Source organism: Perna viridis, chromosome 1 (genome assembly GCF_037379345.1).
Source record: "Perna viridis isolate PV_CMFRI_1.1 ecotype Kerala chromosome 1, ASM3737934v1, whole genome shotgun sequence".
NCBI lineage: Eukaryota > Metazoa > Mollusca > Bivalvia > Mytilida > Mytilidae > Perna > Perna viridis.
Window position 1 is genome coordinate 39590814 of NC_142445.1, and position 60948 is coordinate 39651761.

At 31.2% G+C, this 60948-nt stretch overlaps 5 protein-coding genes across 9 annotated transcripts in view; 3 read left to right on the forward strand and 2 right to left on the reverse strand.

Moving 5' to 3' along the window:
• LOC148628712 (neurensin-1-like) overlaps positions 1–679 on the forward strand; it is a 2765-nt gene extending 2086 nt beyond the window's left edge. For both annotated transcript variants that reach the window (XM_088592996.1, XM_088592987.1), the window contains exon 2: positions 1–679. This exon is cut by the window's left edge and continues 150 nt beyond it. In XM_088592996.1, the coding sequence (XP_088449122.1) occupies positions 1–603 (603 nt within the window). In that variant the 3' untranslated portion in view covers positions 604–679.
• Positions 680–2226: 1547 nt separating this feature from the next.
• LOC148628713 (O(6)-methylguanine-induced apoptosis 2-like) lies at positions 2227–13367 on the reverse strand. Its single transcript, XM_088592973.1, has 9 exons — positions 13212–13367; positions 11619–11740; positions 10654–10752; positions 9835–10014; positions 9190–9304; positions 8585–8688; positions 8351–8415; positions 7774–7964; positions 2227–6180 (listed from the first exon to the last, which is right to left on the reverse strand). The coding sequence occupies exons 1-9, from the start codon at positions 13297–13299 to the stop codon at positions 6113–6115; spliced, it is 1032 nt and encodes a 343-aa protein (XP_088449099.1). The 5' UTR covers positions 13300–13367; the 3' UTR covers positions 2227–6112.
• A 420-nt stretch (positions 13368–13787) lies between these two features.
• LOC148628714 (ribonucleoside-diphosphate reductase small chain-like) lies at positions 13788–19731 on the forward strand. The gene is made up of 8 exons (XM_088592958.1): positions 13788–13994; positions 14443–14502; positions 14862–14888; positions 15067–15342; positions 15565–15698; positions 16050–16278; positions 16809–17027; positions 19102–19731. The coding sequence occupies exons 1-8, from the start codon at positions 13797–13799 to the stop codon at positions 19258–19260; spliced, it is 1302 nt and encodes a 433-aa protein (XP_088449084.1). The 5' UTR covers positions 13788–13796; the 3' UTR covers positions 19261–19731.
• Positions 19732–26244: 6513 nt separating this feature from the next.
• On the reverse strand, positions 26245–42820 carry LOC148628715 (putative E3 ubiquitin-protein ligase RNF144A-A). Of its 4 annotated transcripts, none has more exons than XM_088593017.1 (9): positions 42759–42820; positions 38988–39136; positions 36626–36730; positions 35839–35899; positions 35289–35410; positions 34298–34392; positions 33105–33249; positions 31830–31919; positions 26245–29799 (listed from the first exon to the last, which is right to left on the reverse strand). In XM_088593017.1, the coding sequence occupies exons 2-9, from the start codon at positions 39123–39125 to the stop codon at positions 29659–29661; spliced, it is 897 nt and encodes a 298-aa protein (XP_088449143.1). In that variant the 5' UTR covers positions 39126–39136; positions 42759–42820; the 3' UTR covers positions 26245–29658. The 4 variants fall into 4 exon arrangements, with proteins under 4 accessions (XP_088449143.1, XP_088449134.1, XP_088449152.1 ...); XM_088593008.1 differs by having other exon boundaries at positions 42735–42813; XM_088593026.1 differs by lacking the exon at positions 42759–42820 and adding an exon at positions 42532–42646 and having other exon boundaries at positions 26338–29799.
• A 286-nt stretch (positions 42821–43106) lies between these two features.
• Positions 43107–60622, forward strand: LOC148628716 (protein DEK-like). The gene is made up of 12 exons (XM_088593046.1): positions 43107–43243; positions 47752–48073; positions 49175–49333; positions 51171–51247; positions 51905–51999; positions 52789–52943; positions 53905–54122; positions 54985–55081; positions 56156–56241; positions 56981–57064; positions 57645–57713; positions 58651–60622. Exons 1-12 carry the CDS (start codon positions 43199–43201, stop codon positions 58660–58662), a joined length of 1419 nt encoding a protein of 472 aa, XP_088449172.1. The 5' UTR covers positions 43107–43198; the 3' UTR covers positions 58663–60622.
• Positions 60623–60948: the final 326 nt, after the last annotated feature.

The window sequence follows — 60948 nt, forward strand, 5'->3', positions numbered from 1 at the left end:
GGAAAGTCGAAAAAGAAAATTAGCGGTTGTCCTGTTTATTTTGGAGTAAAATCTTATCTACATGAATTTTACGATCCAAATTCTTCGGCGAAGGATCCGAATATTTATGAGGATGACGACGTTGCGTTATTGCTGAATCCGAGAGCAAGAAGACGGAGATGTCCACCCATTTGGTTGAAAGTGTGTATCTGGAGTGGAGCAAACCTGTTGTTGTTTGGTATAGTTGGAATTTTAGTTGGTTATACGGTTCCTAGAAAATCTCCGGTGACGAAAGTCAGTGAAGACACTAATCTTGGCTATATTGATCACAATGCTGTGTCGTTTAACTCGACTCTGGATTTGTGTAAATTAGTTGGTTTGATTTTATTTTGTTCTGGTGGAATCATATTTGCTATGTCACTTCTGTTTCCGAGCTTTTTAACTAGCTACTGTGACGAGGATCCTACGGAAGATTCAATTCGTATACCCATCGCAGATGAAAAAACGCCGCTTAGCCCTATCGAGATGTCAATCCCCGCTACATCAAAGGTCAAAAACGTTCAGCCGAACAGAGTTGCTTTCAAAGATGAAACACCGACAAAAGATGTTCGGTTTCAGGATTGAGATCTGCTTGTTAAGTATTTTTGCTGAATTTTTATCACAAAAATAAATCTGCATTCCAATGAGTGTGGTTAATCTATTTTTGTCTTTTAAATTTAATGTATAATTTCCTTAATATAGCAGTAAAGCTTAAGAATGACTTTTGAAACGATTCCTAACTCGCTCATAAAAACTTTTCTTTAATAATTTGAAACACACAACAATTGCGGACAAAAAGAGTCAATTATTAACTCACTGTTAGATGTAATTCAGAAATGAGGGCTTTGAATGGCTTTAATTGTTTGTTAGCAAACTTTTTTAATTATCAGCATACTTTCAGTACCGGACAAGGTCAAACATTTTATTGAAATGGAAATATCAGGGTATGTTTGTATGTATCACATCAATATTGGTACGAGATTCTCTTTATTGGCGGCTAAGGTCGTTGAGGTGTAGATGGTCTTGATTTACTCTATACAGTGCGTGTATTTTACCTATGTCATCTGAATCGATTCCATTATGTGCAGGATCACATGGGCGGATGAAGGGGGTCTGGGGTTGTAAGCCCACTTTAAAAAAAAATCTGATAATTTTGTTAAAATTTGGGGGAAATGTGCAAATTATGGACTGGGAACCCCACTCCTCTTTGACAAATTTCTGCATCTGCCCTTGGGGTCATACTACAGGCACTAGAGAAGGTTATTTTATGTATATGACATAGCAAAAACATGTACTTATTCATTATGTATTAATTTTAAGAAATACATCAACCTTTCATTTCTATACCCTGTTTTGAGTAAACAATCTGGAGGAAAATTATTCCGTTGTCTTGTATAATCAAAAGTTGCTTTAAATCAGTATTAAACTTTTATGATTCTCTGAAAAGTCCCTGGTCCCTTTCAAATGAAGAAAGGCAATAAAATATACCAATTTCATTTACATTATGCTCAATTATCATTGTTGTAAATACCTGCCATCAGAATTATATCAAACAAGGGCAAACTGAACTGGACAATTAGATAATCAAGCATAAGTGTGAATTATGAAAATATGCCTTCATGTGCTGTTGATCGCCACTACATTACTGATCCCCAAGTTGTAAATGAAAATAAAAACTTGTAGGGTTGTGTTTCTGATTTTGAAGTCCAGAGGGGGGGGGGTCCAGACATTTCAAAAAGGAATGTGGGATGGTAGTTCAATCCAAAAGTTTATTAAAATAAAAGGCAAGGCATGCCAAGCCATAATTTGCCCAAATTTTAAAAAAAAAATCTAACAATCCAGAATATTGTCAAATTCAAGAAACAGTTATGCAACACTGTTACTACCTAATGACATTAACCACAATGGTAGCATTTGAAAAACATTGTTTATGAAAAAAAAACGTTTTTTTTAGTTATACCACTATAACATTAAAAATTGGATCCTTTCTTCCTTAATTGGTAAAAAAAACTATTTAGATTCCAAACTGTGTCTGTCCCAAAATTCAAAATTCCACAAACTTGAATTCATGTTCAAGTAGTAACAATGTGTAAAAATTGTATTAAGACTTATAAGGCAAATATAAGATAAAACCAAAAAAAAAGTCTTAAAAAAATGAGAAAAATGGTTAAATTCAAATCCAGTATTCTTTGTTCATTCATAATTAACTTTCAATTTTCTTTCCACTTTATTTTCTTAGAAAACATAAAAAATTAAAACATGCAAGCATAACAATAGCATATCACAGTTCAAACTTTCAACAAATTCATTTTATACAATGTTCACTCCATCTTCCTCTCCTTTTCTTTCTCTCTATCACTCAAAAAAAATTATACAACCATGAAATCATGTGTGAATAAAATTACAAAACATATTATAAAAAACATCAAAAATGCAACAAAATAAACAATGTAATTAGAAACATGACATTAATTGTTTTTATCACAGTATCGATTTAATTTGGTGGAATCACCAGTTTATCTCCCCTTGAACAATAGATCAATAACTGTTTGTTGAGTGTGAGATAAGCCCTGGGGTTAATAATGTTATGTCATAGAAGGCTTACATAACCTCAAAATTTTTCATTTATATAACTATGAATATTTACATAACTTTCAACTTGAACTCACCCAAAAATGGGGAGTGAAGCTCTTTTGAATTCTTCTTGGAATTTGTTTACATTTCTTTTCAAATATTTAAGGAGTACAATATAACTGTAAATGAACATCATCTTCTTTACTTCATTCACAACAAAAACTTGCTTATAAAAAATCTACACTTACAAAATAACAATCTTTCAGACCTTCAAGAATTGTGATATTAAAAAAAAAAATAGAATCATAACAATAAATTCTGAGACTTTAAATACACATTTATTTTCTTTAACTCAGGTTGTGTAGGAGACAACTTAGACAGCTTTGAACTTTACTTAGAATATCAAATAATACAAAAATCTTTGAAATTGTAACTTCTTTAATGGCAGATAATGGAGACATTATAAGAACTCTGCCAATAATTCTTGGAAAAACCAATAAGCGAACAAAAAGAAACTAAATGAGATTCCCAGCATAAGCAGTGACAATCCTTGAACAGCTGAGAAACAAAAGGAACCTTCATAAAATCAATTCTTATTGACAGAAACTCTCCATGGATAAAATCAATACAGATTTTTTTCTCAATTGAAAGTCACAAATTTCTATCTTCAATCATGCAATAAATAGAATAATGCCCATCTGACAACAGAAGTATGTAAACAATGAACAGTGTCAAACCTCTGAACCAATATAATTATCAATTAAGAAATACACATGGAGAGAATTCAGTGAAACACTGTGTTTGACAATCAATCTAATGGATGCTTTCCCAACTTGTTATTCATTAGTTTAATCAGTTTCTGGTTCATTATACAAAATAACTAAGATTGAAGCATATTATCATGAAATCACTGCTAGCATGATTATACTGCTATTTTGAATGCTGGCAGTAAACAATAGGTTTTTAGAAAGATTTTTTAACTGCTTTACTGAGAAAATGAACTTTTACTTGTTAATCAAATAAAAAAAAAAAAAATAAGTTGCCACAGCTTGACATGCCATGGCTGTTTCAAATTTCTACGTTATAGCAGTAGTGGACAGTTATACCCTCCTACGTAAGAGTTTTTCTATCATCATCCAAAGGCAAATATGCTCAAAGGTTCCCCTTCAGACACAACATGATTTCTGATTAGTGGAATTCACCAACTAGAACTGGTTCTTGCTAAATATTAAATGAACTTTTACTTGTTCATCAAATAAAAAATAAATTGGTTGATTTCTGATGAGTGAATATTTCACCAACAAGAATTGTTACTCACTTTATATTAAAGGACAGACAAGGTGTCGAGGTAAAGACCTTTCTCACAAGTAGATAAAATACAATGTAAGAGAACCGAGCAATAATGTCATTAATGGCAACAATTAAAAGCATTTTCATTAAAATATATAATGAAACAAGAAAATTCAGCTAGACAATAAAAAATTATAGCTTGTAAAACTTGTTAATTTTCTTCCATATTGCCCAACTAAATTCCCATAAATCTTTCCAAAATACCTTGTAGAACTGATGTGAATTTAATCAGTAGAAAATTGCCAAGTATTCCATAAATGTCAGCAAAATGAAATTCGATAACGATGCCTATCATGCAAGAAAGTAATACACCATACCAGAGTGTAGCAAGATCTATTTTTCCACTTCACTTCGATAAATTAATTATAGTGCCAAAAGAAGCTCAGCAAAAAGGCACAAATCGATAAAACTGCCCACACAAATGAACCATAATATTTACTTTCAAGGTTAAAGCCAAATAATCAATGCTGATCATATTCTATTGGACAAACGATAAAGTTTATTTGACAAGCTTTGAATATTTGTCCAGTAGCACTCAATAGATAAATAACAAAAGGGAATCATGATAAACAGTACAAAATGTCAACAAAACATTGTTTAACATTCACAGAAAATTTAATTGCATTGTAAAATTCCATAAGGAATCATTTCTTCATAATATGGAAGTTTATAAGAGCAATAAAATCTCCATTATGATAAAATACACACTGTCAGTATATAGGTAACTCTCATTAAGAAGAAATTGTTGCTAAGCAATAGAAGTACAAGGGTAAACTATTATGGAATCTCCACTTGGAAAATTCATACTATTTCTTGGAAAATATAATTATTAAAACTGATATATCCATTGAACATTGACCTAGCAGTTATTTTGATACTACATGTATATGTACTAGTATACCATCAGGCCAAGTAAACATAATCTCTTGGGTCTCAACTCTCAAGCCCTCTCTCATCCCTTTGAATGATGCTTCTTCAGTTCCCCATTTTAATCAAATAAAAACAAACGTGATCTCCCTTGTCATTTTTTGGATATCAACAAAATCAAAAAGATCCCATTTCTCTCTTATTGACAGTTCATACAAATGGGCCAAGAACCAAGAAAGAAGCTTTGTTTGGCCTTACTCAATAGAATTTTACCAAAATGAAACTTTGCAAATACAGAGTAACAAAACATAACAAGGTTTGACTCCACTGAATACTTCTTTTTATACAATAAGTCCTGCAAATACCTCCTTCAGTTTGATAATACAAGTACAACTTCAATTACTTTAACAAAAACAAAGCAAATTGAAATTAATTTTGAGTTATACACAGGATGTTAATTAATTTTTGCAATGCAGGTACCTTTGGTTTTGTAGGAGGCACTTTTCATCATTTTCTTTTATAAAAATATATGAAATTTTACAATTCAGGAGGTACCTTTCAGTAGCTTAAAAGGGTAAAAGTACCTGGTAGTGGTACTGCCTCTTAATGAAAAGCCTGTTTACACAATCATTAGCTGAAGGGGGTGGGGTGCGGGGGGTTGGCAGGGCAAGATGAATATTTTAGCAGGACAATAAGAACAAAAACAATGAAGGTGGTAAATATGTCATTCTAATAAAAGTTTCTCATTATTCAATTTTTTACTTGTTATCATAAGGCCATCATAAAAAAAATTCTAGATACTCATCTAACCTTTTTTTTCAAAATTAGGGGCAGACAGGAAAGTCTTTTTTTTTCATTTTTATCAGTTAAGTGAAAAATGCTATCAATTAAAAACAACTTTACCTAAATTAAGATATCTAAATAAAATTTTGTCAAAAGGAGGGGTGTATACATGAAAAATTTGGGTTCAGAGGAGATGGCGATCTATGATATTTGTTGTTTTGGCCTAAATTAATTCAAATTAATACTGTTTAAACATGGCTAGCCTCATAGGTCAAGATAAAAGCAAATGATGTTGAAACACTCATGCGGTTTTTCTATTACTTCTAGATTACTACTCATACCAATGATAAACGTAATCGCATCAGATGCTGTCAATTCTATATGGTTTGGACCCTTTTTCACACAATATTGGCCATCATAGCTCACTATGACCTAGCAAAACTCTTGGATGGTCCTTCAGAATGGATAATTGGTCTTTTCATTTTTTACCTCATAAAGTCTAAGTACTAAGGATTGTTGTTTATATCCACTTCCCAGCAGCATTGTAAATAAATGATTGTTTTCCCATATTTATTGGTCTGTAATGAGCTGAAAATCAATAAGAAAGAAACTGACATTGATAGTAAACAGTCACAAATAATTCCATAACCAACTATGTATAACCTTAGTAATGGGTCTGTAAACATTTGATTCATACAAAAATAATTTAGCCAATGTTTTTTTACAACTTCTTCTAAATCACAAAAATAAAATTATGCTGAGGATGAATAATGTATATTCAATCTTGTCTGTAACTTTAGAGTCATACACACGTATACAGTATTAAGAAGTACAGTAAATAATTTTCTAGGCAATCATCTAATTAATAATAGTTGAATATTATTTTTGCAATATACAAATAATTGTGAAATAATTGCTTGGTTTTCAGACCCTTCTTTACAAGTCTCTATTGGGTATGTAAGTCTTGTCATGTGACTCCTTAATTTCACAAGAAAGGGTCCTAGTCTACCATTCAAAAGCATTGAGATTTGTCATTTAGAGAGCGTTGATTTCAGTGTTAAGGGCAAAAATTTTTTCTGTGTAAAGGTAGTAAGAAAAAACATAAAATAGCAGATTTTGCATTGTTATACAGCGTTTCAAGTACCCGGAAGTAAACAATAAATACAGCTCAGTATTCGGTTTTCAATACATTCTGCATCGCAAAATTTCGGTAAAGAAAATGAAACTAGAATGAGACTTAAATACCCTATTGATGGTACCTGCTTATCCATTCGTATTGCCATATATGGCATCAATCATATAAGTAAAATAAAAATACTTCTCTTGTAACTTCTAACCAATGTCATTGACTACCTTTCCAAGTCTTGCACTTTTATGTTTAGAAGCAATAAAAAAGCAACCTCAAGGCCTCAACACATTTTGAGGCATTTAAAAAGTACAAAAAAGCCTTAATCCCCCATTTCTTCATTTGTTTCATAAATAATGGCCTGAGAACCAAATAATTACATTGGAATAGCCTTTTATATATACTTTTTCAAAAGCCTCCACAAATTCTAATAAAAGATTTTAGCAAATCAGCAATCAGATGCTGCTACTCAAAAACTGTAATTAATAACATGGCATTTTATTCGTCAATCGTTAAACACCTATGTCGGGACAGAAATGATTTAATGGTTCTGATCTGATTCACAAAAAAAAAACAACAACAAATAAAAAATAAGCAAATATAAAATGTATATGTCAGTCCCTAATGAAAAAGGATAGAATTTGTATATTAAAAAAGTCAATCTTACAAAAATCTTTAAAATGTCAAACTTGATAGAATAAATATGTTTAAGCTTATCATTTTTAGGATTTATAACTTGATTTTTGTCTAATACACATAGTTCATGAACTACCTGTTCTATTATGGAAGAAAACTTGATTAAAATAATTGTGAAAAGCTGTGCTTAAGCAGATGGTATACCCGTGTTTAAAGTTCTACAGGTCTACATAAAAAATAGAAAATCAATAAAAAACAAATGATAGTAACTTCATCAAAATGAAAACATGTAACCAATCAATTATTTAAGCATGTTACAAGAGTTAAGACTTAGGAACAGACCAACAGGCAGATAGAACTACAGTCGTGTACAAAAAAGGGCTTTAAAAAATAACTTAAAACTAAAATTTTGAACTTACCTGGGCCAGGTTGTTCCCCAGGTTGTCCAGATCCTGTCCATCGACTTGTAGTAGAAACAAACGCTGATGATGACATGTAATGTTTTGGCTGTCCTTCATAGTTAACTGTTTCATAGCTTCCTGGACCAGGCATTGGAGGAGTATCAGGTAAAGGCATAGCTGGTGCTGATATACACAAATAATGCTTTCTCCTAAAAAATAAAGGATGAAATCAGTGCAAATAGGTAAATGCTATTGTATTCTATCAGTGTGTTATCCTTTGTTTATGAAATATACTGTAATTCAAAATGTTTATTTTTTTCTTTACTTAGTTTTGCCCCTTGACTTGTGATTTGAATGTGACTTAAACTGCAGTTGTTTTTAATTTACCATCAAGCATTATGTTGAAATCTATCAAACAAATAAAGAATGCTGCATTTATCAAAGTACTTTGATGCACCAATTTGTCTCTTTAAAAATTAAGCAAGATCTGCATTCACTGGCACAATTGTTAACTCTTTATTAATTCAACTAAAATTTCCAAGTTTTTAACTGAATTTTGTATCATCAGAATTTCATAACACTGTAATAATCTTACGGGAATAATTGTTTCTTTGCTGGATCAACTGGTTCATTTGGTTTATATGCTCCTGGACCAGGCACCTAAAGAGAAAAAAAAAGAATTCTGAAATTGCTACAAACATAAAAAAAAATTACATTTAAAAGATCTACATATAAAAACCAAACTAACTTATTTAGCTTCTTCACATTTCCCTTAATGTTTGAGATATAACTTTTAAATTTGTTCTACTGTTTTAATATTAATGCTTACTGGTGCAGGATCTGCTTGCATCTGTCTCCTTGATTTAGATTTAAAACTAGATAGAGGAACTTTTACACTGTCGTGGAGTAGTGCATCATTGACATCATATTGACCTAAAAAAAAAATCAAAACAATTCTTTGTAAAAAACTTTGTGTGAGTAGTGAAAATTAATGAGAGAAGTATGAATTATTCATCATAATATATGCAAAATTAAAGGTTTTTGTTCGTGAGAAATTTTATACATTGTAGAAAGGAAAACAACTGTTACTTATGCGTTTTGTATTTATATTCTACCGTGCAAGAACTTCCATTCATGGGTACCAATCTTCCCTGATTTAAGGAAGAAATACTAATTCATGTATTATCAGGTTCATGGGTTTAAGAACTCCATCATTTAAATGAATGAAATACATTTCATTTTTGTTGGAAACCAAATTTTGTGGTTTGCAAAACCAACAGTACACACGATAATTAATACTCTGTAAATGATGATACTTTCACAGTTTATAAATTCTATACCATTACCTTAAATAACAATCTTTCATTTAAATAAATTTGATTTTCTTTTCAATGACAGAAACATCCTTCAGATTTTCCTAACCTTTCAACTTACCAGGAGCTGGGTTTTTAGCTACATTTCCAACATTAATTGCCTCTCTTTTTGATTGAGATTTAAATGCTGCTTCTGCTGCTACATTATTAGTCTTCCCAAATTTAGACTTCAACACCTGTATAAAAGTTTATTACAAGATTCAAGTTAACTGACTTCTTAAAAAGAACTTTCAGGTAATGACAAAGTTTGTGAGGTTTTCATTAAGCAAACTAAAAACAAATTCTTGGATGTCCCCTTCCAGGTTGCTTTATTACCTTTTTCAGACATGATCCTTCAAAGCCAACAAAAAAGTGTGGAAATTAGTGAAAACGGAAGTGGTAAAAAAACCAACAAAAAGGTAAAATCCAGATAGGAAAAAGCAGAATTTATAAAACAGTAGAAAATCATGTGGGATTTTTATAGATACATGTATGTAAATAAACCAAGAAGAAAAAACACATTCCTCTGATTTTGTTCTGTAAATTAAAATGTAAAAACCTCACAAACACTTTTTGGAAGCAATAAAAATTAAAAATTCTCCTCCCTCCCTCATTAGTTTTCATGAAAATGACCTATGTACCAAAAAACTAATTTTGAATATAAAAAAAAAAAATTTTCCCCTTGAAATATCAAGTTAAAATAGTTCTTTTTTAAAATAATACATACATCATATGAATTTGGTGCTGGCTTCTTTTCCACTTTCTCTGTTGCATGAGCTATAGGTTTATGGAAATTACTACTAGCTTCTGCCTTGTTGAAATCTTTTCTTGCCACAAGCATACTTGGTAAACCATAAGTCCCTGGTCCTGGTGCGGCTGTTATGTAATATTTTATTCCCCTTTTGCTCTGAAAAACACATATACTTTATTCATGTTTATATGTCATACATTGGAATCTAGTCTCAAATTCTTTAAAGATGTTTGCTGGTCATTGTCAAACCTTTTTGTCAGGTTTTCGGACTCCTCTGGTTGTATCCATTTAAAAACATTTTGTTTTTGCCCTGTGACTGCAACTTTTCTTTCCATAATTTCATTAAATACACCTTGAAATGTTATTTGGGAATTTTATTTTCATGAAATCCTGGTTATTTTTTCAATGGTTCAATAGATAAAACCTATTAAGACATGATCTATGGAAAATCCAGAGAAATCCTTTCTTGCCAAAATTTTAAATCCTTACAACTCAAAAACAAGCACACTGACCCATCTTTTTTTTCTCTTATTTTGTTCAACTATGAAAGATCTTAAAAGATTTCACAACCCTCTGAAATTCCTTTTTTATTTTAAAATAGAGCAGCGAACATCTTCAAAGACAATTTTAATATTAATTTGTTGGTACATTTATACTTAGAAATTTAAATTTTGAAAAACAGTATACTGCAGATTTTGTACCTTTGGATGTAAAAAGAAGGACTCGAAATCCTTATATTATCAGATAGTGTGAAACACAGCACGCTTGACCTGTATTTTATGGTTAAATACATACCTTAGAAGCAAAACCACCAGTTCCCTTTTTAGAAAAAGAAGCACTGTTGTTATCCATTGTGTGGTGTTTGACATAATTCCCTGGTCCTGGTGCATCAGTCTAAATATAAAATAGATATAATAAAAGAAATGTAGATGTTTTTTTTCCCTTTTTTCTGTTTTTATATAGTATATATTTAGAAGAACTAGTTGGGCTAGTAGTTTTGGATTTGATTGCACATCTGTTGCACGGACAAGTGTATGAAGGTATTTAGGGTGAGTATTGGAATTAGTATTTAAAGTCAGAAACCTAAATGTTATAGTATGTCAAGGTGCTCACAGTAACTTTGAGGATGTAATGATCTGCTTAGTATATTCATCAGTTTGTAGTTTGATTTATTTATAAAGTTTGGTATTTTATATTTTATAAAGTAGTTTATGTAAACTGATTATTTTGTTTGGTTTGAATAAAGGTTGTTCGCTATAAAAAATATGAAGTTACTGTGAGCAAACCAAGCCTAATTTCTGTCTTGTCTCTATTTAAAAGCAATATATGTAGTGTAGAAATAATTTAAATAAGGATGATGAAAGAGGCAGAATTTAAGTTTAAAAACTTTATTATTTCATTTAATAAAAGATGACAAATATGTATGGAATTGCACAAATTTGAGAATTTCAAAACAATTTTTATTCAATCCTTTTTTCAAAGATTTAATGGGTAAAAAAATTATTGAATATTAGTATACCATGTAATTTTTTTTTTCAATATTAAACATCAAAGGTTAGACATATGTAAATAATGAGAATTGAAGCTAAAGAAAAGCTTTCACACTTCTTGCATGGGGATACAATCAAACTTTTAGTTTACCCCATTATGGCATTTGTGAGCATTCTTTAAGATTTTTGTCTTTCTATTTAATCAAAAAAGCATAATGCTCCAGATGTAATTTGACAGAGCAGCATGCAGATTTTTTTTATATATCTTACCAATCCTGCATCAAATCGAAAACGTTTAGCTTGTGACAAAAAGCCTTTTTTATCAGCATTGTCTGTTACGATAGTTTGATATCTACTTGGTATTGATGCAGTGGCAGCAACAATTCCATGACCTTTTTTTAAAAAAAAAAACTCAATTAATACTACATTTAAGTCACATATTACATGTACTCAGAGCAACTTAATGAAAAGAAACATGTTTACCTTCGATCAATTTTCAATTCTATATGAGCTGAAACCCCATCATTTTGAATTTAATGTGCACTTAGATAATATAATGTTGAACATCCATCAATTAATCTTTAAAGAAAGAGATTAACAGTTGCAGCAAATTTAACATTGGTTCATCAACACTGTAAGTTCAAACAAGCATGCAGGCTTATGGTTCTAAAAAGTATCAACACTATATTGCAAACATGTTTTTGAAAACTGAAATCTTCCCGGTAGTGTAAAATAGTGGGGACCGTAATATTTAAGTGAGACAAAAGCCATCTGATTCACTGCATGGTTTAGTAACTACTGATAACCAATACGTCATTATGTTACATACACTTCACACATGCACTCAGTGATTAAGATAAAGGTAAAGTTGGAGTCAGACAGAACGACCTAAATTGCGAACCTTTAGCAAAATAAATCAAATTTATTAACTTGCTACACTACAGGTGGGCACTTTAACACTGGCCTTTTAAGAGAATCATTAATCCACAATTTTTCATACGTGAGCTGTATCCTTATAGACATGTGTCTTCACCTATTTTAGTTCGCACTAAATATAAATACATGTACTATCTCTTCAGTGAATCATTGCAGAAAGTGATAAATTTTCATTTTTCTTCGTTACTTTGGTACTGATTTTTCCTTTGATTGAAAGTTATTACATACAGCTGCAGACATTTCATGTAGTTTAGGTCAAGAATTGTTTATCTACATGTATCAAAAAAATATTTCTTTGTATTTGAGTCCAATACACTGTCTTATTTTTATTGTGCTAGAGCTCTGTAAAGAAATGACAGCTTGCAGATAGGCATTTCACCCCATTCAGATATTTCATTCTGAATCAAAGCCAACCAGTTATCACTCTACAAAATATACCTCATGTGTGACACACACACATGGAAGAGAAAGAGTAATTTTCAGTTTTAGTCACTAGTGTGACTCATCCTACACTGAAAGTGAGCATCAGGCCTTCTTTAATTTGAAGATAAATTGTATTACAAATTTAAAGTTAGTGTTCTCCCTCCATCAAAAGATTGTTGAGGAGGTAGTTCTGAGAACTTACAAGACTATGGAATAAGCTAGTATAGACTTACAGTATTGTCTAAATGTCTTGTATATTTAGTGATGTGCAAAGGGTTTATTTTTTTTTTATTTTAATTTGACATTAAAGCTAAAATCTTGGATATGTTATTGGGAACTTCAAGCAAATAATGCTGCATGTATCATTCAATAATTATAGTTGAGTCGAGAGGGCACATTCAAACAGAGAAATAAGTTCAGTGAGTGTCTATTTCAACATGACAGGGCTGTATATCTATCGTTATTTTGTCTCTTTGTTTTAAATGATTGATTTCTTTTTGGTACCTTTGTGTAAATGGCCAGAAGGGTTTCTACTATGGACCCTCTTTACATAGTCATCATCAATAACTCGAATACTATCGGCGGCAGCCATGTTTAAACAATAATAAACAATGTTGCAACAAATAGGAAACAATTCCGCCAAGTAAAAATATAGTTATTAAACAAAAAAGATGACACTGAACGCAACAACGACATAATTTTTAAAGTTTTAAACAATTCTTTATATGTAAAGCGTTTTCGGTGACCAAATTATATCCATTAAGAGATCAAATTATATAAAAAAGGAAATTCAGCGTAGTGATCTATATTTCATGTTGCTAGGGGCTGACAAATATATAATGGGGAAAATATTGCAATTTTTAAATTTAGAAACATAAAAACAAAATTTAGATCTGCGAAACAAAAATAAAAAAACATCCATTGATATCATTACATAAACAATTATTGCCTACTACAAATTGAGTTAATTTAAAATTATGTAATGAAAAAATTCCAGTTACGTAAATGTAAGATTTCGGGCCACACCCCTCAAATGAAATGGAACGATCTGCTTCATTTTCATTGGGTAAAATATTTCACCGCCAGTTTATGAACAATTTTCGCGGAAAACTTCATTATTGTTTGGCTGTGTGGGACTGGGACGAAGGACAAAGGACATTTAACGAAATTTTTATACAGTTTTATCTACATTTAAATTCATTACTAATTGCTAGTATGTTGTCCGTTCAGTCACCAAGAAAATTACAGGAGAAGATGAAACAAGTGAAGATAAACGACGAAAACGAGGTAAGCTTCAGCAGACGTTTTTGATAATTCTCAACATTTTCTGCCCAAGAAAAGCGGTTGATGAAAAACGCAATGCAATTATTTACTTTATATTTTTAAACTGAAAGATTATGCACACGATTTTGCGTTGTGCAGTGTACATTAGGGTGAAATGGTATTAACAGGCGGGATTTCGTGCTTACGAAATCCCGCCTGTTTTTCGTAGATGTCCAGGGTATTAATTTTCGGAATAGGTATAGGTGTTGTATTGTAGCATAGTAGAATTTAAATGGTAATAGATCAAAAATTAGTATTAAAACGATTTAAAGATAGTGTTTCATATTAACTGCACCAGTGCAAGGTCTTTTGCCATGGTGTGATGATAATCGGTCTACCTCACCATTACACTCGAAATTGAGTGAGCTTATATATTATAATTGGTTTCATACTTACATTCTAAACATTTCAGGTACCAGCAAACAGCCATTCAAATAGAAAACCAAAAGTATTGGGAGACAGCCAAAAGCAGGTACAAGTAACAATTGCTTTGTTTGAACTGCTACTCCTTCGTGTTATTTGGTGCATACATGACTATATAAATTTGCTCCATATTAATTGTGTTATACAAACTCTTATATTTGTTGTATCAGAAAAGATACTTTGAACTGTCTATACTTTTGCTTTTTTTTTGATTTTGGGAAAGTTTTGTACTTGAAGTAAATTTGAATTGTATGTACAGTATATACTGTAGTTAAAATGAAGAAGCTAAGGTAATCAGGACATGAAGCACACTTTAATTTAATTGTTGCTGCCTGTGTTTTAATGCATTACAAAGAACTTAACTCCATTATCATCACATTGTTATAAAATTTTCCGTTTTTATTCCAGAACATTCTTAACAGTCAACAAAATGAGGTGAGCATCTTTTTTTTTAGAATTACTTTCTAATAACAGTCAACTAAAACTGATTCTTTTCTAATTTTAACAAACTAAGTCAAATTGCTAAAATTACTTTCGTTGAGAAACAATGTGATCACAAGGAAATTGTATGCATTATTTATGGTCAGTTACTAATGACCTCATTTTTCTACAGATTGTCAAACCAATGAAGCCTAATATTCTGAAGAAACGTGAGGAAGAAGAGCCATTGTTGAAGGATAACCCAAGACGATTTGTTGTCTTCCCCATTGAGTATCATGATATTTGGCAAATGTACAAGAAGGCAGAGGCTTCTTTCTGGACTGCTGAAGAGGTTGATCTGTCGAAAGATTTAGTGCATTGGGAAGCCCTTAAAGATGAAGAGAGACATTTCATTTCACATGTGCTAGCATTCTTTGCAGCCAGTGATGGCATTGTAAATGAAAATCTGGTATGTTGATTTAAAATGTTCACATTTGGAATGGTATTACACACCTGTTCAGTGATTATTACTGGTAAATTACAGTGTACTGTAATTTTGTTTCACATTGCTATGTTATACATTTGTAGATTCACAAAGTGATTCTGAAGTAAATAATATGATAATTGGATTACTCGGATAAATTATTATATTCAAATAAAACTGGAATGATCAAATTCAACTCTTTTTCAGGTTGAAAGATTCAGTAAGGAAGTTCAAGCTACAGAAGCCAGGTGTTTCTATGGTTTCCAAATTGCAATGGAGAACATTCATTCTGAAATGTACAGTTTACTCATCGACACATACATTAAAGATCCAAAGGAAAGGTAAGAAAAGACAACTGAACTTCTAATGAAATTTTTAGTGTTTACAAGTTTTTGCAAGCTATTATGGTGATGATTTCATACATAATTTGTTAATAATTGTATCAGCCTATTTAATTTTTAAAACCATAAATTTGAATAACTTGACTTGAGAATCGTAGTAAATGCATCACGATTCTCTTGAATAAAAGGTACATGCAGTGAAGTGGTCTTTGCACCATAACCTACATTTTTGTAACGTTCTGTTTTATTCTCCATATCTGCAGATTAAACAATGCCCATTTTTGTAAAGCATTCATTCAACAAGTTGTGACCACTGTCCAAAAATTAATTGCTAAAACTTGTTGTTTGCAGAGATTACCTGTTTAATGCCATTGAAACTATGCCATGTGTAAAGAAGAAGGCTGACTGGGCAATCAAATGGATCAATGAACAGAGTGCATCATATGCTGAAAGGGTGGTTGCTTTTGCTGCCGTGGAAGGCATCTTTTTCTCAGGTAGCTTTGCTGCCATCTTTTGGTTAAAGAAAAGAGGAATTATGCCAGGACTGACATTCAGCAATGAACTTATCAGCAGAGATGAGGTATGTGGCTGTTAGAACCAGACCTTATATCTAAATTTAATTTTCTTCTGCTTAAGACTGTATTATACTGTTACTTTACCTTTTAAAACCCTGCTACACGTGGAAAGGTATTATGTGATAGCCTCTGAAAAGTTGCATGTCAGTCCGTTCTAAGTGGATTCCAGCTGATTACAAGATATTGAAGGATCTGTTCAAATTTCATGTAAATCAAGTTAAATTCCAGTACGATTGGACTATTTACACTAAAGTTTCGGTTATTTTAAGGTGTTTTTACCCCACCCACTCCAAAAAAAACCAATTGTAACATTGCAGAGTGTTATTTAAATTATATTTAATCTCTCTATTTGAAATGATTAATTTACTTCTAAATTTGTGCTTCATTATCTTCTCTTAAAATGAGGACTGGTTGTGAAAAAGAAAATGCTTGTTGAATTATTTTGTCTCGCATAAATACCTGTGTATCACCTTCTTTGTGTAATGCTGTAAGATAATGACTCTTCCATATTTCAAATACTTATTTTAATATTCAGGGTCTTCACTGTGATTTTGCTTGTCTGATGTACAACCACTTAATCAACAAGCCAACACAGGAGAGAGTGTATGAAATCATCAAAGATGCCGTCCAAATAGAACAGGAATTTTTGACAGAAGCGTTACCATGCAATTTAATAGGAATGAACTGTACTCTGATGAAACAATACATTGAATTTGTAGCTGATAGACTTCTTGTTGAATTGCACTGTGAAAAGGTAAAAATGTGATTTTTTTTTTTTGGTTTCTGGTGGTTAGTTACTATCTACAATGTATGTTTAACTTCTCTAATAGTTAATACAATGAAATAAAAAATTTTTCTGCAAAAATATGAAGTGCACAGTAATTCAGGGATTGATTTTCCCATTTTTTACCACTTGCTAAAAAAAAAAGCAAATGCTAATTTTTTCTACTTGCTAAAATAAATTGTCATTTGCAAAATTTTTTAATATGTAGTAATATTAAACAAATACAAAATACAACGACTTGAACAAGCAACTATTGGTAAGGGCCATAAGGGACAGTATTTGGCCTCTTTGATTTCTGTCCATTATACCATCAGTGTGTAACAAATGGCCATGACTCTAAACTGTCCAGTGCCTTCCCACTCGTGTCAATTCTCATTAAATGATTTGAAATTTCTTCCCCCCCCTTCCCCCATTTCCTAACGGTCCTTAAAGAAGCAGTAACAGCTTGATTAATAACAATGTTATTATCGGGGTGGCTTGTGGTGCCACTATCTGCATGATCTAATCCTACTTCTGAGAGTTTCTGTTAGTTATTAAAAAAGGCTGTAATTTATCGACTTATGCTCAGACCCATCGAAACCTGCCGGACCGTCGGACCTGTCCGGTAAAATTGTCCCGGGTCTGGTAAATACACGTTGCTTGTCGGCCCGGGTGTCCGATGTTTTTTTCTTACGTTAAAAAAGATTTTCTCAAAACTGAAGTGGTTTTTGTGAATAATAAAACAAGAACGTTTTAATAATTACGTGAATTAGTCTACAGTCTAGCGAGATAGTCAATCAATTTGATTGTAAACAATAATATGTAACTTCCGGTTCATTCGCTACACGTCATTTCGTCCTTTGATATATCGTCCCTTCTGTTGTCTCGCTACTCGTTTACATGTGAAACATGCGGTCATTATATTGTCAAAATAATAATGAAAAAAATAATAAAGTATATTTCTTTTACATCGAAATTGATAAAGATTAATAATTGAACATCTGATAAAACAAATTTTCATTTGAAATTTTGTTGGGTCGAACTTATTTATGGGTCGAATTTCAATTAGACAGGAAGACTGATTTCCGATTTTTTTGATAATGTACAAGTTAACTCAACACTTAACATTGTGGAGAGCCTTTGTGACAAAGACAATGATGATGATTATGAAGACAGTGAATGTTTTGACTATCAAGATGAAATGTTGAATTTTGAAATGATTATGTTTTGTGCCAGAGATTGAGAATAGATTTTATAATTTAATAACAATACTTTATTTCAAATTTAAAAAATCAACAATATATAATACAAAGAACTCAAAACAAAGTACACATGTTTCGTTTATGAAGACTCATCAGATACACTCTAGCCAAAATGAATAATGGTGACAAATTAACAAATTCAAGAGCCCATACCCAGTAGTTTTAAAATCAGCTTGATAATAAAATGTACTTGGAGATTCCCACCCCCCATCAAAAATGTTAGCGCGTCGATAAATTGTTCAGAGTTTTTTCGGTCAGACAAATTGTCGTTTGGTCAGACAAGTCATCACCTTGTGTCTGACCGAATGTCGGATGTGCTTAAAAATTTCGATGGGTCTGTATGCTGTAATTTATCGACTTATTGACTTTTCAAGGCCGTTTAATTCTCTTGTTTATTAGCCCGGTTAATAGAACACTTTAAGGCAGGATAAATAACCGTCGTATCAAGTGTTCTAATGATCCAGTTCCTTGAAAGTGAAACTTGGCAATAAAAAAAACACTCGCTAAAATTTGCTGGCATGATGTAGCATCAACTCGCTAAATTGAAATTCTACTCGCACTTGGCGAGTATTTCCAGTAAAATTTGATCCCTGTAATTTACATCAAAGTGTCATCAAACTTTATGAAAAAAAGGACATTATTGATGTAGGCTATTTTTGTATTTAGGGTATACCCTGGTACATTTGTTGCATTTCACCATATCTGTTCTTTTTTCGATTACTTGTTTAAAAAACTACATTTTACAACACCAGCATGATCAATGGGAAGCTATTCAATTGTAATTATGTTTTTTTCTTCTTCAGGTTTACAATGTAGAAAATCCCTTTGACTTCATGGAACAGATCTCATTGGAAGGAAAAACGAACTTTTTTGAAAAAAGAGTAGGGGAATACCAGAAGATGGGTGTTATGTCTGGAGGAAGTGAAAATAGTCATGCATTTACATTGGATGCTGATTTTTAATTGCTTTCAAGTGATCTCAGTTTGTTTATTAACTGTTGGAGGTTTATTCTTACTATATTTTTGGTTATAGCTGATTTTATCACAAGTTTGTTATTAATATCCTGTTGCAAATTTATGATAAGTCGTCAATTTTTTTACATCCAGTTTTATTTTTTATTACATTTCTTTTATCAATTGAGTTAGTATGAGATATTTTCATTGAACAATTTCGTGCCACTTTTAAGTTTTTACCTAAGAATTTTAATTATTCTTTGTTTTCGTGCATTTGATTTTAAACATGATTTTCTAGAACTTCTGGAATTTGCCTCTCAGTTTAATATGTGCAATTTTATAGTGCATCACATCATTTGTGTGTAAGATAGCTGTATGGATGTAGTGTTAAATGAATGTGTGCTGTTGTGTCTTAAATGTGTCTCTTATACATAGTGTTTTATTTAAGTATTTTGTAATAAAAATATATGAATGACTTAATCTGTCTTTATCTTCAATTCTTATTACCAGGTGATTGAAACTGAACATATTTCTTGTAAAATTCTCGTTCTTACCAGGTATTAAATTCATCAAACAAGGTAACAGCTAAAACTGAAGTATGCAAAGTTAATTTCTGTTTAAAGTGATACTGAAAAATTCTCTGAGTAAAAACTGATATGGTGAAACAAAATGCTGATCCAGGGGTGTAACAAATGATAAAAATGTGGGCTGCAAGTGGTCTGTTTTCAGTTTTGGGTCCCCTTGGGGCAAAGGTTTCCATATGATATCAAGCATTCAGAAACTTCATAATATGGTGGTCATTAGTTGGATACAAATACAAATGTGTGTTTTAATGTTATTTTAGACTTGTCAAAAATTTTGAATAAACATGAGCATTAACAACTTGTACCCCAACTTACAAATGGGGGGGGGTCATGAAGTGATGGTTTTAGTTGGGGGCTCTGTACCCTTACCAATATGGATGGTATAGTGTTCATCAAATAATCACAACTTGTAATGTTCATACATTACTTTCTGTCAATTTAGTGATGAAGTGCTCAGCAGGTTGAACTCTGTTCACTTTGGCCTTCAATTGGCCCTATATTTCTTTTAAGGTCCTTTTTTTGCAATGCCCTATAATCACCTTATTTTAGTTTAAAATGGCCTTTTCCCTATGAATTGAAGTTCATTGGTTGAAATTTTTTAAAGTTATTCTCAAAAACAATTTGGTACCAGGACAGCTTGGTCAGTTTGCAGATCTGTGGTTTTTGAAGATTTCAAGATTTTCCAAAGCTGCCTTTGGTTCCCAGTCGTGTAGTACAGTCACAAGATCTGATTTAAGTATGCATGATTGATTTGATGTTATTGGCTGAGAGTTTTCATTATAATGCTATGAATAGGTATGTGTATCTACAGTATAAAAGAGTAATCAAGGGAACCAAGATTCTAGTGGAAATCAAAGAATGTAATTCAGGGACAAAGTCAAAACAAACACAAAGAATAAAGTAACTAAAGTAATACAAACTAACAAAAGTAAATGAGCAACTCAGACCACTAAAAATGGAGCATGGATCAGGTGCAATGGAAGGGTAAGCGTCCTCTGCTGAGTTGCTAAAAAAAGTCGAGTCCTGAAGAGGAAAGGAAAACTGACATGTTGAACAAATCAGTTTTCATGGTGCAGTATGATACATCGTAACAATCCATGAGTTCATGATGAAGACCATAAATCTTCTGTCAATCTTGCAACAACATAACCCTGTTCCAGAAGCCTAATTACGATGCAAAAAGTCTGCATAGTTACAGGCAAGCTCTGGCATAAGGTATGAATTGTGACATGAAAACTCCATATGCAGGTGCAAAAGGGATGTTGCCACAGTTGAAAGGAAAGTTCTCAATGAAAAGTCATCACGTTTGTCAAAGTTTGTTCAACAGTTTACGACAAATAAAATTCAGGAAAAATTTAGAAGATTTGCCCTTAAAACCCAATTGTTCTTGAAATTAAGCCCAATAAAAGCCCTATTTTTAACCAAAACCCACTTGAAGGACTGCTTGGGGCTTGTCTGGACCCAATACTAGTTTATTGGGACTTGCAGTTCATTTTGGACACAATAAACCACAAAATTTGAAATTCTAAAACTCCAAAACTGATAATTGACATGGTTAGATAAGCACAATTCAATTTTGTTCAAGCAGCCATATTTTTTCTTGGATAAAAATTTGTTACGCTCAAGCCCAAGGAACAATCATGTCAATGTCCAGTAGTGTCAAAGGAGAAGTTGTGAAGGAAATAACAATTAAAATAGCGAAATAAAGGGCAACAAATCCAACAGATTTACTAAAAAATTTGACCAAAGACAGATCTCATTATGCTGAGCACTTTTACCTAGAACAGAACTTTGCTATTAAAACCTAACATTTTGAAGATATATGTCAAAAACTTCAGTAAAGTGAAAGAAATTAGCAGTAGACCTATGGACTGAGTCTATGTAAAATCAAGCCGGTCTATGATGAAATTGGCTAAATTTCCTTTGAAATCTACAATGCAGTCTACATAAAATTATGTTGGTCTTTGTTGACAAAGTTTCTAACACTGCTTCAGTCTGACCTCTATATTTCTATTTTTAATAACAGTGGCCATATTTTTTGACAGGTCAAAAATCCCAGCATTATTTTGATGCAGAATATCTAAAGGAACATTCAAAGCAAGTTTAGTTCTATTAGGTCAAATAGTGTCAGAGGAGAAGATTTTTGAAAGAAAAACATTAAAAAGCGAAAAAATGTCGAAAAAGGCAATGACTCCAACATGGCTTAAGACATTAAACTAAAATTTGACCACAAATAGATCTTATCATAATGAACACTTTTACCCAATGTCAGAATTTGGGTGGGTGTACCTTGGCCTAAAACCCCAACTAAAGACTGGAAAGAAGTAACAAATATATTTTTCATGTTTTATTTGCTCACAAGCATAGTATGGCATAAACTTAATATTATAAGCATTTGAGTAACTCACAACAAATAAATAATCTAAGTATCAGCATTTAAAAAAACCAGGCACAACTGAAATATGATGAAACAAATTTAAAAGTAAGACATTTTCCACTCAAATATTTCATTAGAACAACTCAGCCTTTCTAGTTTGAACAAAAAAAAATAATCTTATAATCACAAGGCAGGCCAATGTAACATTTCTTTGAGGGGTTGGAACGCTGTAATTCATAAGGGGCACACCCAGGAGAATTAATTTCATATTTGCCATGCATCCAATTGTGTAAAATATCAGAAATACCACCAACCAAGGTTAAAATATTTCAACCCCCCACCCCTGGTTCTGCAAGTGCAAAAGGAAAAACAGAAAAAGTTGAAATACAGGTATGAAGATAAAAAAAAATAACAATAAATTTACCAGGTTAGCTGCCCATCTTTGTTTATTCCTTACACAATACAAAACTAGACAAAGGGATGCCACAACACTCAATTTAACACACTACCGCATAATGTTTGGTTGTCAAAATTCATTTACGAGAAGATTGTGGTGTCTGAGAGACACATTTGATGCCTCTGCATGAATTTTCTGACATATATAAAAGTCAATTTATACTTTTTAGGAAGGTGACAAATTTGTGATTAGACCAACTATTCATGCAGATGTCAAATATAGAAAGAAATCAAAACCATAATAATATACACATCTTCAATTCATATATAGTGGTAATCATTCTGAAAAGTTTCAACTTCCTAACCTAAATACTGTAGGAGGAGTTATCTGGAATAGACACGTACCCTATTAGCTCAAAATGGTGACAAAATGACTAAGTCCAACTATCCATGAAAATGTCAAATATTGATAGAAATGAAAACCCTGATACTACGCACATCTTCAATCCATATACGATAATTCTGCAAAGTATCAACTTCATACCCTAAATAAAGTAGAAGGAGTCAAGCGGAATATCTATAATATACCTTGAACATGACGAACGGATGGACAGGGGTCAAACTGAACGTTGCAGGGCATATAAAACCATTGATTCATGAAAAAGTATAACAATATTCTCCACTGTAACAAATCTATTGAGAAATAAATAAAAAGTTGATGGAGTTGTAGATATTTCAGATAATATTCTGCCTGATTTCTACAAAGACTGGTACTTCAAAGCAAATATTCATTAAACAATATCACAGACATCTACAAAATAACAATATCTCAGTGACTAGATGGGTATGTATAGTAAAAAGTATGAGAATATAAATCAAATGAGAAATTTACCAAAAAAGAAGGTGACTTTACAAAAAAAAGTACACAAAAAAGATTCTATTTATAAATAATATTTTACAATATATTAATTATTCGCTAGTACTTACGAATAATAATAATAATAATTATTATTATTATTATTGTCAATTCCAACATGTGAATTTTAATAGCTTTCTTTAAATCAATCATGATTTATATAAAGACAAAATTTTCGATATTCTTAGAAAGAAATTAAAAAATCAAGCTTCTCTGTTGAGTATTTTTTCTATCTTAAAAAATGTTAATATTTCCACTGTCACATGGAACAAATATGCATGATTATAGAGTGAACAAACAATAGAAGCAATATTGGAAAAGCAACATACATGAAAATACTTTTAGATTGGGCAAATTAAAATTAGAAGACTTTCCCCTAAAGTGATTTTTCTGTTAGAAATGATGAAATTGATGCTTCACATACTGCATATAAAAAATGGTTAACTTTTAAATGTGAATACAAAGGTATAATTCTATAAATGGTGGATATATCCAATTGAATGAAGGTATTTCATTATATTATAGGTTACAATTACATAACACACAATTTTTCATTATGGAATGATTGAGGTACTTGTTATACCGGTAATACATAATTTACACTGCAGTGAACAGTTAGCTTCAAGTGTCTATTCTCGTATAAAAAAACAAACAACAAAAAGATTTCAATTTCTTAAAATCTGATCATTAAAATGTACAGAATCAAAATAATTCCTCTTCCCCAGAGCTCACACAGAAATACTAGGAAGGTACTTATAATTGAAGGCATATTTTGTTTGCAATTTTGCAAAATTGTATTGCTATGGAGTGTCTTATACATGTATGTAAAATATTCCTCAAATTTGTTATTGCCAAACCATTTAAAAAAAAAAATTAATTCTTAAGCAAAAAAGGAAGAAATATTTGATCAAAAAGTCACTAATGTCAGTTTCATTAGTTTCATTGGGGGGGTTGGGGGTGTCATCCCGGATGAAAATTATTGCTTCGCAAGTGCAATATTTTTATTTATATATAAGCAGCTAGAAAAATCTATATTTCTATTTGAAAATCAGATACCGGATATATTACAGTTCGCCACAGATGGTGGGAATATTTTACACATATCATGTGACGTAAACAAAATTCAGACAACAGCTGCAAATTCCAAAGAAGAAAATGATTGCCTTTCCTATCTTAGAAAAGCTATGCTTCAATTTTGATAGTACAATTGGAGTTATAATTTTTTCCAGGGCGGGTTAGGTTCTTGACAACAGCAACAGGAGAAATACACGTACGTACATTCACATGTTTCCTGAAGTTTTTAAAAACATAACATTCACTTCTTTAAATAAGTTAAAAAAAATAGAAAAAGACTTGAAAACTATCATAAAAGACGAATGTATTTTTACTGAAGTGCAATCTTAATCTATATTTTTTTATTTGTTTGATTGAAGGAAATGATGAATTTTCTTTGTAAGGACAGCCACTTTTTGTTACTTCCGGGACATGACTTTTTTTTGTAAGTATGTTGGGGAACCTTAATGGAAATTTAGAAAGTACACATAATATCCGTAGAGCTCATACTGCTTCGCGGCCCTCGCTAATACACATATTTTAAGACTTGACCAAAAGAAGTTATCAAAAAATTACCAATATATGTCACATCTGTTGATGCATATTTTCATGTTATGAATGACTGCCTAAAAAAATTTCAATTCATTACTACACAAATGTAATAGTAAAGGTAAATCACCAACAAAAAATTAATCATCCTTCAAAGCATTTTTTTCTTTGTGAGTCAACTGAAGTACAGAACCACACATACCTTGAGAAAGATTGGTTAACAAAAGAAATTATGTCACAGTAAGGCACTGACCCTTTTAATACTGAAGGGTGGGTCTGGGATTATTTAACAATCCAATTTTGAGCAACAAAAAAAAACAAAAAAAAAAACCTTTTTTTTTTTTACTTGGCCATGCACAGAAAAAAAATATGGTTCAATATTTCCACAATTACTTAACAATTTAGATTTTCAAAAAAAAAAATTAATATTTTCGCACTTGTATGACAATTTTTTTCTAACTCAAGATAAAATCCAAAGCCCCCTCATAATTTTTTTCATAATGTTAAGACAGCTACACATTCAAAGATTACATAGTGAACACATTATAATATGGCAAATGGATACTTGATATGTTTGTTGTTTAGTTTCAACCATGGATCTACAAAGAGGAAGGTACAGCAAAATACATTTTGGCTCACTAAGTTACATATCTATTTTTTTCACACATAAAACCCTCTCTCAAAAATCATAATTTCTTCCATTTTAAAAATGACAAATATACAAGAAAATGTCAAGTATTCCTTTAGAGATTTAAACTTTCCTTACAAATGGTAATATCACTACATTGTAAAAGACAGCTGTACCAATAAAAACCATATAGAAATTCCAAATAAACTGCAAGCAAATCTGTTAACCCTCCCATATTAGGAGGGCTCTCACTATGTCAATGAAAAAAATTAGAATCTTCCACTTAAAAATATTTGTGAAGAAAATTGGAAAAAAAACTACTAAAAAAAAATGTCCCCCCTCTTTAAGAACCAATACCATTTTTGAGGACTAAGAAATTCTGAAGTCTTTAGTAAAATATGATGCAAAAATATAATCAATACTTGCACTACCAGTTGTCAACAGGAACCTGCTTTCACTAAAAATGCATTTAGTCATAAAAATCAGAAACTTTATAATCCATAAATTATTTATTGCACGACCTTCATAATACAGAAACCAAAAGTTATCATTTTTTACTATATGTTTTTACAAAAGATCAATATTTCTTTTTTCCAACTTAAATGCAAGCAACAATGAAATGAAATAAAATGCAAATACATTTGATCAAAGCATAGGGATATCATTTCATGCTACTTCATATAAATGTATCGAACTGTAGTAAAAATTTTAATTGAATCTAATTAAAATTAGACCTACTACCAGTAATTGTTCCATTCAGAAACTGCATGTAGGATCTAACAACACCACATTCTACTTTCTGTTCAATGACCTTTTCAAGTTCATCAAGGTTTTTCCCTTCAAATAATGCTGCCATGATCATGAAAGCTGAACATTGATTGGATGAAGAAAGGTCATCAGAACAGGAAGTGGAAAGGAGAGTTGTCAGATCCAAAACCTCATCCAAAAAAAAATTAAATTTTCCTATGTGACTAAAGGGAATAATTTCTGAAGTTGAAAATGCAGGAATAGTTTATATATGAGTGATTGTGACCATTATTCTAAAAGCTAGTTTTTTTAAAGACAATAAACAATATGAAATAAAAACCACATTGTTGAAACATACTGTATAGAGGCAAATTTTTGCATCATTCTAATTTTGGTTTTATTCGTGAACATTGGGGAATCCCAACAATAAAATCTAGCCACATTTAAGTTTAGATATTTTACAGTTATCTCTCACAGATTGTATCTACCATCATGGAAATTTGTCCTTTACACATAACAACTCATGAAATTTGGCATCCACGATAATTACTCACTTTACGATACCATGATCACAATAATACAAGCAATTTCTATATAATCCAACATACATAAAAAGGTCAAATATACATGTATCAACCCTTGAAGTAAGATACATACATAGAAAGGTCAAATATACATGTATCAAACCTTGAAGTAAGATACATACATAGAAAGGTCAAATATACATGTATCAACCCTTGAAGTAAGATACAAACATAGAAAGGTCAAATATACATGTATCAACCCTTGAAGTAAGATACATACATAGAAAGGTCAAATATACATGTATCAACCCTTGAAGTAAGATACAAACATAGAAAGGTCAAATATACAAGTATCAACCCTTGAAGTAAGATACATATATTTTTAAAAAAGAATGAAGAAAAGAAGATTTCTTAAACCTAACATTATCACAGATGTCAATCAAAATATTAGTACATGTATTTATAAATGATCTTGACTAAATGAACAAAATGTGTTGTCTTTAAAAAAAATCTACAATTAAACAAAATAGTTATTACCTGTAAAAAATTTTAAACCATAAATAAAAAACAGCACAATGTTTAATAGGATGCATTGTTGTAGCACTATCACATCCAATTTAGCAACAACCAAGATTGAAAATTAATTACACAACAATACAACAATATAAGCAAATATAGCACTAATAGACAACATTTTATAGTTTTACTTTAAATTTCACACATCCCTGATTACATTAATTTTCAAAAATACCATAAATTATATTATATAAGTATATGTAAAGCTAGGTTATCTGGAGATTCTCTAGTCTGGGCATTAAGACTATGAACGGGATCAGCTACTGTTAGATCTAGGAAGCAAAAACAACGCTAATAACTAAAACTTATCTTTTCACCAAAGAAGAGGCATGAATACATATCAATGTAAGTATTCATTAAAATATGAACAGAAATGTAACTGAATGACTACTGAATAGACCTGTGTTTTGATATTTTAACCCTAAAATATAGGAATAATTCATTGAACAAAATTGATTTAAACTATGTGGCCTGTGATAATGTTGATAATCAATGAAGTGGAACAAATGTAAACTAAATCTTTGACCAATAAAGAAAGATAAAATTAAAAATAAAGAAATAAGCTGCAAGCATACAGCCTGGCAAATGCATGTGTAACAAACTGACCAGCCGGCTGCAAATCTAACAGTTCCCTTTGGCAATCTGGTAGTTTTATTACACACTTTAAATTAATAATAGCAAGCATGATACCAGGAAGACTGACACAACATAGAGGTAAAACATTATAACTATTACATACTTTTATTACAAAGAAACATGTCTAAACCAAAGCCAGAATAAAACTAACCCTTTTCTAAACCAGATACTTTATGAAGTTCTTTCGTATTAGTTTAAATGCATTTTGAACCAAGGTTAATCAAACAACTGGCAAAATCAGACAAATAAAGTTTGGTATGGGCAGGTTTCACTGTATTTATCTGTTGTAGTAATTACATGTTATTTCCACGACTCTGTCCAATAATGAGCACACTCTGAAAAAATACAACAGCTATAGCATCCAAAATTAGGAAGTGATACCAATAGACCTTTTTAAAACATAATAATTTATGTGTAATTTTTTTGGCTTGCAATATATATTGCAAATCTGCAGTAGAATTTGCAAATTCATGATTGTAAATTCAGTCACAAGTTAAACAGCCACAAAGCAGAGGATAAATAATTAAGATTATAGTACCTTCATGGATAACAGTGCAAAATAAGGAATATACTACTTGCTCCTATCAATACTGCCAAGTATTAGAGAATACATTTGTTGAAAATTTCACTATAAAACTAAATCAAAAGTAAGCTTTCTTTGGTAATGATAACCTGTGGCAGTGATCTTCGTCTGTTTTGAAAAGGTGCCTGTGCCTTTTAATTTTTGGGAATAATTCGAGTTGTATAAAAAACTGGGAAATTTGAAGGACAATTATATCAATGTTTCATCATACAATGGTTTCATGAGTCTCAAAATTGACATCTATCTTAACAAAAGATGAGAAATGACAGAAAAGTGAATTTTGGATTTAAATAGAAAATTATTTGGTGAGCCCTGACTTGATATGTCATATTGGAAAAAAATCAATAGCAGGATTTGTGAAAATAATCATAATTTTGCACTGGAAAACAGCCTTACTTTAGCTCTAAATATTACTTAATATAGAAAAATTACTGTATGGAAGTAATAAATACATATTTATGATTTAATAACATCATCATCACTTTGATTCAGGATGGCTCAGATACAAGCATATAAATTTTAATGTTGGCTAATTTTCCCAGATTTTGTCAAGTGACCATTTTGGTGAATATCAATTTTTGTGCATTGAAAAACAATAAGCACTCCTCAGTGTTAAAAATCTATATGGCAGGTACTACTTTTTATCCACCTCAATAATAGCAAAAATCAGTACACTGTGAATTTAAGTGAAGATTATGGTATCTTGACTAGCCTGAAATATTCAAACAAATTGACTTTCAAAAATTATTCAGTTATCACAGTTAGGTTATTATTCTCTCTTTTTCACAACAGTGAAATGATATGAGACTGAAACTACTCCATTTCTTCCCTTCAAGGGTCACGTTGGCAAAACTTCATCCTCTTCTTCACAACATTTACATACTTTACACTTGCAACAGAGAATACATGGTGCGGCTAATAGTAAGAAAGGGGATGCTACGAGTAATAATACGCCAAAGCCAGCAAATATTCCAACAACCTGTAAAGAAAACATATTGATACATGTACTGCCATAATTTTTACTGAGTGCTTATTTCGTCATGTTATAGTGGTCTGTCTAAAAAAAACCAAAATAATGCAAAAAACTTTAAATAGTCTGAATTTAAGTATTTAGTGCATCACTTAGTACCTCCCAAATCAGAATCAGCAAAATTTTTTGTTTACCTTTTTGCCTTAAACCGCCAAATTTTACACCATCAAAATAACATGCTGTTATATACGGTATCTAGAACCTTTGGTTAAGTAGAACTTTATAATATGAAAATGGCAAATCAAATGATAACTCTCAAACATTAAGGACTCAGAATGATAATTAGTGATGTGTTTGTCATATCAATACATGATTAGATGATTCTATACAATTATGGCAGCTCAGTGCATGCTATACCATTTTTTATGGAACACATAAAAGAGATACAGCCCGAGACCCATGGCTGAGGTCAATATCTCTTTTATCTGATCCATAAAACATGATATTGCATGCATCAAGCCGACATAATTGTTTTATTACATTTCTCTGTAGAATTTACAACTGAGTGAGCTTTAAAAAATATTTTAGTATATATTTAAATTTGTCACATCAAGTATAACCATTTTTGAATGTACATGTATTTGTTTTTTAATGTCCTTTGTAAAGGTGAGAAAATTCAGCCATTTACCTATTAGATATTTGACCAATTGATATTCACTCTGATAAAAACTTTTATCGTGAATGTAAACAGCCTGACCTCAGCAATACAAAATCACTTATAATCAAAACATCTTGAGCATGCAATATCACAAAACATGGGTGTGTCAAAAATACATTGTTTAAATAGAAACTACAAATAGCCAAATGTAATAAAAAATGACATTTCCAAATTCTTCAACCTGTCCACTGTTACAGGTATATGTAGATAGCTTTGGAGCATGTGACAATCTAAACATAGTGCAACTGTAAACATAACTAACAAAAGAATACCCCACACACCTATGACATATATACAATAATATTTAAGAATTGGCTATGATAAAAATTTTGTCTATTGAAAAATAACATAAATTTTCCATGTGCATATTGTTTATTGCGCGAAGTGCATATTTTTATCTTTGAACATGAGAAAGGTAGCTCTCAATCTAACTGAATCGGGGCGTGTCAATATTTTTTTATCCATTGAGATATACCAAATTATTTGAACCAATCAGATTACAGTATTTCTCTCAAATTAATTTATTTACTTTTAATTTTGATACTGACAATATCATACCTTGATGAGCGGTGTTGAGATCTTCCACATGATGTTGTCAGTATCAAAATCTAGAGTTCCTACTATTCTGTTTATTGGTAATCAGCTTATTGCATTTTTTATCATTTAAAAGTGCTTTGGGTAAAAAATTAAGTAACTACAAACTGTTGGTGTGTGATGTCATTTTCATTCAAAACGCAATAGAAGGTGTGATGATATCATAATCATTCCCAATGTTTTGACAGGTATTTTAGAGTATCTTCTCATCATGTAGGAGAGAAAAAAAAATATCTGTCATCAAGACCAAAGGAAAAAGTACAGATTACCAATAAACATATTTGCACATATAAATTCATTATCATATAAGTAAGATCATTTAATAAAAAAAAATTCATTTATGTGATCATAAGACAAGGGGGCGATTTTATTGGTAAAAATGGCTTAAAATGACAAATCACTAATTACAGTACAAAACCCTGAATGCCCTACATTTATCACACCTTTCCATTTATTAATTATTATATCCTCAGTCTGCCAGTATAAAACAACTAGGCCTAATCAGGCCAATTTACTACAGTAGATTGCTAAGTTTCCTTGGAAACTGAGGGTGAAAAACAGTAGCATTGTATCTTAGTTTGTGGTTTTGCTTAGGATGCTTAGTAATTGTTGTGCGCATGCTTGAACTCTTTTCACATGGATCAACCATGTCAATATTTCATGAAAAAAAATAGTAGGTACTTAAAAAAAAATGCTTAAATGCAGAAAAATTCTTGAAATAATGTACCTGTGTTCGATGCCATATCACTGATGCTCTAGAATGACCAAGTTTATTTTTACAAGGTCCCTTATCATAATGTCGTAATAAAAAGTCATCCTGGAAAATAATAACCACAAATATTTGGAAAAGTGCATAAATAAAAGTCAAAATAGGAGAATAGGATATGATATGCTATAAAATAAGTCTTTAGGGAATCAAGTCTTTTTTCATACCATACTAAATAAAATACTTTGCATGGCACACCTTGATATTAAAAAAGAAGTTGAATCCTGAACATTAGGGTAAGTATGGACAAGCCATTCAAATTTGACTCAGCTTTGAATTTTGATTGCAATAAAACATTTGACACGACATAACAATTTGCCCAGAATCAAAGAGGTCACTTTTTGGCATCTTATTCGAAAATGGCTCCAGTAAATACCTCGAAATTCAATTTGGGTATTGCACCTTGTGGTACAATTTCAAAGTGATCAATTCTTTTTAACTCAAGTTATCATCCAGAAATCAGAAAAAATACTTGAATCTGGCTCCTTTGTAGCCCTTACTCTCACTTTTGCTCAATTTACAAATGCAAAAAATCAATGACAGTGTTCCTTTCAGAAATTGGGGTATGGAGGAACAGAATTCCAACCTCTTAAGTTGTAGGAGTACTTTGTAATATGAACCTTTCTAGGGCAAGCTGAAATTTATAATGAAATGTCAAAATAAGACTTATCTCCCTTATAAAGAAAACTGAATGCATTAATGCATTCCATTGCTTTTTCCTGCCCACCAAAAGACAGATTTTATGAAATCTTTGGTGAATTTCAATTCTATGAAGCATTCTAAACAACAAATCATCTTTTTATTATAACCTTTTATATTGTGTTGAAGCTTACCCTGTTCCAGTTACAAAGACTATGCCAGTATATATACCAGAGATGATTTTACGAGGTCAACAACCGAAGCAGAAATTGGCAAAATTGGAAGTAAATATGCAGTAAAAAAAGAATCATAACAGCAAAATCCGGATTTGAATTAGCAAAAATCTGCTAAAAAACGAAAGAAAATCATCCCTGATATACACTTAGTTTTTTGTTATGTTTATAACTATCTGATAATTGTCAATGTATTTGTCATAAATGCTTTCTAAAGGGTCCTTTGAGTGGAATAACATATTTTATTCCATTCTATCAAAATTTAACAAAAATATGTGATCTTTCAACTGATAAATCTCCCTGCAAGGTTCTAAGCTGGGCAGTAACTATAGTTATAACAATAAAATTAAAGAAAGGAACTTACATCTAAGGATGTTAGACAATACCAACAAAACACATGTTTGCATCGTTTACACATCATCTGAGCACATCCATCATTTCTTTCAATCGGAACATGGCACACAGGACAACGTTTAATACTGGCATCTTCTATATTGGTGTATGGAATTCTTAAAAATTCAGTACAAATTAAAATCAAAGAATGAAGATAAGGAATTAAATTCATCAAATGCAAAATAGTGATATGCATTGCTTCAATGATCTTCACCTCTTCTCCAGGTCATCTAGTCTAAAGTACAAAAAGGAATATTAACATTTTCTAGACCCAATACTGCAGATTTAAACTACTTTGAAGATAAGTTAAAACCATAGACTAAGACAGAGTGACTGAAGATTTGTATTGGCAAAACTAAGAATACTAAAGTAGCAAGCAAATTCAATTAAAGTAAAACTATCGTATGGTGAAACTTTTCTAAAATCAAACTTGAATTAACCAAAAAACCTGCCAAAACCAGATACAAAGTACATGTATAACCTTAAGTCACTTTTAGACATTTTCTTAAACTTTAATAAGCAAAACATGCATTAATTGAACAAAACTTTCAGTCTGAAAGACAGTTAAATATAGAACTGAGAGATGGTTAAATATAGAATCTACAACAATAGCAGTTGATTATAGAAATGTCTAACATCGAGAGAAATTTCATAAACAATGAGCTGAAGTTGTAGATTCTGCTTCTTTTGTTTTTTAAAATAAAATTTTTGGCATCATTCGTCATCTGTGTAAAGGAGGAAATTCTAGCTATCGTTTGTCTATGACAGTTGTTATGGAAGAACTATTTCAGAAATGTCACAAGGTTGCTTTCGACCAATGAAATTTAAAGACAAAGCAATACAATCACACAACAACTAATCGCCCCTTTCTGTTTTTGGCCAAGCAGCACTTGAGAACTTGAATCTCTCTAGAGATGAGAACTATTTTTCTCACACCAGTCAGTTGTGAAAATCGATTAAAAATTAGAGAAGGCAGATTTTACTGTATTTGTTTATGCAATATTATGAATTTAATGTGATTCAACACCTCTTAATCCTCTTCTATTAAAATATAACCCCTGACAAATGTCTGTACGTACATTTATGTAAACATGCTAAATTCAGTACATGTATAACAATGAAATTATAATGTACATCCAATCAGGAATTTTAAACATGTCTCACCCAAAATCTTCATGTCGTCTATGAAACATGGCTTCATCACATGTCTGTGCATCATGCCATTTGGCTTTACAAACAGAACAAAACTGTAATCCACACTACAAAAAGAAACCCTTCAGTTTAGTAATGTTTGTATTAGGCCAACTGATTGATTTTCATCCTGACCCTCCCAATGAAAATACTTTCTGACACCCAATTTTTATTATTTGTTCAAATTTACGATTTTTGGATTTTTTAAGTGTCCACATCTGGTGCAGTAAAGGTTTTAAAGTGTTTGTTACACTTTTTGTCACCAAAATTGTGTTTACTATACTTCATGACCATAAATAATACGGTTTAATCTCTATATGTATGGAAAAAGATATCTATTTCTATGTATGTTTTGAGTAATTAATGGTTTAAAATTCCATCTACATCTTGTAATTCTAAAAAAGAGTCACAGTACAAAAATAAAATAAAAAAAAATCCTCCTACTAACCCCTTTTGTTGGACCCCAGATGAAAATCTAGTTATTAAATTTAGTTGGTCTTACAAAACCAGTAAGAGGTCTAAACAATTTTTATAGCATAAATTAAATTCAACCTTTGGAAAATTGAGTTTTAGTTTAAATGACATTAGATAAGTAATTTTCAACTTTTTTCTTTGATCAAATTTAAAGTGAATCTTATTCTTAATAGGAAAAGTGTATTTTAGTTATAAAACTAGCACCCCGCATAAATTACCAGCTATACAATTGCATGTCTTTTTGTTTGTATTGTTGGTTTTGTGCAACTTAACTTATATACCAATATGCAATGACTATTTAGTGTGAGTCATAACCAGTAATGAAGTCCAAACAGTGCTCTGTTGTAGTTAGTTTTTTTTCTTTTTCCAAAAGGGGAGGGACATAGACAAAGTTGCTTTTTGCTAAAAAAAATTCCATCTTTCACAATCATTTCTTAATTCATAATGACAAAATGTTCACAATCAGGAGAAAACTGGAATATTAGCTTACTGTTGGGCAATCTACTGGTGTTGGTTTACTTGAAAAATCTTCAGATGAAGTACTACAGACATGGCAAATAGTCTCACAGCCACTTTCTGGACAAAAAGTCCTATTTGGGTCAAGATCTATTTCTAAAATGAACAAATAATTAACTTTATTAACAACACAACAAAAAAAAAAGGCAGTTTAATGTAATGTTGGTGTTCATTTGAATGCTGCCTGTATGTCAGTCTGTTAATTTCAGTTTTTGGATACGTGTACTTCTCTTTTAGTACCTCTGTTTTGGCCATACACAGAACTGAATGAACAAGGCCAAAAAAGTACACAACTCTATCTTAATATACCATATTTGCATATGTAGTGGTATCTTTCATTTTTACAGTCATCAAAAACAGCACTTTAAAAAAAAAAAAAAACGAGCAAATAATTTCATTCTGATTGTAAATTTACCATCTAGACCAAAATTTACAACTTCAAATCCTGATATTTTTAAAGCCATATCTAATACATCATAACTGTAAGTATGCAGTTCCAAAGAAAAATTAATTGCCTTCATTACCTTTTTGATACTTCAATCTTTTATATCTTTCAAACATATGTGGTTCAACAAGGCTTTCAATCTACAAATACAAAATACAAACCGTTAATCTAAAAAAGTTAACTGCAGGACAGGCTTTGATAATTTACATGTATCTTGATTTTCTTTGTGTTTTAAATTCTTCAAATATTTATTATTGGTAATTTAAAGCATGACATGAGAAATAGAACATTTAGGATTTTAGATGTCAAATCTACACTGATAAATTCTCCCTTAAATACATACTGAAGTAGTATGCTCATATCTTCTATAGTCGATGCTTTCTAAACTAACAGTCTACTGTGAAATTATTATTGTTCGTGGGGTACCAATTTTCGTGGTTTTCGTGGGTAGGCCAAACCACGGAATTTGGTTCCTAACAAAAAGGAGATTTCCACTGAAGTATATACTGAAAAACTCACAGTATCACATTTAACTTCAGTAAACATAATTATGATATATTTCGATGAAAAAAATGTAAAAAAGTAGGCATCTAATTGACATTACACTGCCACGTTGTGTTGTAATTAATATCAATTGACACATGCTTAGATATGGGCACAACAGATCAAGCTAAAATGATTTATATTCAAAGAAAGATAACCCCAATTCATAAAAAAATATTTTGGGGTAAAACAACTTAAAATGGCTGTAAATTTTGCATAAATCATCAAATCAATGGAAATTAATTTTTTATTTTATGACACTAAATGATGCCAAAGGTAGATAGGAAGTTGACCCAGTCCTGGTTTCTTTACTAATAATTTACCTCTGACGGTTGTATTTGACCAGACTTTGTACACATTGCATCAGGACATGTTATATAAAGCACATTTCCTTCTGTAATTAACACACTGAAGTACATTTTCACACACTGAAATTGAACAACAAATCAACTCAATGTAAGAATGACTTACAATATTAGTACATATAATAAAAAGTTCAAATGACTATCAGATTATTATTATCAGACAACTTTAATGTAAGTGTAAGTGGAAATTTATAGAAAAGAGCCTTCATGTACCAAAATTAAGAAGCTGAACTTCTCTCTATAATGTAATTTTAAAGTTTAAAATTACCAAAAATACCCTAAAGTGGGTTATATTGAGGGGTTTGTGTAAAATTTTGCGATTTTGAGGTGAAAAGGTATACGAAAAATTTTGGCATTTCGAACTTTGGGGGATGCTATGTGATTAACTTAAAATACTTATGCCCAGAGTAAAATTGGGCAGCATTTATTTTGGTGGTATTAGAAAGACTGCTAAAAAAATGTCAAAATTAGCAATTGCCAAAATTACCATCTATACGGTATGTAGCTTACCCCTAAAAGTTTTGCCCCATTCTCTTTCATTTTGACTTTTAATTTCACACCTGGTAAATTGCACCCAGTTTTCAGTGGAGTCCAAGTTGCTCATTTAGTTTGTTCCTTGTATGTGTTATTTAAATCATTTCATGTTCTTTGCTCTGTGTATCTAGTCTCTGCTTTTGGTATATATTCTTTTGATTTACGCTCAAATCTTGTTTTTTTTTTTATTACTCTTAAACTTGGCGATTAATGCCATTAATTTATTGAACATTCCCCAAATTTGTTTCAATAACTCACAACGTGAAATGTAAATTAGGTAATTACACTCTCAGACTTTCTATCACTAAACTGACACAAAACACACATCAATTCACCCATCATAAATTTTAATTTATGTTAAAAATAGCAATAAATTAAGAGAAAATCTATCATAAAAAGGATGATCAATTGGCTAATCTAAATAACAAAAATTACACATGATGATTGAACTTGTTCCACACACTCTTTAAATCAAGGTGTTCTTTGGTATTCATGATCATATTTTGGTTATTCACTCTCTCCAATTATCTATCTTTTGATTTTGTCCTTGTTTGGAAATCATTTATAGCTACTATACTAATTTCTGTTGTTTTATTGTGTAATGCTGAATAAAAAAAATGACTAATTGTGCTTATCATATTTGAATGAGCATATCTTTGTTGCTATTGATCTTAGACCAATAAAAGTTATATGTAAAAGTTAGATTCTATGATTTTACTTTTTCACATTAGTTTGTTTCAATCAGCAACATTTACCTGTCAAGGTCCAAATAATTGTGAGATATTATGAGTTTTGATGATCTAATATTTGGAACAATTCCATAAACATGAAACTTCATAATAATTTAACATAAAACTTAAGAAAAGATTTTTCACACTTTAAAAAGTTAAAAAGTCACAAGTAAATATCAATGTATGACACATGTAAGTAAACAAGAGGCTGCCAGGAGCCTGAATCACTCATCTGGTTGAATTTTGCCTTTTTAAGGCAATAAACTTAACTAGAAGTTGTCCAACAATTTTGACTCAAGAAGACTTTGGTAGGGCTTATCATAAGATCATTTCAGAAATTGAAAGTTTTTTTTTCTATCTATCCTAGTTTGCAAGATAGTGGCTGAAAACTGTAAAAAACTAGAAGCCCTGTTTATCACAGGAGCCCCACCTCACTTGTTAGTAGTGATTTTTTATTTTATTAAGAAATCAAATCAAAAGGAGAAGATTTTTGAAAGAAAAACATTAAAAATTGCAAAAAAAGCGTCAAAAAGGGCAATACCTCCAACATGGCTTAATGGATTATAACCAAACTTTGACCACAGATAGATCTCATCATGCTGAAAACTTTAACCTTTAACCTAATTTGGCTAAACCCAATGATTTGGAGATATAAGTGAAAAACTACTGTCTGACCCGTATGTTCTATATTTAGTAACGGCGGCCATGTTTCTCAACGGATCAAAAATCCCCACATCAGTTATATGCACAATACCACAAGGATATATGCACAATACCACAAGGAACATTCATACCCAGTTTGGTTCCAATTGGTCTAGTAGTGTCAGAGGAGAAAAGTTTTGAAAAATTGTTAACACCGGCCAACAACGACGATGACGGACACCAAGTGATGGTAATAGCTAACTTGGCCTTTAGCCAGGTAAGCTAAAAATTGTTAATGATGACTGACGACAACAACGATGATGACGGACGCCAAGTGATGGCAAAAGCTCACATGGCCTTTGACCAGGTGAGCTAAAAATGAAATTAATAAGAAATACAAGGTATCAACATACCTTTTCACAATAGAGACATTTACATTCCACAAGCTCGTACATGTCTTGTAATGGACATTCCATGAGACAGAGACGACATGTTATCAGTGGATCAATGGCTAAATCCACTGAGTTCCTCCCTGCTGAGTAAGTTGCCATTTCTGAATTATCTGAAAAAGAACTCAATATTTACTTAAGCCTTTTTTATATTTAGTATCATATGCAATAAAAGTTGAGATAGTTGAGTATACTCTATTATAGGCCCTTAAATACGCAATGAAAAAAAAATTCCATTTAAGTTACATTCTTCTACTTGTTACATCAGTTGATGCTTATTTTGTATTGCATGTATCTATCATGATATGTTTGACACTATTTTGGCATTTTATATACTTAAATAATTTCATAAATTAAAGTATTAAAGTGAAGAGTTGGAAAAGTGCCAAATCTTAATAGGTTTTGTAGTTCATTTATGAAATAAATCGTATATTTATGAAGCACATGATATATTTTATTGATCATGTGCAGAATCTAAAATGCCTCTAAAAGTTAAATAACTTGTTTTTTTTTCATTTTTTAATGTCCAATGGCAGGTTATATCTATGTACATTTTAATCTCATGAGAAAATACATGAAAACAAATGTAGGGTCTAGCGATTCCATTTAAAATATATGATGATGCATGGTACTATTATTGCTAATGCATGTTTAAACAACCAAAAGAATAATATGAAGCTTTTTAATATGTCTTAACACATTGTCTTCATACTGTTTTTATGGTGTGTAGCTTTTGCAAAGAAATAATAGTTCACATTTTACAAAATTCTAAATACTTGAAAGTTGATTTTTACATCCTGGTAATATCATTCTATATAAGAAATATTGAAAAACTGTCAGCAAAGTAAGTAAAGCTGAAAAAATGAATCCAGGTCGTTTCGCCCCGAATCCTGTTTGCTCCATGAGTCATTTCGCTCTGATTCCCTTTCACATTTTCTGTTTTTTTTTTACTTCACTGCAGCAATAGTTTAAGTATTGAGTATAATGTTTTTTTGTGAGGTATGTCCTGGATTTATCCACCACTTTATATAAATAAGTAAGAAAAACATAAGTTATATCATTATTTAAAAATCTTGAACACTCGCCGTATATATGCTTCTGAATCGTTAGGCTTTGAAACGGCTCAGGAAAACACAAGCTTTGGAATTTTTTTTGTTTTGATTAACTGAACTCAGCTTCCAAGCTAAGGACTTGACTTCAAATGATAGCATATACTGATCATGTCTTAATTACCTATAATTGTTGTGACAACAAATTCAATACCTCCTTTAATTTAATTACCAATAATTGATGCCTTGTAGATAAAATGTTCTAATCAATCTCCCATTCAATTAATTAACGACTAATTAAATTATATTTACAATTGTGGCATAAAACCAGTTATATTGTTGTTATAACATGTTGACTGAAGCCAACTAGTTTATTGTTAAACAATATCCAAATTGTTATTTCAAATTGCCAAGCCAATTAAAATAATAACAATTTATAATAAAACTAATTAATGAATTTGCTATTACGATGTCAAAATAACAAAAGAAAGTGGATGATAATTAAAAGCGTTGAAATTGAAGTATATATATTTTTTTTAATGATATGATATTTTATAAATAATATGATATTTTAAAAATAATTTGATATTTAAAAAATAATTTGATATTTAAAAAATAATTTGATATTTTATATATAATATATTTTATAAATAGTGTGATATTTTATAAATTGAACAGTAAAATATAATTGGGGCAAAACTATATAGTGCGAAACGACCCTGGGGCGAACAGGTAATGGGGGCGAAACGACTCGCTACCTGAAAAAATAATAGGCGACAAATTAACAATTTTTTTTCTCCCCCTTCATTATCCCAGGGATTAGTTTATCTTCATAACCAAACAAAAGGTAAGTATGAAATTTAACTTGATTTTCAGTCTAATGAACTTAAAGCCAAATTTGTAAAGACCATACATTTATTTTGATTTTATTTTCAGGATATAAAAAAAAACCAGTTAAACCCTAATTTGTTCATTATTTCTAACTATAATTATGATCATCACCACTTGACATAACAGACGATCCCTCTAGGTACGTCTCGTTTGTCAATTTAGTGAAAATTTCTATTATGCAGGTAAATGAAGAAAAGGATTTAGGAATAGTTAACGACGACAAGCTTAAATTCCAGCACCATATCAACCTACAAAGAAGGCAAACTGCTAGGTATGAAAAGGAGTTTTAGTTTCATGGATAAAGACATGTTCTTGACCTTTCTTAAGAGCATAGTATGTCCACATCTGAAATATGGAAGTAACATATGGTCAGTAATATACAATAAGGAGGTGATATAGTTAGAAAATGTACAAATGCTACAGTTGGTCAAAAATATTAGTCAGCTGAATTATACAGAACGCCTGAAATAGCTGGAACTTCCATCATTACAAAATAGTCGATTGAGAGCAGGCATGGTGGAAACAGGGATAAAAATAAGCAGTTATCCAGTAGCACATAGCTACTAGATTTTGAGCTGGGCTACAAATTTTTTGTGTAAAATTCAACTGAACTCATCGAAAATATTACACAAAAAATATGACCTGGGCTAGCAGCTTGTATTTCCTAATTTTTACCCCATGGAAACTTCCAAGATATTAAATAACATTGAACATGTTCAGCATGATAGAATCTTGACAATGAGTAGAATACCAGAGGTCACCAAAATTAAATCTACAAATAGAATTGCAGACTAAACGTCATTAGGAAAAATAGCTTCTCACAATAAAAAGTGGATAGTTGGAATAATCTACCAGATAATTTCATTGAAGTCAAGACAGTCAATGCTTTCAAAAGACAATTAAATGAGCATTGGAAAAATCTAGAGATAACCAGAAGATACCCAAACCATATCAAGATAGACCTCAGGGGCTACCTAGCCTGTATTCATGGTTTCAACACCAGTAACCAAAATGTATTTGAAGTTACCAAAAGAGCACACACAAAGTAAATGAGCAACATATTATATAGTTATATGAAGTGGATTTTTCTATACATATGATCATATCTTTCCAAATACATGTATTTCTTCATTGGCAACCAACATAATGCAGAAAAAAACCTTTTTTCCATAATTTTGTAAATGTCTACTTTGAACAAGACTTTCAGTACCATATAAAAATCAGACACTGTCCATATTAAAATGATTCACGATTAAGAAAAACCCATCAAACAAACAATGCTTTTTCAATCTACATATGTGCTATATTTTTATGTGACAGTTGCCCTTTCAGTATTCAGATCTGTTCTTTGAGAAAATTATACATTTAACATCCACTAATATCAATAAAACAGAACAAAATGAAGAACGACAACTCCTGCAAAGTGCTAATTTCATGTACAATCCATATAAATTTTTATCTCCAAAATGCAATACCAACGAAAAACTATGACTGATTATGTGGTCTGCAACTGATTCTGAATAAGAAATAAAAAATATTTCGGTGGGTTTTCTACATGCATGAATCACCTCCTGTCTGTTTTTACAAAATCTGATCCTTAAACAATACACAGGGTATCTTCGTTGGATGAGAGTTCTAGCGGGTAAGTATATCGACTGTAGGAAAATATATGATACTGATAAATTTTCATGTTTTAAAATCTAGACACTTTCGAGTGTTAAATAAAAACTTTCGATGATACTTTAAATGTAATTTTTTTGTATAAAGATACCAATGAAACTCTATTTGTTGTTACATTTTGCATGTCAGTCCACAAAGGATGCCAGCATCTTTTTCAACAATAAAAAATCAGGAGCAGATGGATGTTTTCAATACCATATTTTTTCTAGTGTAAATATGTTTCTTACGTTTATTTCATGAAAAAAATGTAAGAATTATATTTATTAACATTGTACATCATTAATGCATTAGCAATGGAGTGAGAAAAAATATATTTCCTGAATGCATCGAATAAAATTTCGGACTGTCGGCGTTAATAACACGCTTGTATGTTCGGAAATAAATAATTTTCCTACGCAATTAAGCTAAAATCAAGAGATAAATTCTTTTATCCAATGGAACACTCGCTCTCATTCGCTATCTATCAATCAAAATGACCTTTTACTTATTTTCATTGGTCCATTGCATTTACACGCCATTTTGCCGCCATTCGAAAGTTTGAACCACAAAAAAGCCATGTCGGACTCAGAAGAGAAAATCAAAGCCTCTCCAAAACCGGAGGTCTCACAAACAGGCTATTTCTTATATCTAAAAATACTTATCCGATCGACTTATTAGTTTTCCATATTGCAGAAGTATTATGGTTATAAACACCGTTAATGAGCATTGTTTACGTTTTTGTTGTTGAAATTGAAGTAGTTAGAAAGTGTTTGCAATAGTAATGCTTCTTTATTTCATTCATTCCGAACTGATAACCCACAATGAGTGTGAATGTCGGCTTTAAAAAAAAAAATATTAAATTTGAGTCCAAGACGGTTGGTTCATTTTTAAATTGTGTCTGATATAAGTTTTGTCTTGCCTGCCATGAAAGAAGGCAATATTAAGGCATCACAGATTTGTGTTCATGAAGAAAAATTAAGTATCGGTTAAACAAGAACCACTTAAGCTAGGTCAATAATATGTGGCTTAGTGACAGTTGCATTTTACATTTTGTATACATAGTAGCTACTCCTACAATGTTAAGACATTGGAATTCTGTTCATTACTTCTCAACTTCAATCTCTTGCTTCCATGTACCATATTGAAAACAACATGTTTTGACATCCTTTAATGTCGGCAGATTTATGCTTTAAAATTTACCTTTCAAATCTTAGCATACAGTTTCTCTTTTCTCACTTGTGAACAGGTGATCAAAATAAAGAAAAATGTATGTGTATTCCCTACCTGATGAGAAAAATCCTGCAGTCCAAGAAATCCTTTGCAAAAACAGTTTAAATGAGAGTTGTATTTGGTTTAAAGCATTTTAAATCATTATATCCATTTAACAAAATTCTACAATTTTTTTCTATTGAATTGCCATATCAGTTAAAATTTGATCAGTCAATTTTTTTTTTTGCATTTCGTAAAATTAGTTACATAATTCAAAATGGATTGTCCCTCTCTTCTTTTTTAATGTGTTCTCTTTTTTTTTTTTGTTGTTGCTTCTTTTAAGTTGGTAATATTGTTAGCGACTTCTTGCACTCATAATTTCAGTACTTCATATTGGCACATGATTTGCATAATAATATATTACTACTCCATGTTATGGTGCAAATCTGTGCTGTGTTTACCCACATAGCGGCTTAGTTCTAGCTTCTTACGAGATAAAATAATATCGTGTTTCTTGCTTGTATGAGAACGGGAAGTTAACATGAATTGATCGGTTAGCATTGAACATTATCCAGTTTCAGATTCAGGCACTGGGACTTGTTACAAGACTATACAGGTCATACATAGCAGGGCCCTGATATCTATAAATATTCGTTGTCATTTGTTTAATCTGGTTCCTAATTCTCCCTGGTCAATATTATGTGACCCTAAGATCACTAAAATGTACCTCTTAAATGAATATCATACACTTGTCTGTGTTTTTTGATTGCACGAGAATAGGAAGTTAACATTATAAGATAAAATGATTGGTTAGCATCGAATTTTGTAAGAACACCCAGTTTCTGGTTCTAACACAGGCTTGTTGCAGTTGACTATATGGGTCATACGCATTATCGGGTATAGCTGTATATAGCCATTGCCAGTTGTTTAATCTGGTTCCTGGTAACCTGTTGTTTTGATTGAAGTCATTTGGGTCTTCATGATTATGAAAAAAAATAATCATATCAAGGGAACCAGGATTCTAGCGAAAGTCACTTGATTTTAGAGCATATCACATTTATTCCATTTCGGATGTTGAAAGTAAGTAAAAAAACAGTGGCATGGAATATTTGCAAATTATTTTTAACTCTTGATTACTGATAGGTGAAACTTCTCATATGTAAAAAAAAAAAGACTTAAATGAATTTTAAATATCTGTTCAGCATGAACAAATTTGCAATGACTGCCAATATGTCAGATGCTAGAGGTTAAGATGGCATTAAACAGAGGTTTCATTAAGAACCGGCTACTGTCAAAATGTAGACAGTTCAAAATCACAATGGGTCCCATCTCCCTTTGATACATTTTGAATGTGTACAGTCCATTTTCTCTATAAAGCCTGTTCACTGAAAAGATAATGAAAGCCCTGATTGAAAAAATAGCTTGCCAAACAACCTGTAGCATTGCTGAAGTACATTTTCAGCAACACTACATCACACTCCCATATCTGTTTAATACAATGTACATACATATATGCCCTTGCAGTCACTTTCAGACATTCTTCTGTGGATAACAGTAAATTACATGTTTTACTTGATATTGCTGCAGTTGCAGTTAATTTATGCACAAGAAACACCTTTTCTGCCATCTTGCAGATTTTTTTTCATTTTACTATTTTTTTTTACCTCCCCACCATTTAGCTCCCATTTCCACCTTAATCCTAAATTTTTATTATCAAAATAATATGTTTGCTAGACAATCTTATAATTCTAATTACAGTATCATTTGATGAATAGTTTTGGTTCACCTCCATCTACATTGTACATATATCTGTGTTATTGTAAATAGTAATGGCGTTAGCCAGGTGCATTGTTTTCTGAGTGCCTCCGTAGCCTACAGTACTACTTCAATCCTCATGAGTCATTTGATGCATGATATCTTTTTTACCATTCAAAAGTAAATTTTTCCAGCTGGATTAGGTGTATTTAATTTATTCTTTGGAGATGCGATAAAACCTGATACTGAAATTCATTCAGTTTACAATAACAAAATATTTTTCATTTTAGTTGTATGAGAATTTATAAGAATACTGTAGTTTTGTTTTGTTTTTTCGTGGGGGGGGGGGCGCAAAATAAATTCCATTTTAATAATGTGAGAGAGCTGTTTAGTGTGCTGACCCAGGAATGATATACATGTAAGCATCTTTTCCATTTTTTTTTTCATTTTTTTTTTTTTTTTTTTTGTAGTCTCAACACATTTCAATAAGTCATCCTTAAATCATATGGATAGCTGTAGAACTGGAATTGATTTTTATACCCTACCACATAAAGTGGTGAGGTATTATGTTATAGTGATACCCTTCCAAAAATGCTGTGCATATCTGTCTGTTCTCCAACCCACTCCAGATGATTACTGGAGAACTTATTTGTGATTTTTTTTTAAATTTGTGCAGTTATTTAATAATATAAAATTAAAGTTTAGTTTAATTTTCAGCAAAATTCAATATGTAGTTTTCGTTTGAACATTATACCACCCACTTTTTTCATAATTTATGTTGTGAGATATCATGTAAAGTACCAATAATCAGGGCCCAAACTACTTGAGAAAAACAGGGAGAAGTGAATGGGTATGCACATCAGTTACTAACACTTTTTTCAATTATGTTTTATATGTTACTGAAATGCACACAGTATAAAGAGGCATTTTTATGTTTATTTTCTTTTATTGAGATAATGTTACCTTTTCTTTCAGCTACTTGTACAAGTAACTATATATTTTGGACAAAATGAATGAATTCAGCCAGCTGACTACATGATTGGCTGTATTATAAATTCATGAAATTGAATTTCTAATCTATGCCTCTACCCCTTCCCAAATTTATTACTGCAAAATTAATATGAGTAAAGCAAAGCTTCTTGCAATGCATTGTCCTGTTGATTTTGTCTTTTTTGGCAGCACTGGAATAAACAGAAAATTTCAGGCCGTGACATGCTGTTTGAAATTTTTTCTTTTTGTTCTGTTTTTCCCTCGTCCAACTCATCCCACAATGATTTCTTGTTCAAAATATCCGGTCTCTTGATATAAATTGATCAAGAGTATCAATAATCATGTTCAAAATTTATTACTGACAAATCAAGACTGAAACTTCATTGACACACATTGTAGCGTTGGGTACGAACTTGTCTCAAGCTTAAGAAATGTTCCGTTGAAAGGAGGAATTTGCTGTTCAGTTATGAAACAAGAAGATAAAAAAAAACACTTTTGGTTTTTTACTGAATCATTAATAGATAACTCTTAACTGAAGTTCCAAGAAACTGCACAACAAATTTGCACGTTTCGTATCGAAATATGAATGATAAAACATGAATTATTGTAAACTGAAGTGAAGAATGTTCATTCTGTATCCAGTCTTAAACGTTAGAAACAACAAGCTGATTATAATACTTACATGTAACGGAATATTCGATAGATTTCAAAGATTTTACAATTTATTTTCTCGAACAGACGCCATTTTTGTTTGAATTATTATCGGAAGAGAGATAACTCTGGTCAAAATACATCTAAAAGACGGAGTATGGTCCTGATCATGGGTGATGTCTGAAAATGAGAGGTTGTCTTCACTTCGCTTTTGGTGTCATCTGAAGGAGAAGTGAGCTACTCCAAGGAGACTATTTCACCCAAATAGCTCAGTAGCCTGAGCCTTGACATACTGCACATTTTCATTACAATAAAGTAAATATGATAAAGCACTTTCAGCAGCACTGTTTTCTGCTTAAACATTGTGTAAAGCACCTTGTTACTTTGTTGACCTTTAAAAGGGAAAACTGTGCTTACTTACCTCACTAATTAGTTTTCTTAGTAAATAGTCTGTGAAGCAAGAAATTCACTTTGAATGGCCTTAATGGTCTAACATTCTTACAAATATCAATTATCGATTGTAGGAGAAAACAGAAGAACCCATGGAACAAGAGAAGGATGACTCGCCAAGTACGAATGGACAAGATGAAAAAAGTGAAAATAATGTCTCAGGGGAAACAAAGACAGTTGAAAAAGTAACTGAAAATACAAACATTGCTAGTGAGGAAAAGGCTAATGATAAAGACAATTCAGAAGATATGGAAACAGATAGTACACAAAAAACAAAAACACAAACAGAGGAAGAGGAAGAAGAGGAAAACCCTCCAAAAAAATCTAAAAAGAAAAAGGAGACTAAGAAAGAGGAATCTGAAGATGATGAAGATGACGAAGATGAAGAACCCAAATGTAAATCATTAATGATGAAAGTTTTCCTTTGTTTCATTGTTAACTAGTTCATTATCATGTTATGGCACAGTCATGTCTGTGGACACTTCGTTTCCATGCAACTTAAGTTGTGATTGATCAATTGTTTTAAAATTTTAATATGAATATTTCCAACCAATTTATTGTTGAAATTGCAGCAAACACCATTGTAGTTAAGACCGTTTTATCAGTTTCTGATTGTGTTTTATGTGTAAAGTTAAGTTTGTTAATTTATGCAAAAAAAATAGTCTTGGTTTTCTGCTACCAGCAAGAAAAATAAAAAAAAGGAACATGTAGGTGGTTAAATCATTTTGTTTTTCCTAAAATATTTTATGTTGAGTTAATGAGGAAACAATCTAGATATTTAATGGCAATACTTCAGCCGAAATTGCCATAAAATGTTTAAAGGGTAGGCACAGAAAAATAGGTTAGTTAGGGTAGCAGGAAACACTTATTTTTTTTTTTTTTGCTTAAAGCGGAATGAGTTTTGCAAGTGCATTGCAAAAACTACAATAGTTGATTGTAGTCAAAGATTTGGATGAATTTAATTTTGATGGGTGCTGAAAGGTACACTTTTACCTGAATGACAAAACACTTGTGCAACCCTTATAAAGAATGAGTTCTAATTAGGGGGTTGATGGTCCTTCGATGCATCACAATCTTTTAAGTTAAGATCTGTAAATCAATTCTGGGACTGGTTTTACATTTTTGATCAAATTCTCATTTAGTTTAACCGGAAGTCAATAATGGAGTAATGATGCCAAGTCAAAAAATGCAGTAAAAATCGCAATACGAATAGGATTTTCAGGCAAGAATCAGTATATGGATTTGATCATGGCAGGGTGAAATCGTTATACCCCTGGTTCTAATCAGAGGTCATTGTATGATTTGCATTACTCGTGGGAAGAAAGAAATGAATTACACATTGTTTTGATATCCAACCCTGACTGCAAATGCTTAGTAATGGATTCATTTGGGGTTTCTTAACATATGAAATGAATATTCAAAAACATATTTTTATGCTCAGAATATTCTATTTTGAAATTTTATTTATGTTAATTATATTGCTTTAATATTTGATAGTGGGCTTATTGGAACAGCCAGTAATTATAGAGTCGGGAAAAAGAGAAAAAAGGAAGGTTGAAAGACTAAGTATGACAGAGGCTTACAACACAACAAACCAACCTAAAGAGATTGATATTCCAGATGGTGTCGGAGAAAAATTGGGAGATATACCGAGAGGTGAACAATGGTGGTCAATACTGAAATGGAAATCATTTAAAAGAAAACAAATGTTAAAATTAATCAGTTCAGAAGTCTTTCAAATCAGATTGAATTTAGGCCTTTGTGTTCCGATAACCTGACCAAATTTATTTTTTTTTATCTTATCATTTTCATCACCCCATTTCTTACTAGAATTGTCTTTCTCTCCTATGTACAGTAAAGGGTGCAACCTGTTTAAAACATTAGTAAAATGGTTCTATATTGCAAACAAAATCTACCCTTCCAACACTGATTTTAATGAGATGTAATTTCATAAACAAGAAATATATCATTTTATGTTGAATGTGTGTATACCAAAAAAGCCTTTTGGGAAGATTTTTCATGTAAATTTTAATACCGTATTTTGGTGTTTATTGTATGCACTTGTGTATTGTACCAGTGCAATTTTTAAGGTTAAAACTTCTGAAAAGATTTTTTTTTTTTAGACATAAATTGTAGTAGAATTAATTTTGTAAGACAAAAGATCAATATTTTGCACTTGAGCAGTCGATTTATTTACCTTGATGCGGTATCTTCAACAAAAATGTGAAGGAAAGAAACTTATATTCACATTTAATTATCATGTGAAGATCAGTAGCTATGTAAATTGTATAATTTTAATTTTGGAAGCATGATAAAATTGTCACATGGTATATGAAACGGCTTATAAGACAAAATCGAAAGTCTTGACATTTCAAATTCAAATTTCGCAGTTCTTTTATTTTAAAACATACTTTTAAGGAAGAAAATTGTGAGAAATAATAAAAAATATGTTTCAAAATACTTATTTTCGGCCACAAAGGCATTTAATAAGGAGGGTTTGACAAAAAAAGGACTTTGTTACTTTTCTGTTTTTAGTTGTTTCATTTTAATCTGTAACACTGTATAACCTTTTTCTGAAACATATTATTAAGACATTAAAACATGATATGAAGAAAATATGATCTAAAATTCAATACTTAAAGACGTATTTGATGATTAGATAAACTTTCTTTCGTCAGTATCATTTCACTCCAGTTTTCTTTGTTTCGTGGCCAATTCTTATATATTGATGCATACTACGCATCCCATGCTCTGGAAATGATTTCTTTGTAAAAACGTGTGCATTATACACACAAAAATACTGTATTTCACAAGCATTGGAATGTGATGAGAATATGGTTGATAATTCAAACTAATAATAAAAAACTATTGCTTGGGTTCAGTATTCACTACAGAAGTATTCATTATGAATAAACATTGACATGCTCTCAATAACAATATCTGGAGATAAGTCTTTCATTGAAAAATTGAAGAAATATTTAGAATTGTAAGCAAGACAGTATTTTTTCTTTGAAATGTCTTATTTACAAGCTTTGCAACCAGTAATGAATGAAAGAGACGAAATTGTATTTTTATCGGCTATACACATTGTTCAGTCTCCACCAAAAACTTCTTAAGCAGCTAGTCGACAGGACTAGTAAACAAGGACTTTCAATAGTCTGAAAAACTGAATTGCTAGTCAAAAACATGGTCTAAATACTAAGAGGCTTACAAATTTATTGATTCTATCAACAAATCTTGTGAAAACTCAACGATTGTTTGTTTAGAAGAATAAATTGCTGATTACTATCTGTCCATCAAAGCTAAAAGACCACATCAGAATAAAAGAAAAGATTGTTGTTTTTTTCCTACTAGCCAATTTGGACCAGTGTCAAAAGAAAATTACTAGTCCAAATCAAATTCTACTATATGGGGCATCGTAATAGTGGCGGAAGACACAGACTGATTGTTGGTAGCATACTTCATTGTTGTATTTCAACCTATTTTATTTCAGTTGAGTTCCAAATAAACAAATTTAAAGCTGAAGACTTGAAGACATTACATAGGGTTTTATTTGGTAAAATAACAGCGGTAAGTTTGTATGTTTGTTGCTTACAGAAGTTGAGTGTGAATGATTACAGAGTTTTGCCAATTCAGTTTGTTTGAATGAATTAACTAGACATAATTGTTGCCAAAATGTAAGTGGGTGGTACATATCGGAGCTACCTTGTCCTTCATCCCAACCCTCCATCCAAATTCTATCTCAATTACCTCAAAAACTGCTGAATGAATTTTGTAAGAAATTTTGGTTGCTGTCTGATATCAACTTTCAGCAGATCTTTCAATTTTTCTGGTACCTGTGAATGTTCTTCAAAACTTTTGTCACTAAAATATCAGTGACATCAAAATGAGTTTTATTTTGTCAACTATCTTAGTTGCTGTCCAATGTCAGTTTCCTGTTTCGCTTGAGCAGTCATGATTTTTCTTCCACTTTTTCAAATTCAGATTTTACCATTACGGTTCTGCTTTTACCCTGTGTTTGTTTCTGATTTTGGCAATTTCCTCTTTCTTGTTTGGCATCCTAAAATAGCACGACAACTCATGGAACTTTTTTTTTTTTTTTTTAATAATATTTTTATTTTATATTTCATAATTTCATAGCAATTTTTTGGATAAAATTGTGCCTGAATATGAAGAGACTTGAAACTTATATATTGTTGATTGTTATGTTTTATTATGTAATTTCAGGCTAATAAAGTGAAGAAAAATTTACGACTTTTCAGTGGATTTGAATTTAAAAAGGATGATAAAGACTATAAAAAGAGAAGAGATATGCTTTTAAAGTAAGTAAGGTATGAACAGTAAGTTGTTTAGTTGTTACAAATATATACAGCTTTCATAATGAGTGAAAGTTGAATATCACAAAATATCAACTCAAGTTTCTTTAATATCAACGTCAAAAATGTGCCTCAATCAGTATGTTATGATCTTGAAATTAAATAAAGTGAGTTGGTATTTTGTTAATTTTTTTTTTAATCCAGGGGTCAAAGTAATCTGTGCATGAAATGGGGGACTGTCAACGCAGGTCCATTCTATATCTATGTTCTTTGGCATTTATGCATCTTTTCTAGCCTGATCAAATTCAATTTCTCGGAGAACAAAATATTATTTGTGTCGTTTGCATCCAATTTATCGAATTCACTTTCATTGACCTATTCACCAAAATATATGTGGATTATGTCTGCCATTTTGTTTTACATTTGAATTTTTCCTTTTCCTACAAATTTTTAGGAAGAAAGTACCTAGATTTTAAAGGCAAAGTTTACATGATGTACACTTTATAATACCATATTAGTAGGTTTTTTTTCATGCATGGAAAATATCATGTTTTTCTTTAAAAACTGGATGCAGTTTTTTTTTTGCGTAATGTAATTTTCACGACAGTCAAACTGTTCAATGAATAAGGCAAAGATAAATAAATCTGTTTTATCTTTATTAGTATTTTGAGTGATTTAAACAGTCGGGGACCGTCAAAACCCGTCATTTCTATTCACATTGGATTTTGTGCAATTTACCTTCATGATTGTATATATTAATAGTAAAGATGTAACCCTGTTCGTTCTTTTTTGCAGTCGTAATATGCATATGCCTCAATTAAAAACAATTTGTGAAGTTCTTGATTTGGAAAAGAAAGGAACAAAAGAAGAGGTGGTAGATAGAGTAATGGACTACTGTATGTGCCCTAAATCATCAGGAAAGAAAGTTCCACAGACTAAAAAACGAAAAAGTGAGCATACTTTTATTTTTTGTGTTTGATGTTCAGCATATGAAATAGAATTAGGGAAAATGATCCGTCTCTTGTGGCACGAATGACTCTGAAAAAAGGATATAATGAAATCCTACAATATTTTTAGAAAAAAATGTCAACTTTTTTATTTCTACACTTTCAGTTTGTCTGGGTAGACTCTTTTTATTTCTACACTTTCAGTTCACTGGGTAATCTCAGCCATGCTCTATTAGTTGCAGTCATGACAAAACTTGAAGGACCTTTGAACATGTGCAGCTAAATCTTTTTGATATGCTTGAAGTTTTAAGATAATAAAACTTTTTTGTGTATGAAAAATCTAATAATTGAGTTTCATTTAAGCCAACCAAAATGATTTCACCAATACTTAATTTTGTAAGCTTTTATAATGCCTGCATTTGAGTTAAAAGTCATGAACAATCTGAAAGAAAAAAAAAACCAAAAAAGCAATGATTTGATCAAGATGATTATAAGTGAGCAAAGCTTGCTCTAAAAGTTAATCAAATTGACCTGAGGAAACATTCGTCAGAGCTAAATGCTACATCTCTTCCTATTGAAGCTTTAAAATTTTCTCAAAACACCTGCTAGACAAAATGTTTCCAAGACCCACATGATTTTTTGATTGGAACTCCTCAGACGTTTTTAAAAATTCTTCTTCTGGTTGTTGTAAAACAAAGTATTATTTGCTGATCCTGGAACTGTTTGAGTGATAAAATAACAAATATTTGGAATATCTTTTGTCTGCTCCTATAGATGAAATGGGATAAATCAAATTTAGCAAACATGGTAAATGACATTAAATCCATTTCATTTAAAAGGGAACCTACGAAATGCTTCACTAGCACTTTAGGCAAATGCCTTCTTTGTACTAATCTTAAGTACAACACTTCATCTTGATTATAGACTCATGCTTTTTGAATCATTTGCACTCATGTATTTACAGGATCAGAAGGGAAAGGAAAGGGAGAAAAGAAAAAGTCCAAAAAAGACAATAAGTCCTCAAAAAAGAAAAAATCTAAAGAAAAAGTGAAGGGATCAGATGATGAAGAAGAAGAGGAAGAAGAAGAAGAGAAATCTGAAGAGGAGGAGGAGGAAGAGGAGAGAGAAGAAAGTGAGGAGGAGGAGGAAGAAGAGGAGGATGAGGAGTCAGAACCTGAAGTGGTGGGTATGCTGTGGTACTGGTGCAGACCTAGGACCAATTTAAATATAATGATTAATGCTACTAAAACATTTCTTATTTTAATATGACCATTTTTTTCTGAAGGTGAGATTAATTTGTTGAATACTTGCTTGCATTCCTTCCCCATAAAAATGGAATTCCACATTTTAAAATCTGGATTTTCCAATTGCGCCATGTAGGTTTTGTTAAACCATTTCTGAGAATAATTTTTACCATTTGCCATAATTTATACATATTTTCACTGCAAATTATGCTATACTGATACAAGTTCAATATGATTATCAGGTATATTTTTTGCATTATGGTAAAATTACAAAATATTTGAGATGTTTGTTTAGGTATGGTGAAGTGAAGGAATTTTTTTTTCTTGTCCCATTTCCCAATAATACTTAGTAAATAGTGAATGAAATTATACCCCCATTCCACATGTTGGTTTTTTAATGTATATATTGGTATGTAAATCACCTTGTCCATCTGTCTTTCATTCTTAGCTGTTTTCCTTTCATCATTCTGTCTCATCATCATAATTCAGTTTTAATAATCTTGGATACTTATCACATTGATTAAAAATTTGACATGTTGTTTTATTGTGCTTTGGCAAATGATGTAAGGAACTTTGATTGCAATGGGATATCAACATACTGTAATTGAAAGCTTTTGCTCCTTTTGATGGGAATACTTAGAAATTTTGCACTCCACTTTTCTATAACAGTTTGTGCATTTTAAGTAGCCATAAGCATCTCTTGATAGGGATTTTATTGATTGAGCTGGGTATATCTTAGTCCTTAAAAAAATTTTGCTGATTTTTATTGATCAACTTATTACACTATTATTGTGTTCCAGGCTCCCAAAAAGAAAAGAGCAAAAAAAGAAACTCCTGCCAAGAAACCTACTAAAAAGGAAACAAAAAAGAAGGAAACACCGAAGAAGAAAGCTAAAGGTGCTACATGTATAGACTAATTGTGATACCTTACTTATATTTGTAAATAGTGATCTTTTAAGCCAAAGAGAAAATGCTCAAGGTTACTCCACCTACCTTATTTTTTTCTGACTACTGTAGAACATTTTATTGGTATTTTATTATGAAATGCTGCTTTTTTTAGTTGAGCACTGAAATCCTCCCATAAGTATCTGTATAAAATAATTTTAAAAAATAAAATGATATTACCTACCTACCTTATTTCCTATTTTTCATCAATTGTAACCTTAAATAGACAATTTTTTTCATGGCCTTATTGGAAAGATTTATAAGATGTACAGGGGAACATATCTAGTGCACATTCAGGGTGTTCCCAAACAATATATAATTCAATTCTTCAGTCCAAAAAAAAAAGACACTTTTCTTTCGCCCCGTGCAGGTCCGGGTGTCAAAAGGATAGGCCTGCAGCAGCGCTAAGCTTGTCGTAAAAGGCAACTAAATAGTGCTCAGAACCTTAGCCGGGGGCTAGGGCACTCTGCCCACAGAGCAACTGGGTTGTGTGCCCCAGGTGGTGGAATGGGGTACCCCTGGTGTGTTACATGCTGGGGTTGTCAGGCTATAATACGGAAATAGGAATAGGAACCATAGGGTTCCGCCACAGGAGGCTGAATTGCCCGACCCTATCCATCTCTCCCAATTTCCAGTGGCAATCAAAATTTGTCGACCCCATTGTCCTTGTGTCCCATCCCTTTTTCATTTCATGTTCATTATATCATCAATTTCATGTTCATCGTCTGAATATAGCTGAAATATTGCTGCTCGGACGTTAAACCCCAACAAACAAACAAACAAACACTTTCCTTTCATTTACTTGTTTATTCTGATAACCTGTATAAGAGAACAATCCCCTATTAGGAGTTATATGCAAAGTAATTGTGAGCATATTTGTGCTCAAATAAGTAATATTACTATACCATTTATTTGTCCTATAAATAAGTTGAAACAAAATACCATTTCATTTGACATTTGCTCAATTTTTCTTCTTTTAAGAATTTCTGTTTTCAGTTAATTGAATGTTTTTCATAATTTCTCCAGTTGAATCATCAGAGGAAGAAGATAATGAAGATGACAGCTCTGACGATGAAGAACCTTTAGCAAAGAAAGCAGCATCTCCCCCCACAGTAGGTGTCTGCTGTTATCCCCATTAAGTGGAAACAGTGCAGTTCTGTAACTTGCACAGCAAAGTTCTTAAGACTTTCTCCAGAAAGTTGCAACCCAGTGGGCTCGCAATGTTCTAGGATTTTTCAAAATTTGAGGTTTCCATAGGAAAATTCTAAATGAAGATTAACTTTCCCACACTTGAAGTTTGCTTTCTAGCTTATACAAATCCTTTTAACAATTCAAGGTTATGACTTGCCAAAGGAAAAGTGGAGCATGGTAAACAACTTAACCTCATTAAAATTGTACTTGTTCTGAGTAACAGGAAAATGGAATCCTACAACGTTGTCTTGGTGCATTCAAACTCTGTACTTTTTTCTCCTGCTTTAAGATTCCTATGTATAGAATTGCAGCCAAATTTTATTGTGCGGATGTTACATGTCATTGTTTTTGTTGTTGAAAATTTGGAATATTTCCACCATTATAAGAAATTATGTGAGTATTAAAACATTCTCTGAAATTGCAGCACTTTACAGGCAATCTAGTCTACAGTCTGAGTGAGAACATCTTTATGATGTTAAATTGTCAAAGCTGAAACCATTTTTAACATTTCCACTACTTTTGCAAACATTGTCTATGATTTCCTATTCCTTGCTTATATAAATTGTGAACCTATGAAGTTAAGGTGGAAGCATTTGGATATAATTTGTATTTCTGTTATATACCTGTACATATATTCTGAAAAACACGTCCTTTTTTTAGGATGATGAACTTAAAAAAGTAGTAAAGAAAATATTAGACGGGGCAAACTTAGAACAAGTTACTATGAAAACAGTTGTAAAACAGGTAAATATTATACTTACATGTAGTACCTGTAGTATATTATGTAAATATATAAATATAGAAATATAGAAAATGTATTGCATGTCTCAGGTGATATATTTTCATCATGTGATATTTAAGTGTTACATCCTCTAATTAAGGTACAATGTGGTATTTTATAGTGAATATTTGCACTTGTGGTTTGGTGAAATGATTTCTTGTCAATAAATTAAAGATACAGTCTGATATGTCCTGAAGAGTATGATCTGTTAGGGCTGTTCATCATTCATCCAATCATTGTGTAAAATTGGAACAAGTAAGGCATAGACAAAATTACATACGCTGATTCTCGGATAGAAATCTGAGATATAATAAACATTTATGTATATAGTGTGTGTGTGTGCATGGTTTAAGTCCTAAGGGCATTAGGTTGGACTACAGATCTGTATTTTGGTATGTCCAAACGGGTAGAAATCAAATTCACAAACATGTTCACTATTCACCAACTAATAAAAAGTAATATTTTTTCTAGTTTAAATATGATGCTTATCAAATAAACATGATTTGCCTTGAAAACAAAAATAACATAGTATTTCTATTTTAGGTTTATGAAAAATATCCAAGTTTTGATCTATCAGAAAGAAAACAGTTCATTAAAACAACAGTTAAACAGGTTTGTATATTGGTTTCACTTGATATTTGGTCCAAAAAGGGTTTGTTTTTAGTCAATTTTTAATTCAATTTTTTGGTAGAATTTCTCGGCAACTATTTATCACAGCCTCTTAATATTTGGTATCCAGCATTAGGTATGGGTCCTACGTGGGATCTAATTTCAGGCCTGTCGGACATCTATTTCCTGTTTTTAGAAATTCTGCCATTTTTGTCTGACCCATTTTTTCATAAATTTGATATGATTGCATTGGAAATTAATCATCTAGGACTATTGTTTATATGAAGTTTGATATATGAGTGAGATTAAATTCTTTTACTTAAAACTGCTGATTTATTGAATGTGTGTTTGAAATTTTAGTTTTTGACTGCTGTCTAGATATTCTCTATTTGGCCAATCTTAAGTGCTTTGAGCACCAATTTTTGTGCTGAGGTTGGTTTTGATTAGTTCATTTGGATTTGAGGTGTAATATTACCAGTATTTTAAGCACATGGTCATCAACATTGTTTGCTTGCCAATTAATATTAATGAAAAAAGGGGGATGCAAGATTACCCAAAAAGTTTTTTTAAAACCCACCACACAAAGTGATGAGGTAATATGGTGTACCCTCTTAAAAGTTATGTGTCAGTTTGTATGTCCCCTGACGGTTTTCCAACCTTGAAAATGGTTCAATGATTTTTTTCAATTTTGGAAAAGTGTTTAGTACCATAACATACAGATTAAGTTTAATTTTCAGCAAAATCCAAAATTTTTTTTTCAAGTTACGCTACTTGGAACATTTTGCCATCCCTTTTTTTTTCACAATTATACTGTGGGATATTACTTAATGTTCAATTAATGCCCTATTTTTGTTAAATGTTGAAGATGTGAAGTGTAGATACAAATTCATTCATTAAAATATAATAACCTACAAAATTTTTTTTTTTTTTTTAATTTCAGTTTTTATCATGAAACCTGGTCACTGAAATCAGCAAACCTCATCCCAAGGAGATGCACGGGATTATGAATCCGGTCTCGAGTGGACTCTTAAGGTGGCAGCATACTGTACATTGATGCTTAAAACCGTACATTTTACGCTTTTATTGTTTCATTTTATCTCTCATCAATACACCAGGGCTTTAGCATGTCTTCAAGAAGCAATTATTTTTGTTTTAGTGCATTGACATAATTTTCTTTTCTAAATTGGTAATAATGTGAAGGTTAGTTGCAATTGACAAGATTCTTAATGATAATATTGAATAATATTACTAAACAAAAAATAAAACACAGTTGACATGAGTAGATAACATGTTAACCTGGCTTTCAGTCAAACCCAAGACTAATTTTAACTAAACTTAAAAGAAATTGCTTTTTTAACCTATTTACCTGGAACGATGGTTTTTACTTGTATATCATCTATAAAAAATTCCAGTGCTAGAAATAATTGATAATGAATTTTAAGTAATATGTTATGAATTCTGCTTTGCTCTTCTTCTTTATCCATTTACTTCATTATTTTCATCATCATTTTTTGTCATTTTAATCATTGGTACTCATTTGTTATATTGTCATCATTGTTGTCATAGCGATTGTCATTCATTATTATTATTGTTGGATTGTATTTTATCTGTTTATAGTATCATTCTGTTGTTCAGTTTTTTCAATGGAGTAATAAAGGATATTTAGTGTGACATGAATGTAAATTGTTGTCAGGAATATTTTTTTTGTGTCTGAGTGGATTTAAATGGAATCATGATCTACCATTGTTCATAACTTCAGTTACGGAAATGAATCACTGAATCAGCATCATCTTGTTTTAATTGAGGCATTAAGGAAGGTTTTATGAGGTGTTCAGTGTTGATGGTTGTTTAACACATCTTACAATAGACCTTTTTCATATTCTGAACAGACTTTGTTTTTAAAATTTTGAACAAAGGGAAGTAACTCTCTCAACCCTGACTTACTGTCCGATTATAGCAATGGACAGCAATATTCAAATATTAGACTTTTGTAGCTGTAGTAAGTACTTGGATACTTTTGAATAACTTATTTCAGACCATTTAGTTACTTAGCAAAGTGTGAATAGTTTCAAAGAAAAATGTTTAATGTTCTTCCATTCCCCAATGAGACTGCCAACCAGGTTGTGTGTGTTGGTGGGTTACATCCCTTCAAAAAAAATTGATAAAATGGCTTGCGTTCCCTTAATACTTAAAATATTTGATGGGATTATTAAAATTTTTGGTACAATGATTTTCTTCATAGGAAGAAGCTCCCTCTTGTTTTTATACAACATGTAATTTTTAGGACATGAACACATTTAATATTCATGGTTAATATATTTGAACTAGTGTACTTGATTTCATTATTTACTATTTCATACTTGAATGTATTTAAGTAATATACAAAAAAAAATTACATGCACTATTGCAATTTGATTGCAGAGTATGTATGATACACATCAATGAATTATAGTTCTTAAACAAATATAAATCGGTTATATGAATGAATTGTTGGTGTCAAATTGCTAGAAAAATACCAGTACGATATATTTTTTTTTAAAATAAAGATCAGTTTAAAATGTATCTCCCAACTTGTGCATTTATGATGTTATATATATTTTTGCATTTGATAAAAAAAATTCTCTTTCAAGTGTTATCATAAGCATCTTCAGTGATTTTCAGTCCTCTTTCCAAAAGAGAAAATTCTAGAAACCTGTGGTGTAAAGATGTTGTAAATTTCTAATTTGAGCACACAAGTGTACACAATAATGTATTTTATAACTTTTAATATATGTCTTTTAGTTGTACTGTTTTGATATTTTTATGGTACTGATGTTAAGCTTGGTTTGATTTAAACAAGAGAAGAATGTCAGAATTAATTGTTAATTTAATCCATAAATGGTCAATATTAAAATTATTACATAGGTGAAAAATATGTGTTTTTCTTAGCCCATACATACTTAGAATTTTGGCTTAGACTTGTATTACATTGTTTTCCATTATTTCATTTCAGAGTAAAATATGAAATATTGAATACCGAAAAAGTGAGAGGAATGAGTTGTCTCTTATACTTCTTTACATACACTGGTGATGTATTATGCTGTTACGTCTCCTCCACTTTGGTGAATACCACCAAAGGAAGGCTTTAATTAATTATGGGGGCTTAGACTTAACCAATTATGAATTAATTTATTGGCCAAAACGAGATTTTTTATGATTTCTGGATGATACCATGAGTAAAAGAGAATAAATTTATTTG

Excerpts from the sequence above, each read along its gene's own strand:
- LOC148628715 (XM_088593017.1), bottom strand. The coding sequence starts at position 39,125 with ATGGCAACTTACTCAGCAGGGAGGAACTCAGTGGATTTAGCCATTGAT. Across the intron at positions 36,731-38,987 it reads AATGTCTCTATTGTGAAAAG|TGTGTGAAAATGTACTTCAG; the intron begins GTATGTTGATAC and ends GTTCAATTTCAG. Across the intron at positions 33,250-34,297 it reads AGACGACATGAAGATTTTGG|AATTCCATACACCAATATAG; the intron begins GTGAGACATGTT and ends TGAATTTTTAAG.
- LOC148628716 (XM_088593046.1), top strand. The coding sequence starts at position 43,199 with ATGTCGGACTCAGAAGAGAAAATCAAAGCCTCTCCAAAACCGGAG. Across the intron at positions 43,244-47,751 it reads AAGCCTCTCCAAAACCGGAG|GAGAAAACAGAAGAACCCAT; the intron begins GTCTCACAAACA and ends TATCGATTGTAG. Across the intron at positions 51,248-51,904 it reads TATTTGGTAAAATAACAGCG|GCTAATAAAGTGAAGAAAAA; the intron begins GTAAGTTTGTAT and ends ATGTAATTTCAG.
- LOC148628714 (XM_088592958.1), top strand. The coding sequence starts at position 13,797 with ATGAACAATTTTCGCGGAAAACTTCATTATTGTTTGGCTGTGTGGGAC. Across the intron at positions 14,503-14,861 it reads TGGGAGACAGCCAAAAGCAG|AACATTCTTAACAGTCAACA; the intron begins GTACAAGTAACA and ends TTTTTATTCCAG. Across the intron at positions 14,889-15,066 it reads TTAACAGTCAACAAAATGAG|ATTGTCAAACCAATGAAGCC; the intron begins GTGAGCATCTTT and ends ATTTTTCTACAG.
- LOC148628713 (XM_088592973.1), bottom strand. The coding sequence starts at position 13,299 with ATGGCTGCCGCCGATAGTATTCGAGTTATTGATGATGACTATGTAAAG. Across the intron at positions 10,753-11,618 it reads TTCGATTTGATGCAGGATTG|ACTGATGCACCAGGACCAGG; the intron begins GTAAGATATATA and ends TTTTATATTTAG. Across the intron at positions 7,965-8,350 it reads GCAAAGAAACAATTATTCCC|GAGAAAGCATTATTTGTGTA; the intron begins GTAAGATTATTA and ends TTTATTTTTTAG.